Below are 65,262 nucleotides of genomic sequence, written 5' to 3'. Positions count from 1 at the left end.
AAAAGCAGGAGGGACATACGATGTTCCCTTTCCCTTCACTCGGAGCTCTCATCACCTGAATAGACTCTCTTTTTCTTCCTCAGCAATGCAGCACAGCTATCTTAAGAACCTCGCTTTACATGTGGATGGTCAGCTGGGGCCCCCTGATGCTCAAAACTGGAAACACCACAATTGAAGTTTTATTCTTGTCCTCTCAGGCTCTCAGTCCCGTACACATGAACTCCCTGGTCACCTTCTCTGGACTCTGGGCCACCACCATCTCCCAGGACCCATTCTAGCTAGCTGTCTCTTTTCCTAGCAATTCTGTCCTGCCCACACCCTCCAACACCCTTCTATGGAGTGAGGAGCCAGATATTGACACCCCCTCTTCACCTCAGTTTCCTTCACTGAGCTCCATAACCAAGAAGGCAGGGCAATTAACAAGCTTCGTTCACAAACTGCCCCACCCATAAGATGACCCATCACCCCTAACATTGTAGATCAACGGTCACTTTGTCTTTCCAAAAGCAAATCCACCCTTCTCTGGTTATGCAAGCTGGTCAAAGCCCAGATTTCCTGTTACCATAATAATGGTCTCTGGCATCACTGACTGTATCTGCATCTGCTCTCCACACCACGGTCCAGAGGGTGGCTGCGGCCCTGCCAGACCACCTGTGGGGCTAGATGGGCGGTCACTTTCCTCCTCTGTCCAGCATTTCTGTTGCTTTACTGTGGCTCTCTAACCACCGATAGATAGGAGGTGAGTCACTGAGCAAAGCTCTCTCCCACGGATACTTTCCCTAACCCCAGCCTACCAGGTCTGTCTTTGCTTGTCCTTAAAATAGCTCCTTTCTCTCTGCAAACTAATTTCCATGGAGACCCAGCTATGGAAAGACCCAGAAGCTTTCTACCAGGCAGTTAGCTCACCCAGCTTTCCTCTCCAACAGAGAGATCCTTTATGATGCAAATATGGTCTCACCCCCATATTTACCAGCCCCCTTCAAGGTCCCATTCTGAGAAAAGTGTTCTGCTTTGTGCAGGGACTCACAGGCACACGAAGTCCAGGTACTGAAAATCAACATCTGGTTATTCTCTGATTGGTGGCTCCTCCAAGCTGATTGTTTCTCAGCTCACAGAAGACCCGCCATTGGGCCTACAGCCTAAGTGACCTCAGACTTGATATACATAGTTCATGTTCTCCATCGTCCTATTCAGCCTCAGTTGTGCTGGGCCTGAGGAGACCAGGAGGCAGGACATGGCCATGGGTGAGGGTCAGATAAAATGCTGTTTAAATATCTTGTTTTGTGTTTCCTGAAAATAGAGTCTTAAGCAAGCCCAGCAACCTGAGTTAGATCCCCAGAACTTGTGTAAAAAGCTAAGTATGCTCATACCTCTGTAACCCCAGCACTCCTACTGAGAGGTGGAAAGAAGAGAGGGGAGGGTTGCCTAGAAACTCATGGGCTAGGTAGCCTGGAGTTATGCTTATTTCGCAGCAGCAGAAACGAGAGGCCATGCCTCAACTAAGCTGAACTTCCGAAAGTTTTCCTCTAACCTCTATACACTCTGTGGCATATGCATGCCTTATACTCACTTATACATACATACAACACACACACACACACAGTCAAGTATGTACACACACAAGCAACACACAAGAAGAGGAAGTATGGAGGAAAAGGAAGAGGTAGGAGAGGAAGAAAAAATAAGTGCAGTTGCCAGGGCAGTCAGCCAATTTGAGGCCAGGAGAATCTGTACCTGTCTCATTAGTGTGGGTTCAGACAGTAAGGCAGACTCAAGTGCAAGGAGGCATTCAGTAGAAAGCAGAGATCTGAGGCAAGGAAAGAAGAGATCCCTCATGAGTAGGTGACCACTGGGCTTGACCAGTGGACAGCAGCCTGGAGCAAATACCTATTATACCACCCAAAGACATTCATGCTAAGGGCTGCTGCCTCTGGGAGTTCATTAATCCTCAGCTCTCCTGGTCTAAGCAAAAAGCTAGCTCCAAAGACCAGGCAAGAGCCCTCCAGCCTGAAAGACAGCACATCGGAGAGCCATGGGTGACACAAGTGAGGCACCGGTGTGTCTGCTCCACTTGCCAATAGCTGAGGTTTCTGGTTGCTCAGAAAGACATCTCTTTCTGAGGGCACTCCCTTTGCATATGTTCTGTCTCTTGAAAAAAGCCAGCATGGAAGACCCAAGAAAAACGTTTGGGCAGAAGGAGGTGCACAGGCCCTAAGGGGAGAAAGAACCCCAGAGGCTCAAAAAGCTTAAAAGCTAAAGCTTCTGGGAAGAACACAGACAGAGGGACCCAAACAGCTCTGCATTATAGGGCTTCATGGTCAGAAGTTTAGCTAACAAAGGTATAAAATGCCCAATTCAATTTGATCAGCCAAACTACAAACAATTTTTAATTAAAGTATATCCCTGACCAGTAGGTTTTGTGGTCTTCTATCTGGATTTTGATTAGCAATCCTCTATTTTTTCAGTAACCTTGCTTGCTCGCTCTTACTGAGGACTCATCACCTGGAGTTGGGGGTGGGAGGCAGTGCCATGCTTCCAAAGCTGGAATGAGGTACTTCCACCTTGAAGAGACACAGGCCCACAGCAAGCAAAGAGAGAGATGGTAAATAAAACCCACCATAGACTGAGCTCAAATTCTGACTTCACTTAAAAAGATGAGAATTTAGAGAAGCAATTTTTTTTTTTTTTAGCTATGCCAGGCATTTTGACACATGCCTGTAATTCTGTCACTCAAAAGGTATGGGAGGAATGGTGCAAGTTTGAGGCCAGCCTGATTCATGTAGTAAGTTCCAGGCCATCCAAGAGCTATATAGTGAGACCCAGTCTCAATACCACTACCGTCTATCATCATCATCATCAATTATCTGAAGTTAATTACCTATTAGCTGTATGACTTTGGACAAGTATTTTTCCCAGGAGAAACAGAATTTGGCTAAGATTAACTTTTTTAAAAGTTAATGTACTTTAGGGGAACATACTAAAATTCAGAATTTCATCATGTCCAGGAAAATAAAAATACATAACTGTGGTGGTCTGAATAAATATGCCCCTCCCATAGGCTCACATATTTGAATGGTTAGTCACCAGGGAGTGGAACTCTTTGATAGGTCGTGAATGGAGATAGATTAATTGTGATGGTGACACTTCATTGTCAACTGGACTTCAATGAAAATTCCCTAGGATTTATCTGTAAGGCTTTTTCAGAGAGGCTTAGCTGAAGAGGGAAGTCCTACCCAGAATATGGGCAGCAGCAACGCCCCTGCCCCCACCCCCACAAACTAGGGTCCTGGGCTGAATGAAAAAGTAGGGAAGAAAGAGAGCCAAGTGCTAAAACTCCCTTTTCCCTGCTTCCCGGCCCTGGATGCAAAGTCACCAGACACCTTCTGCCACTACAGGTGGACGTGGTGGACAGTAACCCTCAAGCCGTTTGTCACTGCAACAGGAAAAGAAACTCTGTGTGTGCCTCACATAGAATAGGGTAATACTCACTACTAATAGGCTGTGGGAAATGTTTTTGTCTCTAGGGCAACCACTCAAAAGTGGGGGTTCTTGAGCTGGTGACAGAGCTCAGTGCTACCGTGCTCACATGTGGGTTCAACGAGATGTGGAGCTGGCTCTTGGGGCATTGTGCTTCTTCTACTCTTTCTAGCTCTACGTCCAAATTTCTTCCCTAACTCTGGTCTTCTGACCCTTTGCTGCCTCGAGACAGACCCAGTCTCTTTCCTTCACTCCCTAAGCATCACCGACAGATCATCATAAAGCAGACTTCATGGAGAGTTTTGGGCAATGAGTGCTTGCTGCATCCCAAACTACACAGCCAACAGAGTACAACTGCTATTATCCATCTTTGCTATGAAAATTCTTCAGTCAACTGGCCTCCAGGAATTTCTCTCTGATCTTTCTATAGCCTCCCACCCCGCCCTGTCTACCCAAAGCCCATCGTGGCCACACCTTTGGGTTGCTACTTCACACCAGCTTGGCCCTTGTCCTGTTCTGTTACAAGAAGACAGCATTCTCTCTGAAAACTTCTACAACCAGCCTCTAAAGCCATTTCCCCCACAGACATATATAGATGTGCTGTTAAGCCATACCCTGACTCCACTTGCATTAGACAGAGCATAAGAGCTCAGACCCACACTTGCAACACCCACTTTGGCTTTGAACCAAATGAGAGCCTTGGCATCATCTTTCTACCCCATTTCCGTTGTTATTCTTGTTAACGTCTGTTCCATGGGCACTAGTAGCCATTGTAAGCGGCATCTTTTTTTCACTCAAAATATGTATTTATTAAGTACTTACTATGTGCCAGGTACAAAACGTTAGGTCAAAATACTACATTCTTAACTCATCCCAGGAGGGAATCTTTCCATTTTCTCCAAATCCTTTCCCTGATGTTGCTATACAGGGGGTCGCCTGCAGGCCAGTTTCAAAGATACAAGTCTGGCTGTATAGCCTTTGTGGCACTCATCTGATGCTGGTATAAATAAACTGCCCACAGCTTGGCAGTTTTCCTAATAATTTTGCTCACTCAATTCAGTTTAATTCTCCTCTCGGGGAGTGGGACTGCAGACACCTGGACAGTCACTCATTTACAAAGTTCCAAAGTCTTATAGGATGGTGATAATGATGTCTGCCAAATGAGACCTCAGGTAAGCTGGGCTGTAGCTACAACATCTAGGAGTCATTTCCCCATAGGACTTGTTTGACTTCCCATTATGTAGTTGCAGAAGAAGAGGGAAAAAGAAGGGAAGAGGGAGAGGGGAAGAAAAAAGGAGAATGGGGGAAAGAGAGGGAGACGAAGACAGGCAGAGTTGAAGACCCAGCAATGGATGCTTAAGGCACTTGGAAGACAACAGGAGCACAAAGCTTTCACTTTTCTTGGACCTGATGGGTGTGTGTTACCCAGTGAGCGGAAGCTCAGGAAGAGCTACAGCAATGGAGGAAACCAAAACCACCTAGGAGGAAAACTCAACCAGAATTTAGAGGGTAAGGGGAGCCTGGTTAGAGAGAGCACCCTTAAGAGCTAGCCCACAGCCTAGAGCTCATTGAGAAGGCAGAGAATTCATAGAGGGGAAGGGCTGTGCCTGGAAAACAAGAACAACCTGTTACATTTTGACAGCAACTCTCAAACCATACATTTATTTGGAGTATGGGGCGGGGATGAAGGACAAGTGTCCAAATCATTAAGGAAAATAGACAGTGCCAGCCATTGGCATGGCAGTTGTTTGTAATTGCATGAGCTAACAAAGTAGAATTCTTGGCATGTTTTACCCAAAGTCATTTAGCTTTGGCTTAGAAAGCAGAATGGTTTTTATAACAGATTTTTCTAATTATGTTTTGCTTATGTTAATACGAAGATTTTATTCCCCAAGTAAATACCACCTGATCACAAAAGCAGCAGGGCCTGAAAGTACACCGAGCGCCAGGTGGAAGCCAGGCTGCGGTTTCACAATTTGCTGCCGTGCAAAGGTTTATGTTTGTTCGGTGGGGAAAGCTCTCTCCAGCACATCTGTGAAGCACGAGGACAGTTACATGATCATCTCGGCTTTCTCTTCCTTCAAAATAATGACACTCAGCTGGGTGTGGTGGTACGTGGCTAGAATCCCAGCTGCCAGGAGGCTGAGGCAGGAGGATGCAAACTCAAAGCCTGCCGGGCTACAAAGGAAGTTCAAAAGGCAATTTGGGCAAATTTGCCTCAAAATAAAAAGTGTTTAAAAGGTGCTGGAGGTGGCTAGATGGTAGAGCTCTTACCTGTGCTCTTACCTCTGGGTTTCATCCCAATGCCAAGAAAAGACCATTACAACTTGCTTCACATAAAATTACCCGAAGAACCTATTTAAATGCAGGTTCCTAGGCCATGCCAAGATAATTAACAGGTAGTTGATTCTCTTAGTCTAAGTGGAGCCTGGAAAGCTGAATTTCAGCAAGTATTTTAAGTCCTTTTGGAATACCTGGCCATGTCATTTTATTTCTAAAAAAAAAAACCTTCTCAAAGGATTAGATGCATGACCCATACTTGAGGTAAAGCAGGGAGCAGGCAAAGTGAGCAAACAAAAGTCAGACCTAGGTTCAGACACCACCTCAGCATTAATGAAGCATTCTTCTTTCTCTGCCATTTGTGGGAAGGGTAATAAATACATCTCAGAATCCTGAGTGGGAAGACTGCAGGAAATAATCCCTGGGGTAAAAATCAGTGTACTGCAGTTCTAGAGCCTTTCTCTGTGATTCCTGCCTTCAAGCCTCATATGGTCAGCACTTGGGAACATTACCCTTATTTCCCACGTGCCACTGGGTCATCCTGTGATTTTCTTGTTTCAGAGTTCAGACTGTATATCAGTGTGTGTGTGTGTGTGTGTGCGTGTGTGTGCTGATCACCTATGTGTCCACATGAAGGTGGGAAGGTGAGAGGTCAACTTTAAATATCTTCTTTCTCTACTCTCAATCCACCATATTTTTGAGACAGGGTCTCTGTAATCTGAACCTCCCTATTTCTGCTAGATTCAGAGGTCATTGAGTGCCTGGGATCTACCTGTCCCCCCTCGTCCCCAGCACTGGCATTACAGGCACATGCCACCACACCCAGCTCCTAGTTCGGGTCCTCAGGCTTGTGTTAGAAGTACTCTTTGCACGGAGACCTTTTAGGCTCCTCCCTGTCTCGTTTCCACCCGTGCTGTTATTATTCACGCACAGCGTATGGACAGCAGGTTTTGTGCCTGCTCTCCCTTGCTGTTGGCACTGCACCATTCAACAATATGGTGTTAACAAAAATTATTAAAACTAGCTGTCTTACATTTTTGGTTCCTGTTCATAATGTTGCATAATGAAAAGGAAAATCTTTCCCACAGTCCCAGTGGTGCAGAAACGTTTAGAGATGACTCTAAATATAGCCTCCCAGATGACAGAGAGGTTGTTTTATGTCATTCTGTGATTTCTTTTTCACAGCATGTTCTATGTGCCGGAATAAAAAAAAAGGTTTAATGAAATCAGAATGCTAAATTTAAAGGCACCTTTGCTCTTTGCTGGTTGCAAAACACATTTTGTTGCCGTTTAATTTGCTGTGCATCTCGGCATCAGACTCTAAGCAACTACAAAACAAAAAGCAGAAAGCAATGGCCCTGAGTGTGGCAGGCCCTATCCTGCACCGCGTCTCTCCTAACCTGTTAGCTATTGACCTCCGGTGACTGCACGTAGAAAGAGGCGTAGCTGTTCCCTCACTGGACTTGGGTATGTGGTAAGAGAGGAATGAAGGGATCACGTAATGTGATTACTAATCCCAGGTGACCTACAAATAGAGTCCGATTTTGTTAAGGAGTGTAAATTGTAACAATTTACACTCTGTATAGGTTATTTAAAATACTTTTTTTGTTTGTTTGTTTGATTGATTGAATTGATTGATTGATTGATTGATTGATTGATTGTTTTTGAGATGGGGTTTCTCTGTGTAGCCTTGGCTGTCCTGTACTCCCTTTGTAGACAAGGCTGGCCTTAACTTCACAGAGATCCACCTGCTTCTGCCTCCCAAGTGCTGGGGTTACAGGTGTGTGCCACCAGGCCCTATTTATTTAAAATATTTCTAACCTGGGTATAAAATCTGTTGTAACCTATTAGTAGTTATAAAACTTCAGCCCTATGTCAGATACAGTTATAACAAGCTTAGGGCTTCTGCATACAAATCAGGAAGAAACATGACTCAATCCAAAGGATGTAGGCTTGGTTATTTCTCAGGAAAGCAGCTTTGGTGAGGTGCAAGCAGATATAGTTTTCTTTAACTCAAAAGAGGAAGTTCTATCTGAGAAGAATTCCTTTCCAGCATCCTTGTCCTTCCCTTTTGTGGTGAAGCAGGTTGTTTATCCCAAAGCCACCACGTCCCTTAACTAGTGGAATCCAGGAGATGCCATGGATGCTGATTTGGGTTCCATAGTGACTCCAGCAGAGTCTTTTTACTCAGAGTTCAGTGGGTGTGAGTGTTTCCTGTACGAGTGTGCTTGTTTTCTGGGGAGGTGTGTTCAAGACACCAAGGCTTCCCTGATGTTTTTAGGACATATTAGGCAAGTTTTGGCCTCAAGGCTGAAAGTTTGGTCCTTATGATTGTTAATACTGTCAACTTGAGAGACTCTAAAATCACTGAGACAGCCTCTAGAATTACCTAGGTAGGTAACCTCTGGGCTTCCTTGTGAGGGACTGTTTGATTCAGTTCATTGAGATTGGGAGACCCACCCTAAGTGCGCTTGACACCATTCCCTGGGCTGGGACCCTGAATGGCCTGAAAAAAGGAGAAAGCTGGCTGAGTACCAGCATTTATTCCTCTCTGCATATCGATTTCGGACGCACTGTGACCAGTCATCCCAAGGTCCTGTCACACTACTCCCCTCTATAATGGACTTTGTCCTCGAACTGTGAGCCAAAAAAGTGGTTCCTCTCTGTAGTTGCTTTGTTCAGAGTATATATTGAAACAACAAGAAATAACTAAGACGGCCTCCAGTGTGTGTTGATGTAAGAGAGATTGCCCTGGGTGTGGCTGGGTGTTAGGTAGAGGCCCCCACTCTGCAGAATCATACATAGGGCCCAAGAAAGGGTTCATAGAGGTCAAAGTCTTTCTTTTAAAAGTCTGTTCTCCTCCTCACCTTGTACAGGAGCAATAACTATGGACACTAATTTCTATAGATGTTGGCAAAGATGGCCAGATAGGGCCTTTCAAATGCTGGACAGGTGCTCTGCCACTGAATTATAGTCCCAGCTATCAGACTGAATTTTTTTAAACACATGGTTTTATATAGTCCAGGCTGACCATGTACTCACCATGTAGCCAAGTAGAACCCTGAACTTCTGATCCTCCTGCTTCTACCTCACTAGTGCTAGGATTGTAAATGTGGGCCTGTTTCAGGGACTCAAACCCAGGGCCTTGTGAATGCTAGGCAAGCAGTCGACCAGCTCAGCTAGATCCACATCCCCAAGTGTTCCTTTCTTTTTAAAATTACATTTGTTTGTTTTTGTCCATTTGTGTATATACATGCTTGCACGTGCCCACAAGTGCCACAGCCTTTGTGTGGACATCAGAGATCAGCTTGTGGGAGTCAACTCTCTCCTCTGCCTTCTACTTTGTGGGTGCTGGGGATCAAACTCAGGTTCTCAGGCTTAGTGACAAGTTCCTTTACCCACTAAGCCATCTCACCAGTAACTTGGAAGACACACACACCTTCACCACAGTCATCTATCAAAATAAGTATGTTCGTCTCTATGCTGGGAAACACACACACACACACACACACACACACACACACACACACACACACTAAGAAAATGGGAAGACTTTACAACTGAATGACCCAGCATTGCTTGGACTTGTACTCAGACAGTTATCTGCCATACTGTGGGGTCTGTGTGCATTCTCCCAGAAGCACACAGGAACCTCAATTGGTAGCCTACACAGTGGCTGTCTCCTGCTTCTTCCTCTCTGAGAGAACCTCGATTTTGTTTGGATATCACCCCAACATTCTAACCCACAATTTACCACTCTCACACTTCAGTAGCTGACTGGGCTCAGCTTGAGCTCTTATCTGGAGAGGCATCATGAAGTTATACTTGGCTGGCAGCCAGGGATGGGTCATCCAAAGCTTCTTGAATGGCCCTCATTCACAAGCCTGAGGCATCAGCTGTCATGGCTGAAACCAAGGACCACTGACCAAGCATCCCTCTCCCCTTCCTCTCATCAGTTCCAACATGAGTCCATCTTGGGCTTCCTTGTAATCAGCTGTGTGTGGCAGATGGCTTCTTACAGGATGCACAGGAAGAACTAAAAGGTTTCTATTGCCACCCACCAAGAGCTATGCAGACCACATCTCGTCAGTGACAAAGCAGCAGTCCACACAGTCCAGGAAGAGACCACCAGGTTGCTGTCAATGGGGGAGGGGAACATTTCCTTTAGACCTGGGTTTTCTCCTGGGTTGGCTCCATTTGTAGTGAGTGTAGGAGAGTGAGGACAATGTTAACTTCCCCTTCACTTCTAGGGAGCCTACCTACCAGGTGGTTTCTGAGGATTGAAGTCAGGTGGTCAAGCTTGGCAGGCACCTTTACCTGCTAAGTCTGCTCAGTGGTCCAGAGACATATTCCTGTAGCTTAAGCCCTGGAAACCAATAGCCAGAATGGTTGTCTTTCTGATATATTCCTATCACCCACTTCTTGTCCAGACTATAAAAGACCACTTCTCCTTTCTAAGACACAATGTCTTCAGTGAGAAGATGTCTAGAATGGAAAATGGTGACTAGCCTTAACCTTCACATCCTGGGATGATGTTGGATCAAGAAGATGAGACCTTGAGAATTTTAAAAAAATGGGAGGATGGAGAGAGGAGAGAGGGGGAAAGAGAGGGACTGAGCATTTGAGAAGGTGTGGTTATCCACCCAGCAGAGTGTGAGCTGCTGCTTTACCTCCAAGGTCTAGGGCAGAGTCAGGCAGGCCCTTGATAAATCCCAAAGGTTGGTTGTAAGGACTAGAGAAACCATTCCTTTATTTCTGCCTCAATGTGGACTTCGTAAAGGGGGGCTGGATTGCTAGCATCTGAAGGAAAGGACAGTTAAACATTTTCCGAGACCCCGTTGTGCCTCACAAGTGCTATGGCTTGGATGTGTCCCCAGAACCTGCCTTCATGAATGGGTGGATGCCATTATTGATGCCCCTAATAAAGGATGAGTCTGCCCTCCCCTTCCTCCTGATGTCCTCCCTCCACATGGCGCTTTTGCTGTACTGCGGTGTAGGAAGAAGACCCTCAGCAGACACTGCTCCTCCATCTTCGATAGCTCAGCCTACCCTAAGCCAAATAAGTTTCTCTTCATTATCCAATTCCCTACCTAAAGTGTTTTGTTGTCAAGGCAATATTCCGGAACAGCATGCTAGGCCCTTCTGCCCTGGGCTGGACTGCCCACATTTTCAGAGGAACAAGGTCTGTATTTCCCTTTAGTTACTGAAGAAGCTACTTGTACTCGAATGTACTTGATAAAATTAAGAAAGACATGAAGAAATTTCCAAAGAATATTTAGCTATGGAGAAGCTTGATAAGAGACTAAGATGTGCATAGGGGTAAAAACCTTCTCTTATTGGAAAGAAGTCTGGGACAAAAAGCTGATGAGATATTGCTATAGAGCAGAACATCACTCAGCCCTCATCGGAGAAGCTTCTCCTTGCAGTAGATGGTACAAAGAGATCCACCACTGGACAGTGTGCAAGGTCCCAGACAACCCTTAATAGGATGTCTCTATCAAGCCCATTCCCCACAAGCTCAGGAATCTACATGGAAGAAGGGGAAAGATTTCAAAGCCAGGAAACAGCATCTTCCAGACACAGCGGGGCTGACACACGTATGACCTCAGAGACTGCGACAACATGAATGCACATCTGTACAGGTCGAACTAGACAGAATCCAAGCATGGAGAAAGGGAAGTAGACACAAATTCTCACTCCTAACCAAGAAGCTATTTGTGATAGGTACCTGCTGGGAAAGAAAAAAATCAGTTTTTTTCAATGCAGTGTCACAGGGAATATCAACCATACCTCAGGGCAGGCCCTCAGAGGCAGCCCAAGCCATAGACAGCACCATGGCAGAAGGTGGCAGGGTAAGCCACTCAGATCAGTATGGCCACAGCTGCAGCATGGACCAAAGACATCAACATGGCTTCAGGCAGCATCCCAGACCATGGACATCCACATGGCCTTGGGTGGTAACCTAGGCCACTGACATCAACATACACCTTGGCTGGACCTTGGACCCAGACATGGCCCTTGGAAGCAGTACAGGCTGGGACATCACCATGGCAATGGAGAACACCCACATCACCCTCACTATCTTGAAGTCTCCATTTCCACCTCTCTCCACAGTACATGTACCATTCTGTTTTTCTGTCTTTTCCAACTGTCCATCACATATTTGTTCATTACTGGTGCCCGCTACCCTCAGCACAAGGCAGGATGGCCTCTGATTTTTTTTTTCTTTTAGTTTTTTTTGGTTTTTTTAGGTAAAGTTTCTCTGCATAGCCTTGGCTGTCTTGAAACTTACTCTGAGGACCATGCTGGCCTTGAACTCAAGAGATTCACCTGCCACTGCCTCCCAAGTGCTGGGATTAAAGACATCTACCACCATGCCCAGCTAAATTAAAATTTAAAAAAATGGTCAGGACCTAACGTCACAGTGCCAGGTGGAGTAGCCATCACTGACTACATCCCTGGAGAAAGCTGTGTCCCTGGATTTCTCCTTCTACTTGGGTGTCCTTGTTAGATCTCATCCATGTGACAGACACCTGAAACCATTTAAGGAAGGCAAACTTTATTGTTGAGATTTCAGCCCAGAGATGTGACGGAGCTATGATGCTTATTCACATCACAGGATTGAGAATCCAAGTGTGCGCTTGTGTTGTTTGGCTTCCTCCTCCTGTAAAACCCTGCTTACTCCATCTTGGCCCCCAGCTTATTGGATAGTGCCACCCATATCCAAGGCAGGTCTTTATCCATTAGTTAATTCTCTCTGTAAAGCCCTCACGGACACATTCAGAGTTGTTCTTTGCTAATCTAGGCATCAATCCAGTCAAGCTGTCAGTCAAGTCTGTGTGTGTTGGGGGTGGTGCCATTAGTATATGTGTGTGTGTGATACATGCAGGCACACGTGTATGTGGGCAGACAAAGGTCAACCTTGGGTATCTTCTCTTATCCTCCACCTTATTTTTTGAGACAGAGGCTCTCAGTGAGCCTGGAGTTCACTACATGGTGACACTGGTTGGCCAATGAGCTTCAGGATCCACTTTTCTTCTGCCCTACCCGCTAAACCCTAGATATTGGGTTTTAGACACATACAGTTTTTTGTTTGTTTTGTTTCATTTTGTTTGCATAAGATCCAAACTCTGATAGCTCCTCAAGCTTGAGTGTCAGCACCTTATTGACTGAGTTATCTTCCCTGCCCAACAGTCAAGAGTAACTGCTTTGGGCTGGAGAGAGGGCTCAGAAATTAGGAACATTGGCTACTCTTCCAGAGGTTCTGAGTTCAATTCCCAGCAACCACATGCTGGTTCACAACTACTTATAATGAGATCTGGTGCCCTCTTCTGGGGTGCAGGTGTACATGCAGACCACTGTATACATAATAAATAAATAAATCTTTTAAAAAAAAAAGTAACTGCCACATTAGGCATTCTAATTTGAAAAGCATCTCAATAAATTGCTGCCTCAACTCTGAGTCTTACTGCAGACAAATGTCAACTTGACTGCTAAGCAAAGAAGTGTATCTCATGGCATAAGATATTTCGATATTGGTTTGTTGTGTCTTCTGCTGCCTCGCGTTCTGGGTCTGCCACTCGAGAGTGCAGTGTTGGCGAGACACCCTGTGGAGCTATAAATATCTCATGACTCATCTGAACAGCCCGATTTGAAATGGTGTCCCTTCGTTTTCTGCTTAGGAAGAAAAGAAAAAAAAAAATAGCTCCAACATATGGCAACAGTATTTTCTAATATTCTAGGTTATTCTCATCTTTCTAATTATAACTTTTACAATTTAAAAAATCAGTATCTCACCAGCAAATACTATCATTTAAAGCAGAATTTTACTTACTCAAAATTCATGTGATCTCAGCTCCAGAAACTCCTGAGTTTTGGACAGGGGTGACTGCTCACACAGAGTGCTAAAAGAAGGTCAGCCTTAGTCACCACTTGCAAGTGGAAAGGACTGACTTAGTGACTGCCGTGTTGTCTATCTAGCCCTGGGCTTGCCTGCTGTAATAGTGGTAGGTGACAGGTAAGAAGAAAAACCCAACATGATCCAGACTGTGCATGTAGCCAGGAAGGAAGAGGCTGTTACCAAAAGGGTAGGAGAAGGAGAGCTGCATAACCCAAGCAGAGGTGTGTTCTAGGAGTCCCTTCTAGGAATTCCCCCACCCCTCCAAATGAGCCCTCAAGAAGACCGGCCCATTATCGTGCCACGTGCCACTGTTGTTAGGCAAGGGCACCCGCTGCTCTGTAAAAGTCCTCTCCTGTGAGTTAAGACTGGAGCCCAGAGATCAAGCTCTCCTAGGTGAGCCATTGATCTGCCATGGGAATGGGAAGGCTGGTAACAAAAACAGGAGGCCCACAGGCAAAGGGGAAGGAAAGCAGCATTGTAGAAGGAAAAAGATACCAAAATTCTGACTGGTCTGCCTCAGGTGACAGGGATTCCTGGGGGCCCTGTGAAGCAGATGTGAAGCAGATCTCATCCCTGCTTCACAGCGCCCCAAATCCGGACCACTGTCTTTCATTCCCATTAAGGGAGCCAGATTGTACATCTACCTCTGGCAATGGAAAGCATTCCAGCACTTTGTACTACCTCAACCCAAAACAGACAGACAAAAACCTGTCACACAGTTAAACCAACCAATTCTGACATCAGTCTTCCTGGCTATACCTGAGCTCTGCCACTTACCAAACATCTCTTTATGTCTGTCTCTCCAGCTATAAAAATTACATATTAATAATTATTTGAACCACAGTGTTGTGAGGAAAAAAACAAGTTGATCCTAAGAAAATAGTGCCTGATGAGCAAAAAGCACTCAATAAAATTAACCATTATTCACAGTAGGAGAAACAAGAGTGATTAAGGGAAATATTATAATTTCCTTAAAGGTTAAAAAAAATGAGAGCCCCATACTCTGCCAAGGATCACAGCCCTGACTTGTTAGAAGTGCCATGTAGAGGGGGCTGGGAAGATGGCCCATTGGTTAAAAGCGCTTGCTGCTCTTACAAAGGACCTGGGCTCAGTCCCCAGTACCAACATGGTGGCTGACTATTCTGTAACTCCTGCCCCAGGGGATCCAATGTGTCCCTTCCTCTTTGCCAGGGCCCAGGCATGGTGAACACAATATACATGTAGGCAAACCACCCATACACATCAAATAAATAAATTTTAAAAATCAAAGCAGCAGCCAACATACAGAGGAGATAACAAGGGCCCCTCTAAGGGGGCTGTATGTCCACAAGTGCCAAGAGTGCCGTCTTGGCTGGTTTTTACATATGCAATCTCCAAGTCTAAGCATGGCTATTCACCTGCCATTCCACCATGAGGAATGCAAGTCCTAGGCCAGCCTGAACTACAGATTGAGACTCTGCTTCAACAGCAACAACAAACAAGTATGAAGTTGTCATACTTCAGTTTGAGTTTCAGGACATGAGTTCTATATGTAAGGATTCTTCACAATGAAAATGTCTTGCCTTTTGCAAGCATCTGTGAAATCACTAGTGCTAAAGACATAAGAAAACAGAGGGAGTGAAAAAGCCAAGTGATGAATGCCTGTAAAGAAGTCTCTCTATTGACATAGGGGAGGGCATGTCTTGGTGTGTCTAAAACTCGGTGTAAGTTGGTTTCTTAGTAAATATTAGGTTTCTCTAACAGCTCCTGGGGGTAAACAATATGCAGTTAATACACTAACACAGTTCCATTTGTTTGGTTTTATTTGGAGTGATATATTTTTAATATATTTGGAAAAAATGAAAATAAGAGTGAAGAATTAAAAACACAGAGATTTCCAGGCATGGTGATGCATACATTTAATCCCAGCAATCCAGAGGCAAAGGCAAGCAGATCTCTGAGTTCAAGGTGAGCTGAGGCTACATAGTGAGAGCTGGTGTCAAAACAAACAAACGCAAGAACTGTTTTTTAAAAGAAAGGATAATAGCAAGAGAATTGAATGGGAACAGAAGAGAGTGGAAGGTCTAGAAACTTACTGCCATCCTATGTTATGTTCCATAAATAATATACAAGCAGGTCTCCTCTGCAGAGAGTTCCTGGAGGCCAGGACCCATGCCTGGGATAACTTTATCTCCTTGCTCACCCCTAAGCTTGGTCCACGGTGGGACTGAACTATTTTCATTTGCTGATTAAAAGACAAAGAGAATTAAAGCAACAGGGAGAGCAAGGAAAACAGCATCCAAGGCTAGAGGCTGATCTGGAGCTCCTGCAGGTTGGAGAGTAGAATAAGATGAGGCATTTTGGCCATCACCCTCTTAGTGTGACAGTCATTACCATCTTCATCAGAAACAGCTATGGTTACTTGTGATTGTCCTTCAAGACTGGACATTTTGGCATTCCCTTGTAGAATCGGGGTGGGGTGGCAAAGTCCTCAGACCTCACCAGAGCTCTCAAGCACTCCCTAGTGAAATCCCCTGCCAGTGATATTCAGTTCTTCCTCAGATGCACATGGACTTGGGAGGTGAGACACAGAGTACATACAGTTTGGAAGAGTAACTGGAGATCTTCATCCAGCTATGGAAGTCAGCCTTATGAGGACTTCCCAGAAGTCATTGGGTTTTTTGTAATGTACTGTTTCAGGGTCATCTACACTCCTACAGCTCTTCACCCATGCTCTGTAAGCAAGCCCAATAAACTCACAGGTTCACCAACGTGGGTTTTGGTGGAATCATTACTGTGGTCTGTCATTGGTACCCTATCTGGGGGAGTAGCCGCTTGTTGGTGTCTGCCTAGGGAAAGTCACACAACATATGCTTAGGATGAGAATCTCTTGCAAGTTCTCAGCAGTAGAAAGGACGGTCACTGAATAGCCATTATGCAAAAGCAGCCAGTGCTTTTATCTCAATGAAAGCAGACTTTCCACAAAGTGTCTTCATAAGTGACGCTCCTTCCACTCCTGTGAGCAAATCTGTGCTGATTATTATGTTGCTCCAAGAGCCGGGAGATATTTCATGCTCTGCTTCTACCCATTATGGGTAGCCAAAATCCATTTCACACATGCTGCTTCCCAGCAAAGCATACTGAATCCTGTAGACACTCGTTATTTCCAGAACAGAGAAAAATCTCTTTGGATCTGTTGTGAGCCACCGGGAGATTCTGACAGCCTCATTTCCTGCTGCTTTCTGTTACTCATCTCTGGTCCATTCGTTTCCTTTAGAGCCTGAAAATGCACCAAGGCCCTCTATCACTGCCTGCTGCCTACCTGCCAAGATGCCCCCCCCCACTGGCTAATTTTCAGATGAATTATAGATTATTTAAATTTGTTCTGTAACCACATGCCTTCAGTCTCATCACTCAGGAGGCAGAATCAGTCTTATCTCTGTAAAAGTGGCGCTGGCTTGGTCAACATAGAGAGATCCAGAACAGCCAGAACTACATAATAAGATACTACTTCTAAAGACAAAAACAAAATAACATTTGTTTGTTCCATTTTCTGTTGCATGTGTGCCTACACATCTTGAGACTTTAATTTCAGGCTTAATTTATCTTCACGTAGCTAGTTTTAGGCTTGAAGATAAGGAATTCATTCACAAATATTTCTGAGAGCCTCATTTCCTGCTGCTGTCTGTTACTCATCTCTGGTCATCCTGAGGTGTACTGACATCCAGCTGCCTCTATTCCAACCCAGGTCTAACCAGGCTTCTTCAGGCAAGCACTGAGCAAATAAGATCTGTGCCATGTACAGTTTTTTATATGAGCAACTGACAACTTACAATAATTTCACCAATCTCTTCGAGTTGGAAAAACCATCTCTAACTTAACACTAGTATTAGTAATGCTATGACAAACTTTTTTTTTTTCTTGCATATGGTCATGCGTCAAAATATTATTTGATATAACTTCAAGTGGATGCTGGCTGGGCTAATTAGTAAACATACCAACTATGTTTTAATTATATCCCTGTCAGAAAATTATCATGATTAGCTGTCAAGATTTGGTGCTGTGGTCCTTTGCAGTTGATGCCGCTGTTACAGTGTGAGATATTTCTGCTGACTTTCAGGACCTGTTTCTTCATTTATGTCTCGGTAGGACAAAACAACTTACATCTCTGATTCCCATGGGTTATTTTAATGCCTCCAGAGTGACTGCTACTGGAGTGTCCTTACTACAATTCTAGAACCTGAGTGCCTCTGCTATGTGTTTGTTTTGTTCCAAGGATTTAACTGTCTACAAAGGATTGTCTTATCCCCTTCTTCCCCCTTCTGTGAACTTATACGTTGTGTGATTCTATTATTTTTTAAATTACATTTTATTTACTTATTGTATGTGCACATGCGTGTTGTGTATGTATGTGAATGATTGCTCCAGTGTGTGTGTGTGTGTGTAGGTCAGAGAACAACTGGCAGGAGTCAATTATCTTCTTCTACTGTTTGGGTCCCTATTGTTGTACTTCTTTAAAACTCTTTTATTTACATTTCTTATATCTCTTTCTCCCTACTCCACTCCAATCCCTTCCAACACCAGGTAGGAGAGAGAAAGGGTTAGTGGGAGAGGAGGTGAAGTTCTCTTAGCTGCTTCCTGCTGGTTAGGGTCACTGGGTTCCTTGGAGACAGTCCAATCCTTCTTTCAAGACATCTCCAACTTCTTGTCTCACTGCGTCAACAGCAACCAGGCGCCAAAGAGGGTGAGTAGCGGCAGCCTTGTTCTTGCCTGGAGCTCTTCAACGCTGGGCTCTGGCATTTCTTCTTTCTAGAGTCCTCAGATTTAAACTACTTGAAGCTGGCAAAGAGCTCTTCTCAGAGCCCACACAAGGCAAATAGTTCGTTGCTGAAGACTATCTGAATCAGTTCTACATCCCACACCTGGGATTAAAACAAAAATGGTGTCTCTCCTTACCTACTGAGCCATTTCATTGGCCCTCTGTTGTAGTAAATTAAAAAAAAAAACAAACCTGAGGGTTGAGCTATAAGATGTTTATTATTACTCCTAAGATTATAACAGCAGTATTATCTAACCCATAATCACAAATAATGAGACACAGACAACTGTTAGACCTTGGTCCAGGCAGTTATTTTACCTACATTGTCTCAATAACCTCACCATCCACCTCCCAGCCCCATCCAATGCCATCCACCTTAATCCTCCTCATCTGGTCTGCCTTCCATCCATAATCCATAATTGCTAGTACTTTTCATCTGAGCCTTTTCACGCATTTATTTGAGTCCTTCTCAGCCCACATGCTTTTTTTTCTCCGCAGTAACCCATCATGGTGTCCTCCTTCCTCCTCTCTTCCCATCTGTCTGTTTCCCATAATTCTCTTGAATGTCCAAAGCCGGGGAACCTTAGCCACACCTACTCCATTCTACTCCAGGCATAGGCTGTTTAATCAACCAATCAGATATAATGACTTAGGCAGGTTTACACAGCAAAGTTAGGTTTACATGAGAATGTGCTCTTCTGAGCAGGAACAAGATCTTGGGGGCCAGTAATTAACATTAAAATACATGGCACCAGGCCAACCCCCAACAGCCCTCTTACAATTTTACTAATCTACTAAAAGCAAAATATGTACTAGTCTGTTAAAAGCAATGATGTTCAGACAATTCTATTTCGACCCAAGTTTTCTGTTCTATTGAGTTTATGAACCAAAGCCATCTTTTTAAGGGTCTGTGCATCAGTTTTTCCCTTCTACTAGTAATGGATTGCCTTCTGAAGCTCCTAAGAGTCTAATGGTGAACAAAAACTCTGATTCACTGGTTCACATTTTTTATTAGCTCTTGTTTTCATCCACCTCCTTCTCCAGTGGTGGTGGAGTATTTCTAAGGTCAGTGGTTCTGGGCACAGGGAAACATGACTATATATAGTCTCAAGCTACTCCAGAGGGAGATACAAGAATATGGAGTAAATAATGAACAAATAATAGAATACTGAGGAGAAGGTAACCTTCTGGAAGAATCTAGAAGAAGGGGGTCCTTGAAGATAGCTCAATCCCCTACTCCTCCTAATTTTGTACAACCTGAGAAACTATCATGAAACTAAGTCTCAACTTTCATTATAAAACTTCAACTTTTCTTAAGCGATCCATGAGATCATTTCTGGGAGCTTGAACAGTCTCAAAAAGGAGCTAGACATGAAGCAACTATCTTGGGCTTTTGTTATTTGGTTGGTTTTTGGAGACAGCGTCCTGCTGTCACAGAACCTCACCATATAGACCAGGCTTGCCTCAAACTCAGAGATCCACCTGTCTGCCTCCCGAGTGAGCCATCAAGCCCATCTTTTAGTTGCTTGTTAATCAAGAAAATGCTGCACAGACTCACCCACATGTCAATCTTATGGAGACAGTTTCTCAATGGAGGGTCCCCTTTCCTAGGTTATTGAGACAGTGTAGGTAAAATAACTGCCTGGGCCAAGGGCATTTTACCATGTGTTTTCATAGTCACAAAGGGTCTACATTCCTCCAGGCCCCACCTGTGGGCTTTTCTGAAAAATGGGAAGAAGTACCCTAAAAGGGTGAAGGAGTCTTCTATGACTTGGGAGGAGGAAAGGGTCGCCTTACTTCATGAATTATGCTCCCACTTCCTCTTCATAAAAATAAATGTCTTTAAATCCCCAACAGAGACCTTTTGAAACAGCCCGCTCCTCTCCCTCTCCCTAACGTGTTCACTTTACTAAACTTCTCCTTAAACTGTCTCTCATCTATTTCCTTTGATAACATAGGAACCAAAAGCTCAAAATGATGGTTTGAGCCCAGGAGTTTAAGACTAGACAGCTTAGAAAGCACAAAAACACAAGCACAAACACTCAGTTGACCACCCACGTTACAGCAGTTCGAGTAGGTCTTGGAGGGACACGGTTATCTAAGTAAAGATAGACTTGCCATGCAGCTGAGACAGAAATTACACAATCCTGTTAAGTGCCATTACTGTTCCCATTTTACAGGTTAGGCAACTAATGCGTGGGAGGCTGTCAGTCAACTACAACCATTCAGGTATGGGGAAGTGGCTCCCACTCCATTAAAATAAAGAAAAAATAAAAATAAAAATAAAGAAAAGGCAGGTAGACAAAGAACGAAAACATAAAACTGTAAAAGTGGCAAGGAAACAGACACCGGCGGACAAAACAGCACATCTCCTGTCTCCTTCCGCGAAGCCAGGGCGCCTCACAGCGGCTGCCGCTGTGTCATCGACGCTTCCGGCTTCAAGATTGCGTCATTTGAGAGCGTCCCGCGAAGACTCTGCTGCGAGCTTGTGCGCGGCCTACGACTTCCGGCCACGAGGCGGGTCTTCCGGCCTCCTCCAAAATAATTTCCGTCAGGGACCGGAAAATCCTCCCGGGTAGCCTGAGGGGTGTCCTATGAGTGGAGGTGAGGTTTCGGCGACCGGCCCCCGTCCGTCCGCGGCTTGCTGCGCGCTGCAGCCCGCAGCTCCCGGTGTCGGCGCGGATCGGCGGCGGCCTTGAGGCGCCGGGGCAGCGGTGGGCATGTCGTCGGGCCTCCGCGCCGCAGACTTTCCCCGCTGGAAGCGCCACATTGCGGAGGAACTGAGGCGCCGGGACCGGCTGCAGAGACAGGCGTTCGAGGAGATCATTCTGCAGTGTGAGCCGCACGCGCCGGCCCGGGGCGGGGGAGCGGAGCGGAGCGGCGCGGCAGTGGGAACCCGGGGCCGACTCCGCCCGCGCGCATGGCGGCCTCTTCGGGGACCTCGCGCCCCGCGCGCCCCGAGATCCTTCAGCGCTTTTCTTCTTTCTTTGACTTTGGGCGGCATCGTGGAGGGTTCCCCTGCCATGTTCCTTCCACACAGGCGTCGTTTGTGGTTGTAAATCTCAACAAACCACTCGGCGTGGATGCGTTTAGGTAGTCAGGCTCCAAAAACATCCTGTCTAAGGGATCAAGTTGGAGATACACACTGACTTTAAGCATTAATTCGAGAGATGAACATTCTCTTCGGAGTGCTGTGAAACGAATGGTTTTTTATTTCTCCGGGCCTCCATTTTTTTTTTTTTTAATACATTTGAGTTTGATGATTTGTCTGTTGGATCATATGGCTTTTGCTATAAATGAAAGCCTTAAGTGAGAAAGAAGTGATTTCTTTGCTCTTTTAAGGATAGAAAGTATCCTTCGTGGTTTTTTTTTTTTGTTGGGGGGGGGGGGGTTGGTTGGTTTTGTTTTTTTGAGATAGGGTTTCTCTGTGTATTCTTGCTGTCCTTGAGCTTCCTACAGAGACCAGGCTGGCCTCGAACTCGCAGATATCCACCTGTTGTGCTGGGATTAAAGGCCTGTGCCATTATGCCCGGCCAATCTTGTATTCTAAAGGTGGGTTCTCAGCACCTTGGTGCCTCGCGTTCCCAGTTTTGCCAGTCTATTTGACATTTAAGGGAAGATGACAACCCTTCAGTCCTAAGGTCCCATCTGCTTCTTGAGATAACCTGGGGGGAAAAAATCTTCCTAAGTTTTGGTGAAATATTAATTCTGTTGTTTGCGTTCTAATTGGGATAAATCGGTAGTTTCCAGGCTTATCTGCACGTTAGAATCACCTGAGGATCTGTTAAAAAAATATTTGAAAATCAAAGACATCTGAGACTAATTATGCCAGTATAAATGGCAGAGCATGAATACCACTTTTTATGCTTCCTAAGTAGTTCTTATTTGCACACAAGTTTGAGCACTTTATTAAATAATTGGCATGTGTTATTTCATCTTAAATTCTGTGAAGCATCAAGGTCAGCAGTGATTGAGTAACATCTTTGGAGTTGCATTGGTTTAATGGTGGGGCTGGGATTCCATTTTTTATGTGTTTTTGTTTTTTTTTTAATTTATTGATTTTAATTTTAAGATACTTTTGCATATTTTCTTCTTGGATCTTCCAAGAAATGGTCCTTTCAAAGTCAAACTGGGTTGGAAGCCTCACTCTCTCCTTACTGACCACTTCACTTTTCTGGTGTGATGCCTCTTTAAAATGGGAATGAAGAGATGCCCTGCCTGCTTCATAAAAACAGTGTAGTGTGTATAAGGGCTGTAAACACCATCTGTTTGATGAAACATAGATGTCACAGAGACAAATTGAATTGTTTTATTAATTTCAAAACTGGATGTCCTGTTGGTAGGAGGATTTAGGAACCATTTGAACAATCAGAGATGGGGGGGGTATTTTAAATAATGAATATTCTTTCCAAGTTCTGGAGGGATCAGCTGAGATGAATTGGTGATCTGGTCCTTAAATAATACTATCTGCTTGGAGCAGGGGAAGCTGGGACAACCACAGAAGAAATTTCTTGTATTTATAACTCTAGAGGTGGAATCTGAGCTTGCTAGGTTAATGAAGGCACTAGATAGAATGTGAGGCTGTAATTTAGGAAGCTAATCTTACTGTCCCACCCTCCTCTAGGCTGTTACATGGTAGTATTTGTGTCAGTTTAAGGAAGGTGCTGGGTAGCATGTATGGTATGGCTGGTCAGTTCTTTTGGGGCAGCCTCTGTGATCCTACTGAAAGAATATATGTTTAGGTCAGTCAGGTTAATTAATGGCTGTTTGAGGACTCAGGAGAAGAGAAAACAATACGGGAGGCCAATGGAGCAGGTTGGACAAACAGTTTTTGCTTGCTTAAATCTTTCTTCATAGGCCAGGGCATTGGGCATATCTTTTCCAGTTTGACTATGACCCAGTTCGTTCTAGCTTTCTCAGGCCAGTCCTTCTGGCCATTTATCTTGTGTTTGCTATGTAGTTCTGTCTAAGCCTGAAGACAAACATGAAAAGAGGCCTTGGGTAGGCATAGGTTCCTTACAGCACCTTCTCTGTAGGATTAAAAGAGCCCTCCTAAATGCCTGTGTCCTTTAAAAGTCCTGGCCACCCTTATCACAGGGTGTCCATCTATGGTAAAAACTAATTGGCACCAGATTTTTGTCTTATTGTCATCTTTTCAAGGAACCACTTCCTCCTAAAGTTCACCAAATGTAGGAAAAAGTTGCCTGCCTGCACTTCCATTTTCAAGAAATGGGACTGCCACCATGCCCAGCTTTTGTTGTATTTCGGATTTGTAACCACCTTCCTTCAAAGCTCTATAAGGTTCCTGTGGTCAGTTTCTCATTCTCCTTGGTGACGTTGGGACTCAGAAAGTGGTGCTTTAGTTTTGAGACTGGCTGACTTTGTAACCCAGACTGGCAGCCCAACTGAGATCCTTTTTAAGCCCTACAGAGTGCTGAGATTGGAGGCATAGCCCCTGACGCAGAGCTGCCTTTTGATGTGCTGAGGTGTATCTCCCGTTTCTCCCCCAGGCACAAAAAGGGTTCTTTTACCAACCGAGAATTTTTTTTTCTTTTTTCTTTTTTCTTTTTTACCAGTTCTGTGTGGCTTTGAGCCCAGAGACCTCAGAGCACATTCTCTCCCTAGTAATCTCATCAAATAACTAGGAAAACTAGATCCTGGGGAAGAGAATCTTAAACCTCACTTTCTTACCTTCCCATTGTGTATTTTGCACAGCTCCACGTGAATAGTTTTCTTTGTGTTAATTTGCTTTTCGTTATAGCACTGTAGGACCTTTTGTGGCGGGATCACTCCCATTTCTGCCCCTTCAGAGCCCCCTCAATCAGACTTCCCTGGACTGTGCCTTTATCCCTGACTATGTCTTTCAAGCTCCGTTGCTCCGTCTGTTCTTTTGAATTCCTGTAATATTTACTATCTCTTATGGGCAAAAAGAACTTGTCTTATTTCCAAAGTTTTTCCTATAGAGTTTAGACATAAACCCCCATCCATTTGCCTGAGCAAGAAGCCTCACACTGGTCTTTGACATCTTTCTAATTCAAGTTTTTCATGTAATTGTCTGCTTTTACAGCCTCTTATTCCATCAATGCCAATAAGAAGTTTAACTATTTCACAATTACACCTTTAATCCCAGCACCCGGGAGGCCAAGGTAGGCAGATCTCTGAGTTTGAGGACAGCCAGGTCTACATGGGGAAACCCTGCTTGGGGGGGGGGGGGGGGTAAATAAATAAACTCTAAATATTTCATCTTTTTTTTTTTTCTGTGTTGGCTTCAATCTTTATTTCTAAACATTAGACTTTCTGCTTTTTCCAGTGCCTTGATCTAAACAGTAGTTAAATAGAGTTTCATTTTGCTGCAATGCATGGTGTCTTGTTCCTACTCTTGAGGTGGAAAACAGTAGCCCTGGAGGAAGGAAGCAATTTTGGTTTTCTCCATAGGGGTCATTCTTGCAGGTGTGTGTCCATGGGTTTCTGCATCTGAGGAATTAAGTTCCTAGATTGCTATAAGTTGTGACCAAGCGTCCACAAATATTTTGATACCTAATAATGATGACACATGCTCAGGTATCTGGTGCTTTTTTGGTCCCAAGTTTTGTAAGATATGTGCATGGTACAATAATTTATTTTTCTTTTTATATATATAGATACCAAGCTGCTGGAAAAGTCAGATCTTCATTCAGTATTGGCCCAGAAACTACAAGCTGAAAAGCATGACATACCAAATAGGCATGAAATAAGGTATTCTGAAACAAATTTATATTGTATTTTTTATTTGAAACTTGTCTTAGTGTTCTCTTGTGCATCTTGTTTGTTTGTTTTCAAGGCAAGGCCCCCACACTATAGCCCAGGCTGGTTTTTTGAACTTGTGGTGACCCTTCTTCAGCTTCCCACAGGCTAGGATTATAGGAGTACACCAGCACGCCCTACTTAGTTATCCCTTTTGAAAGTAAAGAGACACTATTTTCAAGCCTAGCTTTTCTCAGTTTCCTTCAAATAAAAACTAAAATCATGTAACTAAAATAGTTGTTGATAAGACACATACACACACAGTCTTAAAAGCCTTGTCAGTATAGTGTTACCAAGTTGAGAACGTTCTCAAGCCCTGTTCATAGGGCATCTGTGTCAGTCTCTTCTAACACACTGGGCTCTACTTTTTGAATATCAGAAAGAAGAACTAGGTCTGGTGTTAAACACCTGTAATTCCATCAGTTGGGAGGCAGATGCAGGCAGATCTCTTGGGTTCAAAGCTAAATTGTTCTACATATTAGGTTCCAGGCTAGCCAAGGCTACGTAGTGTGATTCTGCCTTTTTCTTTTCTTTTCTTTTCTTCTCTTCTCTTTTCTTTTCTTTTTTTAAAGGTGAATAATTAGAAACAAGTGGGTTCTTGAGTAGCCTTTCTGAGCCTTGTTAAAACAGGACTAACTGGCAAATGAACAGATTGCTTTTTATTGTAGTTCTGTTTGATCCTTTTTAGAATGCTTCTTTCAGCTTTAGCTTGTGAAATTAAATTAGCAGATTGTAGCAGGCTTTTATTTTTCTTTTAAGAACTAGATTGGAAAAGTAGCAGTATGGGAAGGTAAGTCCTGATAAATACCCACAAATGTTCGTGTGGAATGTTTGACTTGTTTACTGGGCCCCCTAATGCAAAGCCATACTTTAGTACAAATTGGGTTCAGAGTTCTTCTGGCCTCTCTCCATACTGTCTGTGTCATCTGCATAGTTGGTGGCTTGTATAGGAACAGTGCCCATTATTAATCAAAAATCTATACTATTTTTGCATGTTGACACCTAGTAATTGTTTAAAACAAGGTAGCTAACTTGTTTTTTTAAAACAAATGATAGGTGTGGCCTACCATTTACTTCAGCCTGTAAATGCATCTTCCATGTAGCCTTCTTTCGACCTGGCAAGATGGTCATCTGGGAGATGACATGGTAGGAAAAATCCTAAAGAAGAGATAGCTCTGCCCAGCTTATGTTCTGTCTTTTACTTAATCACAATTCAGGAGATCTTGTCTGTGTGGCCTGAAGAGTGGTTTTTAAGAGTGGTATTGCAGTGATCTGGTTAATTTTCATTACAGGAAATGCTGTTTTACCTTGTTCTCTAAATTCAGTTTTCTAAAACATTGTATTTCTTGTCTGGGTAAGCTCTTTGGTTGTTGTTGTTGTTTTTTGTTTTGTTTTGTTTTGTTTTGTTTTGTTTTTGAGATAGCCCTGGCTGTCCTGGGGAACTCACTCTGTAGCCCAGGCTAGTCTCAAACTCAGAGATCCACCTGCCTCTAACTCCCAAGTGCTGGGATTAAAGGCATGCTACAGCACTCCCGGAATGTCTGGTAAGCTCTGATGACTGACCTAATTAGGTTTCCATTTCTGTCATAAAGACTATAATCAAAAGCAACTTGGGGAGGAATGGGTATATTTGGCATATATACATCCCAGTCATAGTCCATCATGGAGAGAAACCAACATAGGTACTCTGGCAGGACAGGAACCTGCAGGCAGCAACTGCAGCAGAGGCTTTGGAGGAAGCCTGCTCCCCATGGATCACTCAGCTTGTTTTTTTGGTATACCCCAGGGCCACCTGCCCAGGGTTGACACCACTCATGGTAGGCTTGGCCCTAACTCATTAATCAAAATGTCCCATATACTTGCCTACAGGGGCCCCTTTACATTTGGGGTTTCCTCGTAAATGACCCAGCATGTGTCCAGTTGATGAAAACAGTCAGCAAGAATAGTGACTCTATTCCTGTATCAACGATTTAATTCGCATGGGAAGGTGTTTTAAATACAGACTTAATTCTTTACTGTCCAAATTTTACTAGTGTAGTGGTTTTACTAAATCTATCTTTTTCCACAAACATCCATAATGAGCAAGTCAGTCCTGAGTGCCTTGTTTCCATTACTGGTGTCTTTTCCACAAGTTGTCTGGGGTTCCCCTTTCCTTCTCTATCCACTCTGTCACCCAGGCTTTTGGTTCTTTGCCTCAGGCTTGTAATTCTGTCCAGTGGCTTACATTTATTTTGCCACCACCTTCTTCATTCCTCAACTATGGCTAGAGTCTCTTTAGACTTGTGACTCTAGTGTGGCCAGGCATTGGGAGTTGAGGAGGGGAGACTTGAAAGTCCACTTTGTAGAGTCAGAAGCTAAACCAGGGACCAGCACAGAAGGATGTTTGCTTGGAAATGTGTTAAGAGTGTTCACAGAAGGTATCAGTCCTTAGTTGTGTTGTAAGTAGAAGGAAGCCAGTGGTCCCAGAGCAGGGAGTGGCCTGTCCTTTCTTGCCTTGTCCCTAGCAGTTATGTTGGGTGCTGTGTCTATCTGCAAGTCCCCTCAACCTACTGTTTTTGTCTGCAGTCAGCCATCCTAGGAAAACCCCCTCCCAATCTTGTGTGAGGAATGACTTGATTTTCTTACTACTTTGATTTTATGAGCCTTTCTTTCAAATGCTAGCCCTTAGGCTAGAAGGAGTGCATTTGATGCTTTGTCCATTCCATGCTGCTTTGCATTCAGAGAAAGATCTGGTGAGGTTCTTTCTAATCACCCAGGGTCCTCACAGATAGCTTTACACAGGGCGGTCCACTTTGTTGTCTACTAAAATGGAGAGATAATTGAGTATTTATGCTTGGCTGTATGATTAGAAATCCAAGTAAAAGGAGGGCCTCTCTATTTGACCCTCCCTTTCCTAGAACCCAGTATGTAGACAAGGCTAGCCTTGAATTCACAGAGATCCTCCTGCCTCTGACCTCCTGCTTCTGCTGGGATTAAAGGTGTGCACCACCATGCCCAGCTTTTTATGCTGCTCTTGGTCCTCATCCCTCCCCTTTTGCATCCTGAATCTTAAGAAGTAGGTTGTTTTCTCTTCCTTTAAGTGTGAGTGTTCTAGTTACTGTCCAGCCTTCTTCCTTTTTTCTATTCTTTGTTTTTTGTTTTAGTTTTTGTTTTTTAAGAAGAGTCACTACTAATTATGTGTATCCGGAGCTTCTCTTGAACCATGAGTATTCAGTTGTAGTCAGCCAAAATTTTGCAGAATCTTTGAAATAATAGTGTTTATTTCTGTGCAGATGCTGCACAGAAAATAAAGAACCAGATCCTGGGACACTGGTCCTTCAGCTACTAGGAGCAGGGCTGGGTAGCACTTGTCAAAAGTGTACATTTGCCACACCTGATCAGAGCTATAGTTCTTTGTTTTCCCCTGAGCTTTGGGACTGGCAGGCATTCCTTCAGGAGAAATGGTTACTTCTGTATCTGTTAGGGTTTGAGTCTAGATATTTCTCTCAACATGGTTTAGTGGCCCTGGAGGTTTGTTGTTGTGGTATTTAAGTCTGGGTTTCCACATAGTTTGTCTTGTCAGTAGCGGTTAACTGATTAACTTGCTTTATCTCTGCCCCTCCACCATTCTACCTTTATAATAAGCCTTTCATTGCTTTTCATCATGGTCTTATTTCTGAGATAGTACCAAATATCTGACAAAGTTCCCTAAACAAAATTATTGTTGTGGAAACCTGTACATCTGCAGCTTTGTGCACATCTGTATGCTGACCTTACTTACCTGTGACCTTCAGTGTGAGTTTCCGTAACAGAATCCTGTCCTCGCCTAGGCCTGCTCTTCCCCCAGTCTTGCCATACAATTAATGATACCTGGTTAGTTCAAGTGCAAAGCCCTGAGTCACCCTTGATTCCTGTCCACCTCTCATTCCCTGTATCCAAGCACTGTAGGCACACACTTAAGGATGGGTTAGACTTTGAACTGTCTCCGTGGCACCTCTGTGGTGAACTGCCTTCTGTAGTAGGGTTACCCAATGTCTTGCTAATTGGTCTCGCTGTTTCTGCTCCTGCCTTAGTACCCACTCCCCACCCCAGACTACTTAAACCCTTCCTGAGTGAGTGAATGCCGCCCTATAGTCCAGAGGAGGGGAAGCTCAGCATAACCTTGCTGTCTGTGTCTTGGCACTTGCTTCTTTTACTAACACTTTGCCCCTCCCAGGTCTGTAGTGTGTTGCAGCCTCTACTCAGAGCATCCTTCTCTAGGCAGAGGTGAGCACATATCCTTTGTTTTTTTCTGGTCACCTTAGAGAAGCCGTTTTCCCTTCCTTCCCTCGTTTGTGCTTGTTCTGCCTGTCTGCCTGAGAGCAGCCTCTGGCACCAGGCTGGTGTGCAGATACTTGTAATGAGTAAGCTGTGCTTGTGTTTGGTTTACTAGCACCAGTCTCCTGCTTTCTACCCATAATGGCTCAAGATTTGCTACTGTTTCAGATGCCAAAATGGTTTGGTAGGTTGCACAGGTGTAAATTCTGGAGTTAGTGCTTTATTTTCTAGTTGGAAAGGTCTGGAATCTGATTCTTTGTTTCATTCTTCTCTTTTGCATGTTTTCTTCATATGGCTGATTGTGGTTTAGTCCTGGACACGATGGTGCGTGGAATGATAGTCAGCTACAAGAAATGGCCCAGTTGAGGATGAAACACCAGGAAGAGCTGACTGAACTGCACAAGAAGCGTGGGGAGGTAAAGAAAGGCCCTCTGTTCTTACAGGACCCTCTGGAAAGAGGCAGAAAAACAGTCACTTAACTGACACTTTGCAGTAATCTGATCTAATTTGGCATTACAAATGCTCCACGAGGCAGGGGGTCAGGTGGGAGGTGGAGGGGGCCAGGTTAGAGGAAACCATCAAGCAACATGAAGCCTATTAACAGGAGGTGAGTCAAAGCCAGATTACTGCTCTTAGCAGCATAGGAGAAACAGTAGGAAAATCAAAGAGAAAAATATTTACTGTGTGATTCTGTAAAGGTCTTCCTGACCATCAGCTTTTAAGTGTGACCCCTCAAATAGAGTCACTGAGGGTGGGTGCTTTACCTTCTTACATAAGACAGCAGTAGATGAGAAAATGCCTTGACTGTGTTCAGCTGGCTCAGTTACAAGGTAAAAGGGTAGACAGTGTCCTGCAGCACAAACTTGAAGCCAACAAAGAAGTAAGAGGCAGCAGACAGCCCCCAAAGGCCCTCTGCCTGCTTTGCAGCCATCTCCTTTTTTCCTGTTTAACTTTACCTACCCACAGGTACTTCTTTCTTAAAAATTAAGAAAACAGTATCCCGTTAAGTAGCTTGTGGTTGAGAGTGAGTCAAAAGTCTCTTATTTATGAAAGTCTTCTTTAACTTCCAGTTAGCTCAGCTGGTGATTGACCTGAATAACCAAATGCAGCAGAAGGACAGGGAAATGCAGATGAATGAAGCAAAGTAAGTAGAGACCGCATCTTCTGGGGCCTGGCTCTTGGTCACACATTGGTTGTGCTGTACTCTGAGCAGGGCTGGTGGCCACGTTGCTTTCAGGAAGAATTTTAATGCAGTGCTTGCAATCTGGGGCTCTTCTAAGAAAAGCAAGGGCAGTGCCTTGGCCTCCTAGATGCAGGACATCTGCCTAAGGAAGTAATGATGGCCCTTGCAAGTGAATGTTACAGAGGCATTCTCAGTTCTCCTTGGCCACTGTGTGTGGTCACCAGTGTCCAAGCACACATCTGTTGGGGTGGTGGAAGATATGTTTTTGAGCAGAAAGATTATGAACTTAACAAGAATTCTGACAGACAAGAGAAACAGACTCAGACCTAGTGCCTTAGAGCTGTGGAGAGAGAGGTCCTTGCAAGGCCCTTTGCCACTTGGGAAATGCCTAGAGCTTCCCCTTGCCTCAGGTCCTGTTTTCCCAAAAGTAGCTGTTACTGGCTAATTGTGGTCAGTAGGCACTTTGTCCTGTGTGTTTGCTAATAGAACTGCATACCAAGGAGCTAAATGGGCAGGTATGATGGCCCATGTTCTCACTGCTCCTTACTCAGGCCCACCTAGGTGGCACTTGGCTATTTGCTCTGGCTGTGGTTACATGGCTCCGATGAGGGAGAGCTCCTCTCAAATTGTACTTTCAGAATTGCAGAGTGTTTACAGACCATCTCTGACCTGGAGACAGAGTGCCTGGACCTGCGCACCAAACTGCAGGACCTCGAGATAGCCAACCAGACCCTGAAGGATGAGTATGATGCCCTGCAGATTACTTTTACTGCCCTAGAGGAGAAGCTGAGGAAAACTACTGAGGAGAACCAGGAGCTGGTCACCAGGTGGATGGCTGAGAAGGCCCAGGAAGCCAATCGCCTTAATGCAGAAAATGAGAAGGACTCCAGGTAGGATGTATATTGCAGTTAGTGGGCTCGGGGTTAGTGGAGCAGAACCTGGTTCTTTGGGGGAGAAACATGGTCGGCAGTTATCAGTGTGGTGGAGGTGGTGGAGGAGTCATGAACCAGAAAACACTAGCTAAATTAGAAATTCTGGAATCGGAGAAATTTGCATTTGTTAAGAACATTTGCAGCTGAGCAGAGGGATAGACTGTTTGGGACATACTGTATTTCAAAATACATGCTATTCTAGTAGCATGTCCTTGTTGCGTGTTCCCGCTCCTACCTCCCAATTTTGTGAAGCTATTCAGACCTGGACAAAAATTGTGTTTCTGTTAGTACGTAAGAAGACTATAGTTTAATCTTGGGGATTAAAAATTGGAATTCCAGGCTGGAGAGATGGCTTAGCGCTTAAGAGTATTGTCTACTGTACAAGGAGACCCAGGCTCAAAGTGCAGCACCCACAATGCAGCTCACAGCTGTCTGTAACTTCAATTCCAGGGGATCTGACAGCCTCACACAGACATGCATGCAGTCAGAACACCAATAAAATAAATATAAATAAAAATAAATAAGTCTAAAAGTGAAATTCCTAGATCATCATCTTTTAATACAGTGAAGTCTGGTTAAGATTTATGCCAGGAATTAAAAGATGAGTCACTGGTGTGTCAGTTAAATGCATTACACTGAATAAGGAATTTATAACCATTTCCACAAAGGCCTGATAAAAACCCCATAAATTGAGGACATCGACAACAAAGCTTTTGAAAAGAACACCTGTCTGACGAGCATCTAATACTTGTTTTAATAGGGAAGCCTCCCATCTACATAGTAGGAACTTGTATCTGTGTGACAAGACATGCAGAAATTTAGAACATACATGTATGCATATGTAGGTGCTGATGGTATATTCATGGTCAAGGTTCACTGTTACACATACTTCGATTTAGACAGCAAGACCAAGGCCACACTTAAATAAATCTATCTGGAAAATCGCCATATAAGTCCTAAGGACTAATGGTTAGTGCCTGCCCTGCCATGTCGCATACTCACATTAGTGGAAATATGAAGTCCTAAAGGTCAAGTTAGAAAACAAATGAGTGCTGATTTTTTTTTTTTTTCATTTTTAATGATAGAAACGAAAATATACCTAAAATCGAAGCTTCTGGAAAAACCATTTGTTCTTCCCTGTCTTGTATCGTTCCTCAAATTTGACCTTGGCCTCCTGCCTGGCCTTGTGTTTCAGAGCTGGGTCTCTAAAGACATCCTTGTTGACAACAGTTTTGTCCAAGGGGATGTCCACAGAGTACCTCGTGGGCATGAGGTGATTGTAGTTATAAACTTTCACAAAGGACTTGATCTTTGATTTCTTGGCGATCTTCTTCTTGCCCATGGCAGCTGTCACTTTTCGGGGATAACGGTCGATTCTGGCCACCAGGGCATGGCTGTAAGGGCGGTCTGAGGTGCCATCATCAATATTCTTCACGATGACGGCTTTGCGTCCGGAGTAGCGTCCGGCCAGGACCAGCATCACTTTCCCGGGTTTCATGAACTTGCCCATTTCGACAGCAGGCAGCTGGCACCCAGCGGAAAGGCGAGTGCTGATTATTTTATGTAGAGTTCCTAAATAGAAATATTAAAGGGTGACAGTAAAGTTGTTGGATTTCTTAATATCCACGAACAGGGAGTTAAGAAATATTCTTACATTTCATTACTGTGTGCATGTTCTGTGTGCTCACACACCGGATAAGGGAAAGCACATACCAGGGTGCACGTGTGGAAGTTAGAGAGCGCCTTTGTGGAGTCAGGTTCTCTTTCATGTGGTGTCAGGAACAATACTCATCTAATCAGACTTACACAGCAATCACCTTTATTCACTAGGCCAGAACTGCTCTTTTAAAATAATGTGTTCTTTGTGCAGTCATTAGGAAGAGAGGTATGACAAGTAGCAGTGCTGTGGCACGCAAAGATGACAGAAAGGTTTGCCAGGAAGCAAGTGTTCTGGAAGCAGATGGCACCATCTGCTGGGGACTGCTTTACCTAGCCCTTCATCCCAAGGAAGTAAGACAACTCATTCACAAATGGTTGCTCAGGATGGTACATTATTCGTAGTGAAAAAATTAGGTCCTCACATTTATGTTGTGATTTAAGACATTTACGATTATGTATTTTAGAGTTTTTTTTGTTGTTGTTTGCTTTGGTTGTTTTTTATCTATGTATTTTATTTCTATGTGCTCTGTCTGCATGTATGCCTACACACCAGAAGTACTCTTAACTGCTGAACATTCTCTCCAGCCCTGGTTTTTTGAGATTGTCTTTCTGTGTAGTGCTGGCTGTCCTGGAACTAGCTTTATAGGCCAGGCTTTGCTCTGCCTTCCAGGTGCTGAGATTAAAGGTGTGCACCACCACACCCAGCTTTAACATTATATGTTTGAGGAGCAATTCATACCACCAAGAATTTGAGATTACAAAACTAGAAATATGAAACAAAATGTTCTGCTTTTACTTGGAGTGGTGAGATGCTGTGGGGTTTTTTGGTTTGTTTGTTTGCTTTCTTATTTGTTTCTCGTTTTTATATTTTCTACCTTTCTAAAGTTTTGTTTTGCAACTAGGGACTAAACTTATGGTCTTACACATGTTGGGCAGCTGCCACACTCACCGCTGAAACTTGTATTAAGAAAAAAATGAGCTTTCCTTTGCATCGTTGCTATGTTTCATGTGTATTTCTATTTATTAAGTAGTTAAGCTTGTGCCTTAGCTTTCTTGTGCACAGTGAGGGTCATGAGGACCCCAGGGGATCTGGAAGTGGCATTATGTGACTGCAGGTGTGGACCCTGAAAAGTGAGTTGTATAGAAGTGTGGCCCCCTGCTGTGCCCTTTCTGCTAGCCTTGACTTGGTATTATCTTTCTCTTCTAGCAGCGTTGGTTGGCTTGGGTTGTTACAGTGCACACTGACTGGGGATGGTTGTGCCTGTTCTGCCTCCATAGTAAATTATCTGTCTCCAGAGCCCAGCACAATAGTTGCTGTAAAAGATGCATTCAGAGGCCATCCAGACTATCAAAGAAGCATAGTCTGAATGGATTCTAGGCTGGAGAAAGAAGAGGCCTCAGGGTCCACTGGCAACTTCCTTCCCTGTAGAATACTGTTACACCCTGAGTCCAGGTAGCTTTCAGCTATGAGAATGTTTTGATAAATTATATTTTTGTGTGTCTTGTTAAACTTAATTTTGTTTTTCCTTTTGTTTTAAAGATTTATTTACTTATTATGTATATAGTGTAATATATCTGGGCACAGGGTCTTTTCTGAGACTGACACTCAACCAAGGACCATCTATGGATATAACCTAGAACTTCTGCTCGGATGTGGCCTGTGGTAGCTCAGTAACCAAGTAGTTTTCCAAAGTAAGGGGAACACGGACTATTTCTAATAGGATCTCAAGGGCAGGCTGTTTGACCCCCACCCCAGGGGAGGAGCAGTCTGTTAGGCCACAGAGGAGGACTTTGCAGCCAGCCCTGAAGATACCTGATAAAACAGGGTCAGATGAAAGGGGAGGAGGTCCTCCCCTATCAGGGGACTTGGAAAGGGGCAGGGAGGAGACCAGGGAGGGAGTGTGGGGTTGGGGAGGGAATGAGGGAACGGGATACAGCTGGGACACAGAGTTAACAAAATGTAACTAAAACGAAAAATAAAATAAAAATAAAAAAATAAAAAAAATAAAAAAAATAAAAAAAAAAGATTTATTTACTTATTATGTATATAGTGTTCTGCCTGCATGTATGCCTGTGGGCCAGAAGAGGGCACCAGATCTTATAGATGGTTGTGAGCTACAATGTGGTTTCTGGGAATTAAACTCGGGGCCTTTGGAGGAGCAGCCAGTGCCCTTAACCTCTGAGCCATCTCTCCAGGCCTTAAACTTAATTTTCATCCTTTACAGAAGTTAAAAATACAAGGCAACCTTCAGGCTATAGCCTTGTTCCTTTCCAAGATTCTGATAAGCCATTTTAGAGGGCTTTTTCTACATTAAAGAATTTTCATTAGGGGAGTGAGCTTAAAAGAAATTTCAAACATTTCTTTATTGTAGCTCAAAAGCAATGTTAGGCAGACCTCCACCATCATGGGTCACATGCACGCTCCCGGGAAGGGCCTGTCCCAGTCGGCGCTGCCCTACCACTGTAGCGTCCCCACGTGACTGAAGTTGACGTCTGACGACGTGAAGGAACAGATTTACAAACTGGCCAAGAAAGGCCTGACTCCCTCCCAGATAGGTGTAATCCTGAGGGACTCCCATGGTGTGGCACAGGTCTGTTTTGTGACTGGTAATAAAATCTTGAGAATCCTTAAGTCCAAAGGCCTTGCCCCTGACCTCCCTGAGGAGCTCTACCATTTGATTAAGAAAGCCGTTGCTGTCCGAAAGCATCTTGAGAGAAACAGAAAGGATAAGGATGCTAAATTCCGCTTGATTCTGATAGCACAATTCACCGGTTGGCTCGTTACTATAAGACTAAGTGGGTCCTCCCACCCAATTGGAAATACGAGTCATCCACAGCCTCTGCTCTAGTGGCATAAATTCTCTTGTATACACCAGCAATAAAATCACTTTGAATTTAAAAAAAAAAAAAAAAAAAGCAATGTTAGGAGTCCAGCAGGACAGATTAACACTCAAAAGACACCTGGTGCCAAGAGTGACAGCCTGAGTTTGCCCCCTGGTGGCCAGCATGGTGGGAGAAGAACCAACTCCTGCAAGTTCTCTGTCCTCAACATATGAACCCCCTGCAGTTCCCCATGTGTAGACACACAGGTGTGAGGGTAAGATCATTCACAGGTAAAATTGCCAGGGACGTGAGGAGACCACCTTGGCTAAAAAGTAGGGGTTCCTAAATTTAAGCCTTGGAAAGGGGAGACATGATTCTGAGAGGCTTGTCGAAGCCAAGACTCTGCCGGGTCTTAGTTACAGTCCTGTATACTTGGGCAGTCCAGAGATTTCAGGGTACCTTGCTTGGGAACAGTGATACAGTTGTCAGTAGGTGTCAGTAGGTCCCACATCTGCAGACTGTATATAATTGTTTGCATTTCCTCGGGCATCCTAAGTCATCTAGGGATAATGGTAGGATGTGCATAAATTGTGGGCAAGAACTGTGCTGTTGTATTTAAGACTTGAGCTTCTGCAGACTATAATGGCCATTGGGTTTTTTCTTATTTTTGTGTTATGGCTGGGTTAATAGATAATTCACTACAGGAAGGTAAGTCATAGCCATAACTAGCTCTGGGATCAACTTGAAGCACCTTTTTGTCCTCAGCAGCCCTGAGTCTTTGCAGGCCAGTTTTCTTTGGTGAGATAGTGTGCATTTGCCACAGTTCACAGGTGGCTCCCATAAAGGGGTTTAACTCAGATCATTATTAGGCTTGGTGGCACATACCTTTTCACTGACCCTGGAGCCTTTTTATAATGGGGAATTTCATCAGTATTTAGGGTGGGTATTTAGATGTCTTTTGCCATCTTAGCTGCTATATGAAAAGTCTTAAACCTTCCTTTGTGTGGGGAGGGGCAGGAGGCATGCTCAGGATGTAGTGCTCTGTGACTGTGTTGCTGCTTTGAAATAGACTTGCTCACTTGAACCCACTGAAGTGTGGCTGGCACTGAGCACCAGACACCACTGGGGTTATAGGCATGCAGCCATGCTGGGCCTTTAATATAGATGTTGGAGTCTGAACTCTGGTCCTTGTGCTTGTGGCAGTGAGTGCTCTTACCCACTGAGCCATCTCTCCAGTCCCGAACAGAACATTCAGATACGCCTTTAGTACTAGAAATTTGTTGAAAGTGAAAGCTGGTGCTTTGCTAAGCAGGTATCAATTTACGTTTTGATGTTTGTTTGTTTTTTGCAAACAGGAGGCGTCAAGCACGGTTGCAGAAAGAGCTTGCAGAGGCAGCAAAGGAACCGCTACCTGTTGAACAGTAAGTACAGAGAAGTTCATCAGAACTGTGCCCTTAATGACTTGTTTTGTGGCTTTATTTCTTTAAAAGCTAGAAAAGTTTTTATTATTATGAGGATTGGAGCTATAGCTGCAACCTGAAGTTAAATATTAAAGACAGAAAATAAAAACACATTATATTTCCACCACTGAAAAGGTGGCATGCACACAACCATATCTCTTAATTTTTCTCTGGTGGCTTCTTGTTGCACTTAGATTTCAAACCAGTAGTATATATTGACTTAGGACTTTCAGTTATATCACCAAATTACTTTCCAAGAACTTTTTGTTGACAGCAGTCAGCTGATTGTGACGAACTTCCTGCACACAGAGCCGCCTTACTGTTTCCTGTAAACACTTGGATCACTGGCCTTCCTCTCATTAGACCTGTGGTCATGTAACATGGGCTGTGGTTTCGTATCTTATTTTTGTCAGTGACCTTAGTGGAAGTTTGTCCAATTTTGAGGCATAGGTCAGGTCAGCAGTTTATTTGCAAAAAGAAATGAAATGGAATCAATTCTCCCTAGTCCACCAGCTAATGGAAATGGAGAGCCTGGTACTGGTAGCTCTGTGCTAAGTGATGGTTATTTCCATAACAATCCTCTCTGCTCTGATTCAAAATGGGTGTTCTGCTGGAATATGTTAGCTTCAGAGTTATGACCTTCTGTTACTTAAATGTGTATTGATTGCTGGGGCTGAGAGATGCTCAGCAGTTTAAAGCATTTGTTGCTTTTGCAGAGCACCTGGGTTCAGCACCCACATGGTGGCTCATAGCCACCTGTGTATCTCCAGTTATGGGGCATCCAATGCCCTCTTCTAACCTCCCCAGGTACCCAGTGTGGTGCATATATACATGCAGGCCAAACACACATAAATAAACTTAATTTAAAAAAAAATAAATTTTGCTGCTTTCTTTTAAGTAGAGTAGTTTAAAATACAAGCCATATACCTCCCCGCAAAAGAAATGAGAGTTCTCATGCTAAACCTTTGCTCTAGAAGGAGAGAATATGAATGTATGTGTGTGTCCTGACCTCAATGGAGAAAACTGGTCTTGGTGTGATTTTTTTTTTTTTTAAACCCGAAAAGTTAATAGATAAGCCACCTAAAAATAAGATTTGGTTCCTTTAAAAATTTAAAAAAAAAAAAAGGTCATGCCTTTGTCCCTTGTTTGAGGGTGTAACTGGGTGACACAAGTAAGAAGGAGCTAGGATCTCACATGGAAAGGCAAGAGTTGCTATAGAGGTTTTCAGAGAAATTTATGTTTTGGGGACAGGGTGATAAGTTGGCAGAAACTGTTACTTTTGGGGGTGTGGGCCTATGTACAAGTTCATGTTGTTCCTCTTGCCATCTTTCTCCTGTGGCTCTTGAACTCTAGGTCTACAAAAGCTAGCCAAGTAGGAAATCAAGCCTAGCCTTGTTTTTATTCTCTTCTATACCCCAGCCAAGAGTGTGAGGCAGTAATCCTAGGGTAAATAAGGGAAAATAAATTTACTTAGTCATGGTTTAACTTGCTTGGCATAACAGGTTCTTAGTTATATATGCTTATAATCCAAGTAATCATGGAAAGGAAAAAAAAATTAGCTTTCAAATTCTTAAGAATCCAATCAGTAGGTGGTGAGCTCTTAATTTTTTAAGCTATTGTTTTTCTGTGAAGATTGCAATCCAATAGATCATTAAGACCAAAATAATTACTTGCCTTCTCCATAATCAGGAAAGAATTACCTATGAGAATGTGTAGGAAGAGGACTTAGAGGTGCCTGGCATGGCTGGGATAAACAACAGAAAGGAGCATGTTAACAAATACCACAGGAAGTGTGCAGGCTCTCCAGCCATCAGAAGTACATTTGTTTAAGTTTTTCTTTTGGAAAGTTATTCCGGTTGGCATTATTGGTTTTGAATAGGTAAAACGGTTTATGTTTCTCAAACATGATATAGTTCCCCTTGCTCATTTACCATCACTTTGCAACAAAGTCTCAGAGAGTCCATCACTAGAATGTGATACTGGCCTTTGCAGAGCTCCTGTTGGAGACAGTGATAGATTCTCTCTCATTTGTTTGCAGAGATGATGACATTGAAGTCATTGTGGATGAGACCTCAGATCACACAGAAGAGACATCTCCTGTTCGAGCCATCAGCAGAGCAGCTACGTGAGTGGTCCAGCTGGGTGGGGAAAGGCAAGCTCCAGCATCAGTGTGACTTTGATTTGTGGACATGACATGAGTAGTCAGATGTACTGAGTCCCCAAGCCTCTTCCACCCCACAGAGAGGAGAGTGGGAGGGAAATACAGTACAAGTGGCCTGGCATTCCTAACACAAACGTGTGTAATAGCCTCCTGAGAGATGTGTGAACCATTAAACTTTTATATGCATGGTGATTGTCCAGATCCCAGGACACAAGTGTAGACACTGTAGGATTTTGCTTAAATAGGCTGAAAGACTGCATGGGATTTATCATTTACACCCAGAAGTTTAGGTGAGTTAGGCAGACTCCTTGTCATATTCGGGAACATCAGGTTAATCCAGGGGAGCCGTGTTTCTTGAGACTGTGGGCTGGGTTCTACCTTCTACCTCCTTAATATTTTCTGGTGGTTCAAATGCTGTGTTGAATTTGTCTTGGCTGGGATTTGGGAACAAAAAGTCTATTCCCAGCTACATATGTTTAGGGGCTGTTTTGATTTGGGGGCAAAACGTTTCTAAGGTTTAAACCTATCCTCCCCTCCTCTTTAGTAAGCGACTCTCGCAGCCTGCTGGAGGCCTTCTGGATTCTATCACTAATATCTTTGGGTAGGTTAGAAGACCTTCACCTTTCCTTTTAAAAATGTATGAATATACCTAAGCATATGTATGTGATGTATTACTTTTAATGTACACCAGAATTTCAGTGGTGCCAAGAACATGGATGCCTTAATTCAGCTTGTCATTTAGCTTCTTCTTCTTTTCTGCTACTTCCTTTCTCTTTATCTTGCTGCGAGCTGATCTATGGCCTTTCCCTTTAGTCTGTCCGAATCTCCCCTTTTGGGACACCATTCTTCTTCTGATGCTGCCAGGTGAAAATATTACCTCTCTCAACCCAGCATGTGAGTGTGGGTTATTGATAATCGTGCTGATCACGCTGTGCTGCCCGTAATCATCGATGTCTACACGCTAACCAGGATGCTTTGCATGCTCCTAGGAATGAATGCTGGAGCCCTTGAGCAGGGCAGTCAGGTTAAGCTTCGTGCGGTTATCATGCTCCTGATGCTCTTCCTCTTAGCATGTGTTTGACTCTGCCATGACCACAGTGGAAAAGCCGAAGGTAGTGGTAATTAGGAGTGCCAGAGGTTCTCCTCTGTGCCAGCTGGTGTGTAGGTTGAGAACATTTTACCTCAGTTTACTGACAGGGCAAGTGACTTTTGTTCAAGACTGCTTCAGTGCTGAGTTTTAGAGCCCATGAGATAGCAAAAAAAAAAAAAAAGAAAAAAAAGTGTGTGCTAACTTTTGTCATTGTAGTGAAATGCTATGAATCTTGAATTTTGGAGGGTCTAGAAAGACAACAGCTGTTATCACAGGCACACTGCTTACCCAAGGTCATTGTTGAGGCCTGTCTGGCAGTTTGGTAGACACTGATCCTGTACAGTTTTGTATAACGTCTGCCTTTGTATTGTTCCTTAGGAGACGTTCTGTCTCTTCCATCCCAGTCCCCCAGGACAGTGTGGATACTCATCCTGCTTCTGGTAAAGATGTGAGAGTCCCAACTACTGCCTTGTATGTCTTTGTAAGTATGCTTTGTACCCAGAGCCTTCTGCACCTGGGATGGTAGCAGGATTTGAAACTGAAGGGTCCTTTGGGGCTGCATCTAGACCTTGCATTGCTAACCTGCTTTGACCTGCCAGCCTTGTGACCTGTGAGGAATTAGGGTGTGTTGTGCTTAGCTTTACCGCCCAGAATCTGTTAGAGATAATTTCTCTAGTAATAGGCAAATGTCTGAGAGGATTGACTTGAACAGTGGAACAAGACAAAACTTAGGGATGGAGAGAAAAACTGTAATTTGTGCAGTTTTCACTGGGTCGCTGCAGTTTAAGGTGAATTTTTTGACAGAGGCACCAAAGTTAAAAAGTGGGAAGCTAGAGAAAAGACTCAATGATTAAGAGAGCTGGCTGCTCTTCCAGAGGATCCGAGTTTGATTTCTAGCACCCACATGGGCAGCTTACAACTATTTATAACTTCAGTTCCAGCAGATCCAAGGTCCTCTTCTGGCCTCCATGGGCACCAGCCGTAAACATGGTGCACAAACATTCATGCATACGAAACACTCATATACAGAGCTGAGCATGGTGGCACACACCTTTAATCCCAGCACTTGAGAGGCAGAAGCAGGTGGATCTTTGTGAGTTCAAGTCTAGCCTGGTCTCCAAAGTGAGTCTAGGACAGCCAGGGCTACAGAGAAAAACACTCTCTCACACACACACTGACACATAAAATTAAAAACTAAAGTCTGCCAGGGCAGATACTAGTTTCATAAATCAAGCTGCATCTGGATAACTTCCAACCACTAAGAGCCTATGATTGGGATCAGGACATAACACTGGACAGAAAATACTGTAGGACCTGGGATTCTAAGATAGGTTCTGGCAAGAACAGTTAACCTCAGTCCCAGTTGAGGTAGAGAACAGAAATTGTTCTAGCCTTATAAAATGTGGTCTACCTTGCTCAAAGCTTTCAGAACAGTGGGGAGGCAGAGAGACATCATGCCTTACAGTGCCTAGGGTTGGTTAAGGTGGGTTTGAGGGAGTGAGTGGGTCATGTGGCTCAAGTAGCCTACTTTCAATTAGTGCCTTAGAAATAGAAGGGCACCTGGGTGGTGGAGCCTCATTGGTAGTTGTTCTGACTGAGCCTGGGGCATTGAACGAGCCCTGCTTTGGGGGAGGAGTTGGACAGGGCAATGGCAGAGCCGTTCCCACCCTGCTCCTGTGACTCCATGTTGGGCTGAGCATCTTACAGAGGTCAATGATGATTGGTAAAAGGTCTGATTGCACTAAATGTCACAGCACCTTCCTTGCCCTCCACTCCCAGCAGCCCATTCTTTTCCTAGCACACTGAGGTCATGTGCATGGGACAGTGGGGCAGCTGATAATTCAGGATTCTGCCAGTGTGTGTTCCGAGAGTGAATGGTTCACAGCTGACTACTATCCAACAGAACCCTTCATACAGGAGTCTTGATGAGTGGCAGATGGATGTGACAGTGCATGATCTCAAGTTTTCAATCTGAGACCTCAGAAGAGAACATTTTTAAAAGAACTGCATGAGGTAAAAAGGTCAGGTCACTTACCAGATTTCCAGCAGTTGGACACGAGCAAGAAAGTGGACAGTCAAGTCACCAAAGTACTAATTGTGTCCCAGTCAGTTAGGGAGATGCTGTCTCCCCAGGCTATCTGGACTTGAAGCAAAACCTAGACATCAGCTATGTCTGTAAGTAGTTGTATATCCACCGTCATGTCTAGTAACATCACCTCACATTCTTTGTTCCCCTTTCCATGGGATGTTTTTACCTGTTCTCATTCTGAACATGGCTGCTCATCTGTATTAATCTTAGAAAATTTTTTGTGAAAGGGCTGGGCACAGTGGCAAATGCTTTTAATCCCATCACCCAGGAAGCAGAATCAAGAGAATCTATGAGTTAATTGATCCAGAATTTACAACCTATCTCAAAAAAGGAATTTCTGTATGAAGAACTTAATATTCTCCTAAAATAGCACTTTTATTGATCATTAATTTTTCAAGCATAATTTGGGTCATCAAAGTTTTTTGTGGTAAATAAACCAAAACTGCAGGAAGTTAAACAGACTCACAGTGTTAGGACTGGCCAAGAAAACTTTTGCTGGGGCTGCATAGATGGCTTAGTGGATGCAGGGGCTTGCTACAATCTGTGAGGACCTGTCTTATGTCCTTAGAACTCATCTAAAAAGCTGAATGGCTTTGTGCCTGAAAGCCCAGCACTGAGGATTAGAGAACAAAACTACAGGGTCTTGCTGACCACCAGCCTAGCTTTAAGTTCAGTGAGAACTTACTACTCCTCGTCTAGGAGTACTAAGACAGAGTGAGAAATCTCCACAAAAGAGCACATACAGTGCACACATGTATACACGCACAAGCATTCCTTAGGTAGCTGTATGCTATTGGGTGTACAGCATTTAATATTAGTGATAAGAGTAAATCTAGTAAGTATCTGGCACAAAAGAAGCAATTCAGAAGCTGGAAAGATGTCTCAGTATTTAGACATCTCTAACTACCAAGCTTTGCTGCTCTTTTACAGGACCTGAATTTGGTTCTGTCACTCTGCCTTCAAGGGATCTAATGCCCTCTTCTGGCCCACACATATACTTACACTCATAAATAAAAATAAATGTTAAAGAAAAAAAGCAATTCATTTCTCTTATTTTTAAGCTAGAGGATTAAATAAATCATGATTCTTAGGAATAAAATTAATGCAAAGACAAACTTTGGGCAATGTACATTAAGTGCTTTTTGTGGGGGGGAGAGGTACATCATTGTTTTTCCTGTCTGGCCTTGAACTTCTGGCAGTCTGTCTGCTGTCTGAGGGCTCAGAGAGAAATGTGTGCCACCACACCTGGTTGATTTTGAATACTTTTTGTTTAAGTGAATACAAACCAAACATGGTTGCAGACCCCTCCCTGTAACGCAAGTGCTCAGGAGGCTAAGACAAGAGGATTACAATTTTAGTTCGTGTTAACCTACACTTAACACAGTGGCATAGTACTGTATTCAGATGAATGGGTTTGTGCCACTGTAGCTGTAAAAATAAAAGGAAACTGGACTCTTAGGAGGCTTTTGGGGCAGAGTCCACTCAGTGTAACTTCAGCTCTAGTTAAGGTTGCATGTTTGGCCTCGGGTTAGGCACTGGAACTGTATCTGTGTCGTAGGTTCCTGGGTGATGATAATTGAGCTTGAAGGTCTATCTTGCAGGATGCACATGATGGGGAAGTCAATGCAGTGCAGTTCAGCCCAGGCTCCCGGTTATTGGCCACTGGAGGCATGGACCGGAGGGTTAAACTCTGGGAAGCATTTGGAGGTAAGAGCTGTGGTGTCTTTACAAGGAAGCTCTGGTGACATGAGTAGCCTTTTGCTTTGCTTTGAACTGTATTTTATTTTACTTTTATTATATTTAATTTTTAATTACATTTTGTTTTGGTGTTTATAGACAGGGTTTCTCTGTGTAGCTGTGGCTGTTCTGGAACTTACTCTGTAGACCAGGCTGTCTTCAAACTCAAATCTGCCTGCCTCTGCCTCCTGAGTGCTGAGACTACAGATACGTGCCACCACAGTGGGCCTTTGAATTACATTTTAATTTGTTTAATGTGCAAGTAGTAAAGTCATAACTAGTTGAGATCACATGACTGGAATTCATGCTGTTTGGTCTTTGAGACAGTCTTGCTATATGCATAGGTTAGCCTGGAACTCAGGGTTCTGTGTCTTCCCCAGGGCTGAGGTCAGAATCTCATGCTTTTAACCCCGAAGCCTTCTCTAGGCTCTAGAGCAAAGAGAAAGGCACGGGTTCCTGCTTTTGATGTTTGTTTGAGCAAGAGCAGTCGGTTGAACCTTTTGATCTGACTATAGTGATCTTTAGTGAGACATTGTACCTGTCTGCTCTAAATTTGATTTGCAGGAAAGTAGCTCAGTTAAACCCCTGAGTCTGTTGAAGCCTGTGAGAATGTCATGTTTTTCTCAGAGACTTCAGTTAGGACAGGCTGAATGACTCAAGTTAAGGAACTAAATCTTGGCAAGTGTGCTTTATAAAAACTAGTGAAGAGTTGCAGGTGTAGCGCAGCAGTAGAGCACTTGCCTCAGTATTAACTAAATAGCAACATATTTTGGGGATTAATTTTGGCCAGTAAAACACCTCAGAAGATGAGAAGAGTAAAGGGCTATTAAAGTGTTTTTGGTGAGAGAGAGAGTTATTGATAGTTGGCTGTCTTGATTGATAGGATTATAGATTCCAGCAAATTTTCAGGCCACAATGAAATGAAGATTACCAAAAACAGGAATAATTAAAATTTGGTCATTGGTTTCAGAAATGTTAGTTTCCATCAATAGTGATGAAACCTAAACATTGATACAGGAAATTCATGTGCCCCAAACTTGGAAACAACTTGTACAGCTTGGAAACATGCATGTGACATGCCTTAATTGGCATTGTTTCAGGATTCAGATTGCAGCAGGATTCCCCTCCTGTTTTCCTCTGTTTATTTTGTCTGATTCTGCAGTGCTGTAGGAAAGCTGCTGTTTGGTGTTACAGTTGACTTGCACTGTGCTTCACTGCCCCCTTTAGGTGCACTTACTAACTAGTTTTTTAATTTTGTTTCATGCAGATAAATGTGAACTTAAGGGCTCGCTGTCTGGTAGTAACGCAGGAATTACAAGCATTGAATTTGATAGTGCTGTAAGTACCTAATATCTATGATTTTATGTGGTTGATTTTGTTGTATTTTTGAGGCGGGATTTCTGTGTGTCCCTGGCTGTCCTAGAACTCACTATGTAGACCAGACTGGCTCACCTCTGCCTCCCAAGTGTGTACCACCATGCTGGCCAATTTTAGAGATTTTTTTAAAAAGTAATTTAAGATGTCTGATTCTAAAATTTAAAACAAAACAATAAAACCACAAGACTTCCATGTTCTGGGCAGTTTGAATCCACTCTCACTGAGGAAGTTAAAAGTAGACCAGAGACTTGGTTTCTACTTTTGGTTCTCACCATGTTCATCTGTTTCCTAGCCCCATTTGCCATGTTTACATGCATGATCCTAGGGGTCAGGGTACTGACTTCTCTCAAGAAATTCCCCTTTAAAAGAACCAGACTGGGGCTGGAGAGATGGCTCAGAGGTTAAGAGTGCTGGCTGCTCAATTCCCAGCAACAACATGGTGGCTCACATAATGAGATCTGGTGTACAGGTGTACATACAGACAGAACATTGTATATGTAGTAAGCAAACAAATAAATCTTTATAAAAAAAAAAAAAAAAAAGAACCAGATTGGCAAGGTAGCTCAGCAGGTAAAGGCACTGCTGTCAAGCCTGACAACCTGTATCAGATCCTTTGGATCCACATGGTGGAGAGAACTGACTCCTGATCTATACATACACAATAAATATATTTTAAAGAGAATGGCAAGAAAGGATTGAGTTGAAGGTCATGATATTAAGGTAATGGGCCTCTGGAGTGGCTTAGGGAACAAAGTAAGCCATTTGAGGCAGACCTCGAAGTCACATGCAGAGGGTAGACATTGTAAGTACAGGCATTGCAGGCAGAGGAAGCAGAGAGAAGAGCTGGAGCAGGACCAGTTCAGTAGCTGCTGAATAATGGTAGCTCCCTATTGCTCAAGAGTACTTACTGACTTGGTGGAACCTTTTCTTTTCTGAAATCCTCTGTGTCCTTGAAACATTTTGTTTCCTTTCTGGGAAAAGGTATTGTCCACATCTGCCACTCACAAAGCTGAGAACCTTATCTGAAAGGATGGGCACTGGCTAGGTATTAGTCATCTTTATGCCTCATGCAATAGTGCCTGGATATTGGGGAAATATAAGGAAGTAAGACTGGTTAGTTGGGTATGGGTCAGGAAATACGTTATGTCAAGGGTTTAGACAACCAGAAAGCCCTTCCAAGAGTCTTGAGAGGGTTTCTTGACAATTCTGGGGAGCAAACCTAGATGCACTGCACAAATGACTTACTATTGAGCCACCTCAGTTCCTGAGAAGTTTTGACAACCAGGTTTAGAATAAAGAGGCAGGTCTGAAGTGGCCCCTGAAAGCCCAGTAGGGCTTATGCAGTAGGACTCCAGAGGAAGGAGCAGAGCTAACACATGGAAGATGGGCAACCTCGAAGATGGTAGGAGATGAGTTACCAGGGAGTGAAGGACAAGGTAAGTGGGTGAGGGTGAGCTCTACTTTGAATTTGAGGTGTCTACTGTACTCATGGAAAGTCAAGTGAGTCCAGGAAGAAGGATAAGGCTCAGTCGAGGTAGTTGTCAGTACACTGTGGCTAGCTTAGAGGTGTAGTTGAAAGCATCAGGTCATGGACCGGATACCTGGGGAATTTGTGCTTTGTGAACTGAATTTTTCTAAAACTTTTTTTTTTTTTTTTTTTTTATTCTTGTAGGGAGCTTACCTCTTAGCAGCTTCAAATGATTTTGCAAGCCGAATCTGGACTGTAGATGATTATCGATTACGGGTAAGACCCAGTTGAGAAAGCTAGCATAATCTTCTAATTGCATGTGGCAATCAATGTGTGAAATGAAAAAAAAAGTTGACAGATGTTTAATTAATTAGGAGCTTTGTGCTTCCCTATGGAATTATATTTAATTTATGCTTTTCTCTAGGAAAATTTTTTCTTTGCACCCTTAATTTACCAAAGGTCTTATTTCAACATATTTTTCATGATAATCTTGGGACTCTTCGTATTTTTGGTTGCTTTTTTTTTTTTTAAAGACTTTTTTATTTATTATGTGTACAGTATTGTGCCTGCATGTGTGTCAGTAGGTCAGAAGAGGGCACCAGATCTCATTATAGATGGTTATGAGCCACCATGTGGTTGCTGGGAATTGAACTCAGGACCTCTGGAAGAGCAGGCAGTGCTCTTAACCACCTCTCCAGCCCTTGGTTGCTTTTTTAAAGATCTTATTTATAATTTATACAGTGTTCTGCCTACATGTGTGCCTGCACACCACTATAGATAGTTGTGAGCCACATGTGGATGTCTGGGAATTGAACTCAGGACCTCTGGAAGAGCAGTCAGTGCTCTTAAACTCTGAGCCATCTCTCCAGCCCCCTCTTTGTGTTCTTAAGAACCAGTTATATTTAATAATCTGTTTTAGCTTGACTTGTCAAGTTATAACACCAGCATGTGAATTGTGAATCTTAGGATTATAGAAATATGTGGATGACCTTAAACAGATGGTAAAGCTAGGAAACAGGAGACAGTTCTGAGAATAAGGTATCCGGCAGGAAGAAGTTTCACATAATCCTGAAAGGTAACACAGGAGGCATTTGGCATTGGTTGGACATTCTGAGTTTGACACAAGTTGCTTTGTATCTGCCCACACAAAGAATGGTGTGGTGTTAAGATGAGTATGTGAGTTTTACAGAGGGAGCCAGTTAGAGTGGTCCTTACTGCTAGTTTTGGTGGTCTCATTGAATGGCACAAGGATGGAGCAAGAGGATTCTTCAAAAGCAGTTAATTTACCACTTTACCTTTTCATTTTCCTAAGGAACTGTATAGCCAGGACCTGGAGGGTAATAATTCATGGTTCTCACTTGAAAGATGAATCAGTCGTAAACATGGAAAACATGAGCCTGGAAAGATGGGAGGTACACACTGTGAATAGTGAACAATCAGCTGTATGTGTCTGAGGGAGAACTGCAGCAGGAGACCACTGCAGCTAAACATGGAAGACGTTCCCAGCCAGTGCTGCGGGCTGCACAGTAGTCAGCCCTGTGGTCAGCTGTAATTTAAGAATTTTTTTTTCAGTTTTATTTTCATATTTACTTGCACGCATGTACCTTTGTCTGCATGGGTGTATGTATACAAATACAGGTACCGGTGGAGCCTAGAGGCTTCACAGGAAATTGAGAGACACACACACCCCTATTTTATTTTTTTAATCAGGATCTTTCTAAGTTATCTTGGCTGGCATGGAACTCATTATATGAACCAGGTTGGCCTCTACTTCGCAGCAGTCCTCCTGCCTCTTCCTCCTCAGTGCTATGATATGACACTATTTGCAGCTCTGTTCGTCTTTTATTGGGCATTTAAGATTGAGTGAATACTTCAAGGAGTTAGTTTCCTTAAAGAGAAAGTATTTCTTTGTGTTGGACATATTGTCAAGTTACAAGTGTGTTGTGTATTTCTTTTAATTGTCTGGGAACCCAGGTAGGGGAGGCAGATAGGACAGGCTCAGATATGGGATGAGGAGTACTAAGGTTGCACAGTTAAATAATACAATTAAAAATTTGAATTAAGGCCTATGCTTGTAGACTGAGGTCGAATAGTGCTGACCTACTATGGAAGGAGGGACCTGCAGGTTTCTTTATATTGTACCCTGGGAGGAAAAGAGGGGAAGTATTTGAGGTGACGTGAAGTAGTGGGTGGTGTTTTTTTCATTGGTAAAGACAATATAGATAGGTGGGAATTACCATCCTGAAGTAAGGATGAGGCAACTGGAGAAGTAGGCCTAGAAGATGAAGGTCAGAGCCAGAACACAGAGAGGCGACTGGGCCACTTGTGGATGATCTGGGTGCTCATGACATCATGTTTGGACTGTAGCATCCTTTTATAAGTTGCTTTTAGGGCTGTGGCCTGCTTGCAGCATGTCTTGTTCCCTAACTAAATAGAAGATGTTTTTTGATGACTTTTCTGTGCCTGAAGAACTCAGGCAAATCCTGCTAGGTTCAGGAAATAAAGTAGGTTCCCCTGTTGGAAGAAACTCTAGCTTCTACATACATCCTGGTTCACAGGTGTTAGAGAACATAATGGACTACCCATTCATGATCTGCCTGGAAACTTGTTATCCAAACACTAGTTAGTGTGTCCATGGTTTTTAGTAAGGAAATGTGTTGGAAGAGGCCAGAGTTTGAAAAGCAGCTGGTTGAGTACCTTCCTGTAAATGCATCCTAGAAACGTGTGAACACTGGCTGCTTCTGTTAAAAGTCTTGTCACAAAAAAAAAAGTCTTGTCACTATAGCTGGCCGCTGTAGGATTTACATTGGGCAGCTAACTTTTCTGACTGTCCCACCTCTCACCTCTTGAGTGCTGTGGAGAAGTAGCCACTGTGAGGACTGGTTGATTACTAGACTGGTTTCATATCAGAGGGCTCCAATGCCCTTTTCTGACTTCTGTGCATGGTACATCTACATAGAATAACAATAAAATCCTGAAAAAGAACTGATCTGCACAATGCCTTGAGGCCCATAGGGAACTTGCACAAAACCCCTTAGGGGAAAGGACCTTTCAGACCCCATTTTGAAGCTTCTCTGGCTTATGCCTGTTTCAAGAAGCTGAAATTTGAAGGTAGTATTCAAATTAAATATTAAACATAAACTTCAAAAACATGTAGTAAGTTGGGTGTGGTGGCTCATACCTGTAATTCTACTTGGGAGGCTGAGGTAGGATGATCGCACATGAGGAAGTCAGAATAACCTGCAGGAATCTGTTTCTTCCTTCCATTATGTCAGTTCCAGGGATCAAATTCAGGTTGTCAGCTTTGGTGGTAAGATCTTTAACCACTGAGCCATCTCACTGGCCCAGGTCTGTTTCCTCTTCAGTTCAGCCCTCGAAGATGTAGCTGTAAAAGCTTGAGTCCTTCTAGGGAAGGGCAAACAGGATAGACATTGGAAGTAGGAGAAGACTGGGAACAGGACAGGAGCCTTCCACAGAGGGCCTCTGAAAGACTCTACTGATCGAGGTATCAAAGCAGATGCTGAGACTCATAGCCAAACTTTGGACAGAGTGCAAGGAATCTTATGGAAGATGGGGTAGGGTTAGGGATTACAGGTGTGCACCACCGTGCCTGGCTGCCATTCTTTTCTTAATTAGAAACAAAACAGTATTGAACCCTTTGAACTTGGGGGTTGGGGGACATACTTACAAAAATAATTCTAGTTAGGTGTGGTTGTGATCCAGTCTGATCAACATAGTGAGCTCTAGTACAGCCAAGGTTACATGATAAGACCCTGTCTTTAATTTTAAAATAAAAATTGATACCCTAGGGAGCCAGAGGTGGCTCAGCAATAAGTGCTTACCGTACATACAAGCCTGATTATTTCAGTTGGGTTCTGGAAACCATGTAAAGGAAGGAGAAAACTGTCTCCACTTGGCATTCATACACATAATTAACATTAATAATAATATAAATCAAAGGGCTGAAGAGGTGCCTTAGTAGTTGATTGCCAAACTGCACTTGCAAAAGACCAGAGTTTTGTTTACCTGTAGCATCAGCTGTAGAGAATCCAGTGCTTCTCATCCCCCTGGAAAACTGCAGTGGTGTGCACAAAATAGTAAGCATTTAAAAATAAGTAAAACTAAAAAGCCAGGCATGTTAGTACATGCCTTTAATCCTAGCACTCAGAAGGCAGTTGCCTTGTACATAGATCTTGTCTCAAAAAAAAAAAGAGGTCAGTGATGAATAGTAAAAGGTCTGACATCCAAGGTCACCTCCCAGCAGCCTACATCCCCAGCTGCTTGCTTCTCCCATCATGCTCTAGTAGTGCTGTTGTGGGCAAAAGCAGTAGCTGACATGCAGTGATGTCTCCATTCTGTGATCCCTGACAAGCCCAGAGGAGACCCTGGTTGGCATCAGACAGCTCAATCACAAAGGGATTTGATTGTTGGGAGTGCTGATATCCTTGGCTATGATCTGACATTTTAAGCTGAGACCTCTTATTTTAAACATCCCATGGCTTCTGATTGTGTATATGGAATTCTGATGATTCCTTTTGTAAATTATGCCTGCAGTGGCCCTGTCTATCACTTTTAGTGGCACTGAATAAAGTCCTGTCTGTTCATTTGAGCCAATCTTAGTGTACCTATTAATACCAACCAGCCCTGGAGAAGGGCAGGCTAGAGGCTCTTACACACATCCTCCTGCTTCCTCTTTTCTGTTTTTAGAGTTTCAGGGTCTTTATGAAATTTGGTGCCGTTTTTAAAGTTGGATTTTTATTTATTTTTAGTAGATTTCCCCCGACCCCCTCCTGTGCTGGGGCCTAGAACCTCGTATGTGCTAGACAAGTGCTCTACCACTGAGCTAATGTCTCTCTATGTTGCTCAGGCTGGTCTGAGTTTACAGATTCCAGGAATCCAAGTACTGGGATTATGTATGTAACTCCATGCCTGCCTTGATCTTTGTAGTCTTGATCCTTGTGTTATTCAGATTTCTGAGACTGTTGTGAGAGACCTAAAACAGATAGGACAAAATAGCTGACATCAACAACTCAAACTCCAGTTTCAGAAGTTTAGCCCAAGCTTGCTTGGGCCTGTAGTGACACAGTACATCGAGTGGCTGGGAAACGTGTTTACCTCATGGTGAGAGAGCAAAACAGGAAGACTCCAGGGACCCCTCGGTGGTAGTGGAGCATGTACCCAGTGTGTTCTCTTCCCACTGGGCCACAGACTATAGAGATTAAGTCTCAACACATCAGTCCTTGGGCACCATTCAAGATCCAACCAGAGCAATACATCATCTTTAGACAGTACCAAGAAATCATTTCCGGAAGATTCTGAAAGCCCCGCCTTTGCTCAGATATGTGACTGCACTGTTGGGGTGCTTCAGGTGACATGTGTGGCTTCTTTGACTGCGGCTGAGTAGGAAGATGTACCCCATACGCCATGTTTCTCTTGTCTTCTGATTTCTTTGAGGGTGTATGGCAGGATTTCAGAGCTTTTTATCTGTTTTATTGGATTCTTATACCTCTCTCTCCCTTCCATCTCCCAACACTGGATAGGAGAGAAAGAAGGTCAAATGGAAGGGGATGTAGACCTCTTTAAACTACTTCCTGCTCATTAGAGGTGTTGAGTTCCTTGGGGCAAGGCCAATCCATCTAGTCAAGGTATCTCCAACTTCTTATCTCTTCTCACAGCCACTTGACAAAACAGCAACAGGAGCAGGAACCAGCAGGAGGAGCAGCCGCACCACTTCTCTTTGGGCTTTTTATACCCTCTCTAGAGTCCCCAGAATTAAACTATTTTAAGCTGGCAGAATCATGTCCCTGCAAGAGCACTCATGAGGCAAATAGTCCGCTGCTGTAGATAATCTGAAGCAGCCCCATATCTCACACCTGGGATTAAAACAAAAACATGTTTACATTAACATAACTGGATTTTTAAAGACAACAAAATTGTCGATACAGCTCTGGAGTTCCTCCAGGAGGGCAGTGTGTCACCACATCTCAACCTGGCTGTGTCCTCTCTTCTAGCACACACTCACAGGCCATAGTGGGAAAGTGCTCTCTGCCAAGTTCCTGCTGGACAATGCACGGATAGTCTCAGGAAGTCACGACCGGACCCTCAAACTCTGGGATCTACGCAGCAAAGTCTGTGAGGAAATTCAGTCTCTCTATGTGTGATTGTATAGCTATTCGTGGTGAGGTGATATTCCCATGTCAGAGTTTGCATTTTGTGTGTTCAGTCTGCACCCCAGGTTTATTTCAGTCTGAGAGGCACTGGGCTAGTGAGGGTTGTTTCTGCGTCAAGTCTCATTTCAATTCGTGATTTTGGGGGGCCCAGTGGTGAAGAGTATAAGCCATGCAACTGCCTTTGATTGATGATGTTTATTTGTTTGTTTGTTTTCAGGCATAAAGACAGTGTTTGCAGGATCCAGCTGCAATGACATTGTTTGCACTGAGCAGTGTGTTATGAGTGGACATTTTGACAAGAAAATTCGTTTTTGGGATATCCGGTATGACACTTAAGAGCTTGGTGGGGAGGCTGATGAGAATTTACATAAAGAGTTGTGAGCATGCTTTTGTGTGGGTGTGTGCTCTCATACTTGGGGACTGGCAGAGCTCCATGACACCTGGGTCTGAGCTGTGCTATTTTTTATACGAAGTAACCAGCCATCATGTGCTGTGCATACACTATGTACCAGATGCCCTACCAGCTGTAAGATCAGCAGAGATGAGAAGATGCTCATTCCCCCTCTAGGTAAATTAAGGCAGAACATATCATTCCATGGTGGTGGGAATGGGAATTAATCTGGAGAAGCAAATGGACTTTATGTGACAGAAAGCCATTGAAGGACATGCCCAACCAGAATAGCTTGGTGTGCCTGACATGTGGCAAGCAGGGCAGGTGCCAGTGAGATAGATAGGTGAGTGGGGATCAGATGTCCACTGGCTGTATAAGCCTCTCCAGGTGCTCTGGTGTTTGAGCTGTGGTTGGTAAGAGAAGAAAATGATGGCTCTGTAAAAGTCTGCTCAGTGATTTTTGTCTGCCTTTAGGGAGTGGGTTAGGGCACACTGAAAACAAAGTGTTGATGAGGACCTGAGTTCATGGCAGAAGGGGATAGATAGGGACGTGCTTTACGAGGTCCCTGTCACTGGACAAGGTTGGGAAGAGAGCAGTCAGGACCAAAAGGCCCAGTGAAATGAAGTCCTAAGTTGCTTGCTGAGGAGGAGGAGGAGGATAGAGGTAGCTAATAATTGGATTGAACAGAGAGGCCATCTTCTGGGTAGCAGTTGTCATGGGGTGTGGAGAGAAGGCTAAGAATGCATGTCTTTGCATGTACTTCAAAATGCAGGATGGTGCCCAAAAGGACTACCATTACGTTTTTGGCTCCTGTATTTTTTAATCTTTTCCCCAAAAACCTATGTTTTAAACCATGTTTTAAAAGTTTAGACTTTCACTGGATGTTAAAAGGCTGCTAGCCAATCCTTAAGTTGATAATCAGATGGCCACATACCAAAGAATTGGAAAAGGAGGCTAGAGCTGTATATAATAACAAGATAAACTCCTGCCCAGTTAAGACAGCAAATATGTTCATTGAAAACCTTCAGCAAAACCATTGTGTGTGTGTGTCTATTGGGTCCCGTCTACTGGGGGCTTATTAGCTGTCCTCTGTGGGCTTGAGCGTGTAAGAGTTAGGGAGACAGCAACAGAGGGTACATATTAACACAACTGTGCCCGAGGTCATCCAGTCCCATGTCTAAGGCAGCCACAGTGAAACTACCTGAACATTGATAGGGGCTGTGGCCTCCCCAGACATACCACAGCTGCTTCTGTGCTAGCCTATGTTAAAGCTAAATGTAACACCATTGGAATTGTACTGATCTGGGCTGGAGGACAGATCAGTGGTAGGACATACACTTATCATGCACATGGGGCCTCAGATTCAGAAAGTAACATCGGGAGTTCTGGTTGGTAATTGTCTTGTTATTCAAAAAAGGAACAAGAAAAAGTTTGCCAGTTTCACAGTTGTGGTCCTCAACATTCCTTTAGCCTCTTTTGCAGGGAATGTTTTGTAAGCAGTGAGGCTAGGGACATGCTTACTGCCCTTGAAGAGTGTTGGATCTATCTGGGCGGCAGCGTTTTCTGCTCAGTGACGTGACACTGTAATCAAGTTAGAGGTGGCCCACCTGTGCTAGGTCTCAGGCTTCTGTCTCTCTTAGTTCAGAGAGTGTGGTCCGAGAGATGGAGCTGTTGGGGAAGATTACTGCTCTGGACTTGAACCCTGAGAGAACTGAGCTCCTGAGCTGCTCCCGGGATGACCTGCTAAAAGTCATTGACCTCCGGACAAATGCTGTTAAGCAGACATTCAGGTACTGGGCCTGGGGCCTGGCCTTGCCTACTTGTGTCCTGCTGGATGAGTACACTGTGGCAGCTAATCTGTGTGCTGTTTATTTCAGTGCTCCTGGATTCAAGTGTGGCTCCGACTGGACCCGAGTCGTTTTTAGGTTAGTAGCTGAGTCCTACCCGATATTTGATTTATCTCAGCAGTTAAACCTGGGCATCTCCCTGTAAAGGGAGTAAAGCCTAATGTGATGCCTCTTGGAGCTTGCAGAAGTGAATCTGAGGGTCATCTGCTGGTTATGCTGGAAAATTGTGGGGGTTTGGGGGTTTTTGTTGTTTCCACTGGTGTTTCTTTTGTGATTGTGAGCATGGTTGGCTGATGTTTGGTTCTGGGTAAGCTGCCACATTCCCCTTTTCGCCTACCTACTTGCCAAGACTTGGTACTGGAAAAGCCTGACACCCTTGGTGTGGAATGGTACAGTTTGTTTGGAGGAGACACTGGACAGTGATCCAGTGTCCTTCACCTTATTCTGCTTACCACACTTTTCTCAAGTGTATTCTGGAGCCGGCTCTCGTAGTGGGGAAAAGTGCCTCTTTTCGTGTGGTGTGCATGTGGCCTCATGAGCGTCTGTATACATGCAGAGAGGGATGAGAGGAGGACAGCAAGGGTGCTGCTCTACCATTGCCTTGAGAACCTGGAGCGAGGCTGACAGCCTGCACGCCTCTATCTTCCCATAGTAGTGCTGGGGTTACAGGCGCGTGTGTGCACATGCACATTTTTTAACATGGGTTTTGGACACTAGAACTTGGATCTTCCTGCTGCAGCAAATACTCTGACAGATTAGGCCACCTCCCCAGCCTATCATGACATTTCATGTTTTCCCCTGCCTCCTCTCACTGAACCATGCAACAAACAGAAACTGTAAGCTTTCTTTTCAGAGGTTGGTTTTGGGCTCCCCTGTGTGTTCTGATAAGTAGGGGCATGGAGCCTCAGGCAACAGCGTGGCACTGCTCTTTGGTAGCCAGGTGGCTGAAAGAACAAAATAAGCACATTTGGCTGCTTACGACTAGCACTTGACCTGTGTCTGAACACAGGAGTGGTCGTGTGAGGTCAACGTTCTACAGCTTTTGCCCTCTTACTGTCTTCTCTAGCCCTGACGGCAGTTACGTGGCAGCAGGGTCAGCTGAGGGTTCTCTTTATGTCTGGAGTGTGCTCACAGGAAAAGTGGAGAAGGTTCTTTCAAAACAGCACAGGTAAGATGAACCCCATCAGTGCATGTACTCAGGCCCACATCTCAAGCAGAACCCGTGGTTTCATCCCAGGTTATGCCTTCTTTGGTTGGGTATGACCCTCAGAGGGCTCCTTGAGGACAGGCCTTCTCCCCATTTTCAGGGCTAATTAACCAAGGTTAGTTGGAGCCACTTTACCACTCAACAGTCTAGTAGACCATTCTAGCTGAGTTGCAGCAGGTAGAGCCACTGGGGGAAGGTTCAGAGTAGCTCCCTTCTTCATCTTTCTTCCTTGACTCTTCTGTTTGTCAGTAACTCCACAGGTTCTTACCTTCCTCACCTACCAGATAGGTAGCACGGGCTTTTTGTTGCTAATTCTGTGCCCAAAGCTACCTGCCAACCAGAACACAGGCCCTGGCTTCCTGTGGGCCACCATCTCTGCTCTTGACCTTGCAGTTGTGGAGCTGACTGTCCCGTCCCCATTCTCCTGTCCTCCCTCCCACCCCGTTCCTTTAGAGCTCCTCTTGAGTGAGCAAGATAAGGCCTGGTTGCTACAGGAGAGAGCATCTTGTAGCTAGTTCAGTGCTGCTTACTGGAACAGTGCAGCTTTCTTAGCATAAGCCCCTGCTGTGGGAGGGGGTGCCTGTATTTTTCACATGCCTGGGCCTGGTACGTGGCTGACTAAAGTCTCTTCTGATCAATCCTTAAAGCTCTTCCATAAATGCAGTGGCATGGGCCCCCTCCGGCTTGCATGTTGTCAGTGTGGACAAAGGAAGCAGAGCTGTGCTCTGGGCACAGCCTTGATGCATACCCTCAGGAGCAGCGCGGAACCCCCCACAACCCACCATGGAGGTGACATGTCCTCCCAGAGAAGAGCTGGAGCCAGGTGGTGCCACAGCTTTCATGAGAACTTTGACTTAAGGTCTCTAGTGGCCGAGAAGAATCAACACTGAATCAAAGTGACTCTGCAGGTCCCTAACAGAAATTGGATTCTTGTCTGCATTTGGGTGGGAAACACTAACTGACCTTCCATACCTCATGGGGAGCACAGGGTCTCTGCTGGGTCTCCCCACTGGACACAGTGCCAAGGACAACTGCACACACCGGGTAATGGGTCCCCTGTGTTTTTCCCGTCTTTCCAAAGTCTTCTGTGGCCTGATGCCACACTGTGGAGTAATTACCCAGGGGACTCACTGTAGGCATTAGGTCAGTGGAAACCAAATGTGGGGCCTGTCCTCGTGTGACAAAGGATAAGTGGAGCTGTTTTCAGGGCTGGCAATGTGTCTGGTCTTACTGCTGAAACCTCCTGCATCTTTGGCTGGCCTTCAGAACTCCAGGCTCCCTTCCTGCCAACACTTCGACATAGCTTTGTGTGTGCGTGTATGAGAGGAAAGGACTGTGCCAACCTTTCCCTGTCAGGTAGATTTGCAGCAGAGGTGAGAAACACATCTTTACCCTCCATCACTGAGTGTGTACAGCTTATCTGTGCTCACCTGGGCCTCTCCTGAAGCTGGTAGTGGCAAGTCTAGCCCCTACCTGTACATGCAGTGGCCTTAGTGTTCAGTACAAGAAGCCTGTATAGAGCAGGTTATGACAAAGGCAGAGAAAGCACCATCTGTACTGCTCAGCTGTGCACATGGTCTGAGCTCTGTGTCTGAAAGTCTGAAGCACCATGTGTTTGTCACATTTACTTTGCACTTTATTTTTTTATTTTTTATTTTTTTTGCCTCCACACTGGTTCTCTGGACAGTGGGGACAGGCGTGCTAGAGCTAGGGAAGAGGGCAGCCCTCTTGTCCTGCTTGCAACTCACCTGCTGGCTTGCTGCCAGAAAGCTTGTGTTGACGGAAGTTGAAATTGGCTGGCCAGGGCACATCTTTTATTTATTTAATTATGTGTCCCAACAGAACTTGACTGTAAATAAAGAAAAAATTCTGTTATATGCTTTTCAAACTCCTTGTATCTTGATTGCTTTTTTTCCTTTGTTTCCTTAAGTAGAGGGAGGGGCGTGGACCAGCCTCATGCCTCCCAGTGGATAGGGCAACAAAGGCAGGCAACCTTGCCCAGCAGGTAGTTAGTGCTTCCAGATAATAGAGAGTGCTTACCTGGTGGCTTTGGTCATTTTCAGCATGTCACCTGCGCCATAAATTACTACTTCCTATAAATAGTAGTCCTATAAATAGTAGTGCTTCTGCTTTTGTCCTATGCAAATCTGAACACTAGGGAACAGTTTGCAGGTCCCTCCCACCCTTTGTCCCCCACCTGGGTGTTCATGGGCCAATACACTGCCTCTGCTGAAGATTTATAAGTTGTAGCACAGAAACACCTCACTGTTTACCAGTCTTGGTAAAACCGCTGTCTGCTATCCAGCATCAGCTTTCCTTTAAGGGAGAAAGGGAGCATCAGGTAAGTATCACAGTTGCTTCAAGCCACCATGGTTTTTAACTTGAAGCAGAACTGCTCTTGACTTCATTCACATCCTCCTCAGTAACCAGTGTTTTTTAGCTGCCAACACTGAGCACTGGGGCATGCATCTTGTTCACCCTAGGTCTGCCCCTTTCCTACCTGCAGGTGGAGTCCTCGAATCACTGGACAGGGTGTGGTCTTGTTTTCAGGTGTTTCTCATATACAGGCCACCGAAGAGAATAGACTGGCTGCCTCCTAGTAATAGAAACCTGTTCGGTCTGTATGTTACTTGTATATAATGGTGGATATTTTTAATTAATGGCTTTATATTCACTAGGTTATTTCTGAATGCAGTATTATAAGTCAGGTTAGAGGCTTGATTCCTAAAGTACATTCTGTGGGTGCACTGCCGTGCCCAACCCACACTCCTGAGATTGGGTCTCACTGTAACCTTGACTGGCCTGTAACTCACAGAGATCCTCCTGCCTCTGGAGTGCTCGGATTAAAAGGGTGCACCATGGTGCCCAACCCTTGTATACTGCTTTTTATCATATATCCTAGACTCTGGGGCACAGGGAACTTACAGTAAATGTATGGAGGAGAGGACAAGGGCAGCTCAGTTTCCAAGGATACTTTGCCTGGGAAACAAGATTAACATGACTCAAGGCATACAGAGCCCCATGTGTCTTCATGTCTGTTTGCCTAACTGGGGTTTTGTCAGTCTCACATCTTGAAACATGACGTTTATACACTAGCCTGTGTGGAATATACTAAGGTGAATAACGCTGATAATACTAGATACCACTGCTTGCTTTTAGTAAAACCATGTTTGTATAAGGTGGCCCAAGTAGTAGTACAATGAGTTCTTAAGTTCATTTATCTGAATTATAGTTTACCTTAAACCCGGGAGGAAGTTTCACAGCTGAGTTCTGACCAGCATCGTGACCTGCAGACTTGAATGGGTTTCTCCAGAAGTGCCTGCCCAGACGTGCATGCCAGCCAAGACCACACTGATTTTTCCTTGGCTGCCTTGCCTAAGCAGACTGCTGCTCTGATCTCCGCTCTGGCTTGCATTGTGACCTTGCTGGTGTCTTTTCTACCTCTGAACTCTCCTGGCCTGTTTATTACAGATACTTCTCCAGTCCACTACTTGGTACTCCCATCCTTGGCTGTTTGTTTAATGATCAGTTTGCTTGGATCAGGGTCTATTTAGCTTTTGCTGCATAACAAACTACCTTTAAAATACAATGGCTTAGTGTAGCCATTCTGGAAATCAGTATAGAAGCTTTTCAGAAATCTAAGATTAGAATAGAACTATCACAACACCCAGTTAGACCACTCTTGGGTGCTGCAAAGATATTTGCACATCCATGTTTATTGCTGTTCCCCACAATAGCAAAAATGTGGAATCAGCCTAGACATTCATCAAGACATAACTGGATGGTGAAAATATATGCACACACAGTGCAATTTCTTGAACCATAAAGAAACATGAAATTTGAAGGATGGAACTGGAAAGCATACTAAGCAAGGTAATCCAGGCTTAAAAGTTGAGTTTCTAATTGTTAAGTATGTGTATGTCAATGGAAGTAAATGAGGGTAAAAAGTCAGGAAACTAGAAAGGGAAATGGGGTGGGAGTGCTTAAAACAGTGGGTGGGGAAGACAGTAGAACACGTGGGAACCAAAGTAGAAGGTGGACTACTAAGAATGAAAGGGGAAGGAAAGAGGGAGGAAGCAACCAACACACACATGTATATGCACACATACTATGAAGCAAAGAACCCTGTAAGCTGCATCTTCATAAATACAATCACTTGTCTGTATGTACATGGACATCCGCGTGCCAACACCACGTGTGGAGGTCAGAGGGCAGCTTGTAGGAATTGGTCCATCATATGTATAGGTCCTGGGATGGAAGTCAGGTCATCAGGGCACGTAGCAAGCAGCTTACCAACTAAGCCATCTTGTTTACCAAGAACATAAAAGGACTTAAAGAGGTATTATTGAGTCATATGGGGATACATGGTTAGAGGGCAGCCTCCCGAGTCCTTAATTGGTCTGTTGATATGAGGTCAGCTAGGGGCATAGCGATGGGGTAGCAAGAAAGCATCAGTGTGTGAGCATTTGTCACCAGTTAAGTCACTTGTTAACATGTTGACTATAGCAGATGACATGGGCAGGGTTGGTGCTCTCCCAGACCTGGGGAAATGGAGGGTTCTGGGGGAGAGGGGAATCATGCTGCTGTCTTGGGAGTCGGCCCAGTAAGATCTGCTCTCCCATTGCCTGCTCTAGAAGAACAGTATCACTTGCTGATGTTTCAGTGCTTGGTGCAGAATTTGGTTGGTTTTCCTCTGCAAACTTAAATATCTGTCTCAAAGACAGACATTATTTGTCTTGCCCATTACAGTATGCTGGGCTTCAGCTGGTTCGCTCTGATTCCAGGACACAGGGATGCAGGGAAAGCAGGTGAATGTGTATTTGGGCTTTTTAAAGAGAGCTAGAGTAAACAGGATGGGGGGGAATGCTTATGACTCTCAAGGCTGATTTCTAGTTGGGGAACCAGAAGGCCGCATACTTGCTGGAGCATACCAAATGGTTCTGAGAGACTGAATCAGGAGCTCCCAGGAGCCACCTTAGTACCCTACTGAGTGCACGGCACATAGTGGGCGCCCGGTAATCATTTGTTTTTTTGTTTTTGTTTGTTTTTTAAGTAGTATGTTATTCTGGGTTGACCTCAGACTTCCTGAGCATGACCTTGAACTTCTGACTCTCTTACCTCTTCAACCTAAGTGCTGGGATTACAGGCATGTGCCACCTCTCCCGGCTTCTACAGTGCTGGGTGTTGAATTTAGGGTTTTGTAAGCAATTTGTTGTGTTGTGATTCCCATACCATGTTATGTATGTTTGTTCGTTCATTTGTTTATGGGGCGGTACTTGCTATGGTGCGCAGGTAGAACAACTTGCGGTAGTTCTACTACGTGGGCTCCAGGGATCAAGCTTGGGTTGTCAGACTTGGTGGCAAGCACATTTACCTGCTGAGTCATCTCTCTGGCCCTCACATATTAAAGTGAGCAATTTTGTGATATTTTATAGATTTACAATGTAAGATCTGTAAGCAGAAGACTGATCCAAAGAAAAGTGGATGCTTCTTAAATGGAGACCACTGCAAAGAACCACAACTAATCAAAATGCAGAGCTGTGGGCCCAGTCCCTGTGGATACATTTACCAACACTCCCCACCTTAAAGCTTAGGAAACATGGCTGAAGAGACACAGAAAGACTGTAAGAACCAGGACTTTGCTGTGAGACTGTGTGTTTTGTTGTTTTTTTTTTAAAGATTTATTATTTATATAGCATTCTGCCTGCACACCAGATCTCACTATAGATGGTTATGAGCCACCATATGGTTGCTGGGGTTTAAACTCAGAACCTCTGGAAGAACAGCCAGTGCTCTTGACCTCTGAGCCATCTCTCCAGCCCGAGACTGTGTTTTAGTAACATCAGAAGCTATACTTGCAAAGCCCCACCAGCATGACCACCCAAATGTGAGCTGAGCAAGAACACCAAAAGACACTCTATGTAACAGGAAAACAAAACTCATGAGGCCTCAGCCCTACACAAAGAACTACAGGCAACTGAGAAAAGCTAGGAGTAGGAGAGGTAGTCCACCCCGGAGAAGAACACAAAAATTGGTTGTCCAGTGCCAAATGGCCAGTTCTGAAAACATATACAAGTAACAAATGGACTCAACAGGTTATATTTAGGAATATACATGTATATACAAATACATATGTGCATGCAGTAATAATTTGTGAGAAAAGATGCTATGAATTTAAAGGAAAGCAGGGAAGAGTTTATGGAGTGTCTGGAGGGAGGAAAGGGGAGGAAGAAATGTTATAATTAAATTTTAATCTCAAAAATAAAATAAAAGCCAAGATCCTGGAACTGGAAGGATGACTCACCAGGGTTAGGATGCTTCCCACCAAGCCCAACAACCCGAGTTCTGTCCTCAGAAACTACATGATAGAAGGGGAAACCAGCTCTTGCAGTTTGTCCTTGCACCTTCACCTGTACATGCACAGGCAATTTTAAAACTGTTTTAAAGCACATTCACATAAGTTATACAGATTTCAGGTTCACAAGCCTAGTATCCATCCATGAGAGGGGAAAGGACACTGAGTTCTTTAGAAGTGGATTCATTGTTATGGAGACCCCGTTGGCATTGAGGTGCTGTTGGCAAAACAGAGCCTAAAGAAGAACCCATGCATATATCAGCCTTCAGTGGAGGAGGCAGCGAGTAAGTCTGATGAAGTCCTTCTGTCTCTAGCCCTGTACTGAGCATTTCTTCAAGGGTCTTGCCTACTCTTTCCATAGGTTTCTTCACCCCCACAAAATGGTCAGGCCATGATGTTGCCCTTTATAAATGGGGAAAAGGGAAGACTGAGCGGCTTTTTCAGCCCGAGCTCCCATTACACACATCTGGGACATCAATAACATTGGGTGTCAGGGTGATGAAGGGATTCCATCCCCTTGGGGAATAGTTACCATTATGCTTAATCACAGAGAAATGGCCCAGACTGTCCTTGAACTCAAGGTCCTCCTGCTTCAGGATCCAGAATGCTGGAGTTAATACCGTAAGGTGTCATAACCAACTTCGGAGTCACCTATTTTTTCAGAGTAAGGATTTACCCCAGAGCATTGGCGTACTCTGCGCTTGTTTTATAGAGTAGGCGTCTGTCCTAACGCTCAGGAGCCGCCTTCTGAGACGCTTATGGGTTGGATGTAGCGAACACACAGCAGGCTTTGCTGATCTTGCCAGTGGGGTGAGGGCTTATTGTGCTTCTGCCAACTGTCCCCTGGACTTGGCAGTGTCCCAGTGTGGCTTTGTAATGCACAGCTAAAGGTAGGTGCATCTGCCCTTGCCCAGGGCTGGGTGGTCTGTGGAAGGCTTGACAGGAGTGGGTGCTAGATCTCAGTAGATATTACACTGGGGATGTGCAAGTCATGATTCTAAAGCCTGTGCTGTAAAAATGGGAAGAGTCACACCAAAATGCTGAGAACCTCGCCATCAGAATAAAGTCTGGTTTCTACAATACATTTAGCTTTTAGAAACAAGAATTTCCTTTGTCCTTCATTTCCCCATCAAGAATAGAAAAATAAATCATCATAGACCAGAGGTTAAAAATTAAATTTTCACATAGACGTGAGTAGAGGTTTCCCTAGAGCGTATGAACCCAAGGCTTCTAGTCGGATCTTCAGTGCATGCACATTCATGCATGCACACAGTTATTGCCGTTCAGTGACTATGATGTGCTCATCTGCACCCTTCTCGTGGCCTGGAACCCAGGAATCAGCGAAAGGTTGCAGGATTCCAGGAGCATACAGCTCATAGGAAGGGCCAGGGCCTGTTTCCACGGGAGCTGTTTCAATAGGAATATTCGAGTGCTCCAGCTATCTTCTCTCTGAGTTTGTGAAGCTTTTTGCTGTTTATAGTTTTAGCTTTTAATTAGTATTGTGTGTATACACGATGTGTGTGTACAGGTATGCACACGTGACAGCTTGTTTAGAGGTTAGAGGACAGCTTTATGGAATCAGCTTTCTCCTCCCATTCCCATATGGGTTCCAGAGATTGAACTCATGCCATTAGAATTTGTGACTATTTATTTATTTATGTTTTTTTTTCTTAAAAAAAAAACAAAAACATTTTTTGAGAAAAAAAAAATGTTTTTGTGTGGCCTTGGCTGCCCTGGACTCACTTTGTAGACCAGGCTACCCTCAAACTCAGAGATCTG

General features: G+C 44.1%; 2 protein-coding genes, 2 non-coding genes and 1 pseudogene across 6 annotated transcripts; 4 read left to right on the top strand and 1 right to left on the bottom strand.

The window, feature by feature from the left end:
* Positions 1-21,029: 21,029 nt before the first annotated feature.
* On the top strand, positions 21,030-59,016 carry Atg16l1 (autophagy related 16 like 1). Of its 3 annotated transcripts, XM_055616380.1 has the most exons (19): positions 21,030-21,290; positions 25,097-25,190; positions 29,845-29,950; positions 30,605-30,678; positions 31,356-31,607; positions 37,487-37,552; positions 39,630-39,716; positions 40,297-40,353; positions 40,566-40,616; positions 41,221-41,323; positions 44,533-44,638; positions 45,936-46,006; positions 47,718-47,789; positions 53,525-53,645; positions 53,901-54,006; positions 55,715-55,864; positions 55,952-55,999; positions 56,988-57,089; positions 57,776-59,016. In XM_055616380.1, exons 1-19 carry the CDS (start codon positions 21,176-21,178, stop codon positions 57,867-57,869), a joined length of 1,875 nt encoding a protein of 624 aa, XP_055472355.1. In that variant the 5' UTR covers positions 21,030-21,175; the 3' UTR covers positions 57,870-59,016. The 3 variants fall into 3 exon arrangements, with proteins under 3 accessions (XP_055472355.1, XP_055472356.1, XP_055472357.1); XM_055616381.1 differs by lacking the exon at positions 40,566-40,616; XM_055616382.1 differs by lacking the exons at positions 40,297-40,353; positions 40,566-40,616.
* On the bottom strand, positions 32,722-33,207 carry LOC129683598 (60S ribosomal protein L27-like). Its single transcript, XM_055616383.1, has one exon. It carries the CDS (start codon positions 33,157-33,159, stop codon positions 32,749-32,751), a length of 411 nt encoding a protein of 136 aa, XP_055472358.1. The 5' UTR covers positions 33,160-33,207; the 3' UTR covers positions 32,722-32,748.
* Positions 35,638-36,234, top strand: LOC129683597 (40S ribosomal protein S13-like; annotated as a pseudogene).
* LOC129684080 (small Cajal body-specific RNA 6) lies at positions 42,551-42,821 on the top strand. The gene has a single exon (XR_008721270.1). It is a non-coding gene; the product is annotated as a small Cajal body-specific RNA 6 (non-coding RNA).
* LOC129684079 (small Cajal body-specific RNA 6) lies at positions 51,727-51,990 on the top strand. The gene has a single exon (XR_008721269.1). It is a non-coding gene; the product is annotated as a small Cajal body-specific RNA 6 (non-coding RNA).
* Positions 59,017-65,262: the final 6,246 nt, after the last annotated feature.

The sequence above is a fragment of the Psammomys obesus genome, unplaced genomic scaffold (genome assembly GCF_907164565.1).
Source record: "Psammomys obesus unplaced genomic scaffold, mPsaObe1.curated_primary_1811, whole genome shotgun sequence".
Lineage (NCBI taxonomy): Eukaryota > Metazoa > Chordata > Mammalia > Rodentia > Muridae > Psammomys > Psammomys obesus.
This window is presented reverse-complemented; position numbering and strand designations above follow the sequence as displayed.

What these genes read in the sequence shown, in the direction of transcription:
- Atg16l1 (XM_055616380.1), top strand. Translation starts at nt 21,176, where the DNA reads ATGTCGTCGGGCCTCCGCGCCGCAGACTTTCCCCGCTGGAAGCGCCAC. An exon ending in TGCACAAGAAGCGTGGGGAG is followed by an intron (nt 29,951 to 30,604) that starts GTAAAGAAAGGC and finishes TTTAACTTCCAG; the next exon opens with TTAGCTCAGCTGGTGATTGA. An exon ending in TGGACCCGAGTCGTTTTTAG is followed by an intron (nt 56,000 to 56,987) that starts GTTAGTAGCTGA and finishes TGTCTTCTCTAG; the next exon opens with CCCTGACGGCAGTTACGTGG.
- LOC129683598 (XM_055616383.1), bottom strand. Translation starts at nt 33,159, where the DNA reads ATGGGCAAGTTCATGAAACCCGGGAAAGTGATGCTGGTCCTGGCCGGA.